The following is a 72,089-nucleotide window of genomic DNA, read 5'->3' as shown; positions in this document are numbered from 1 at the left end:
GTAGTGTTGGTACATGAGCAGGAACTATTGACTGTAGTTCCCTCAAGAACCCAGTAATACCGACCCTAAGCCTGGCTTCTAGGTGTCAGTGCTGAGGGATGGCTGAGTCTCTGTTCTCTGAGGGGCTGTGACTGCAGCCTCTATAGCATCCTCAGTGTTCACCTGGCTGAAGAACAGAATCTTGTCCTGGGAAAAGAACTCAGGTCCTCTATATGGCAGTATCTATCTCTCTATCTATCTAATGAACATAAACATATGTCATTTGGTAGTACAATTTTTCAAAACTTTTTATAGGTTTTGAATACATGGTTTTTAATTCTGAGGCTTATTTCAATTAAAATGTGATTGCTATATGATATAGAATTGCTATTGAATGTATTTATCTAATTATTGCTGCTGAGCCTGACTGTATAGTCTTGAAAAACAACCATAATGAAATAATTGCTGAATTAAACAACCTGCATGAAATTGTAATTGTGAAAAACAGTGCTAATTAAATAAATTAAGCAAGTTACAAGAATAATTACAATGATCCCAAAACTGATATCTAAAGAACCCCCAGTAATTATGCTCATGAGTTTAAATATTCTTAATGTGGTATCGGAAGCCAAATGTCGTTTTGTTTCCTTATTCGGTCTCATTATTTATCACACTATTGCATTATTATGTTAGGATAAAGAACTTTACAAGGACCAGTTGTGATTTTTTTTTGGTTAAATATTTCCACTAACTTTTACTACCTTGAACCCATCCATCTAAACAGGTGATATAGTAATAGCATTGAAATGAAAAAATTTTTTTATACAAAATATCAATTTACAGGAAAAGGCTTGGTAAAAGCTGAAAATAATTAAGTTCAGTGGTTTGGGATCATTACCAGCTCTTTGGTAAACAAAGAAATGGGTAAGTGGGAACTGTACCCCAAGACTTTTACTAATAAGTAGAGGAGGAACTGGCTAGGAATATTCTGATCTGCAACTGGTTATAATGTAGATTTAAATACTGTGCACTCAAGTGTCAACTTTTTCCAGGCTGAAATGATCTCTAGATCCATGTTGAGTTTTCTCAAAAGTCTTGTTTATGGCGCTAATAACTTACATTCTGTGTTCTTTTTTCTAATTTTCTACAAAGTGAAAACAAATGTTCTAATCTATGCTAATTTAGGAAGTCTTTCACTAAGGTGCGTTAGTATTTTTAGCTCACACTAAAAATCAGCTGGCGCTAAATGCTGAGATGCCCATAGGAATATAATGAGCATCTCGGTGCTAGGCTCCCGTGGAAGCCTGGCTGTAGGGCCAAATCAGTAGGGCCCTACTGCAGCTTGGTAAATGTGTACAAACGAAACGTCAGTTATAAGCACTTAAAATCTGTCAAGTCAATAATGGCAGTGACAAGCATTTATTTAAATGTTGACTGCTGCCAGCTAAATTTGATCTGTATATTTAATGCCACGTCATGTCTGGACACTGGCATTGAATATCCAGGGTCATCAGTTGACCGATATTCAATGCCAATACCTGTGTACCTAATCAGGCAAAGATGGGACTGCTTTTTATTTGCCTAGGGACTCTTTTAGTAAGCAGTGCTAAAAAGTGGCCTGCACTATCCCCAGCGCGGGTCTTTCCCGCACACTAAGACCACTTTTAGCACTGATAGGAAAAGGGTGATTTTAGCATCTCTGCAATATTGACCACACACTAATTTTCCCATTAGCGCATGAGCACTTACTGACACCTATTTTGTAGGTGGTAAGGGCTCACCAGCTAATCCTGTGCTAATCAGTCAGTGTGCAGCATAGACGCACCCACTCTCTGCCCTCAAACATGCCCCAGTGCTAAAAAATAAATTGTATTTTTTTAGCGTGTGGATAACATATGCAAAAGCTACTGCAGGCAGTGGCGATCCTAGGTCGGCTGACACCCGGGGCGGATTGCCGCTGTGCACCCCTCCGGGTGCAGCACGACACCCCCCCTGGCGCATCAACACCCCTGGCGCATCAACACCCCCCCCCCCCCCGGGTGCCTTCTTGGCTGCTGGGAGCAACCGCACGCCTGTCAGCTCCACTGACCCTGCTCCCTCTGTCCCGGAACAGGAAGTAACCTGTTCCGGGGCAGAGAGAGCAGGGAACCAGCGGATCCGACAGGCACGAAGCACCCCCCCAGCAGCGTGCACCTGGGGTGGACCGCCCCCTTGATATGCCACTGACTGCAGGACACCTGAGTGCGCCTTGAAGTAGTGAATTTTAACCTGCGGTAAGCATACGTTACTGTTTACTGCAGCAAAGTAAAAGGAACCCCTAGGGGTCCTTTTGTGAAACTGCGGCAAAAGGGGGCCTGCGCTGGCATCGGCATGTGTTTTTGACACGTGCTGAGGCCCCCTTGTACCGCAGCAGATAAAAGGCAGGTTTCCCTTTCCTTAAAGAAATGGCCATTCAGCAAATGGACTACTTGCCGTACGGCCATTTCGGGGGAGGAGCACTTACTGCCACCCATTCAGGTTGCAGTAAGGGCTCCCACGCTAACCTGGTGGTAACTGGGCAGTAACTAGGCAGCGTGCGGCACTGCCCAATTACCGCTGGGTTCACACAGGTGCAGTAGCCCGTGGTACTTCCCTTTTAGAGAGCGGTAATCCCACTTTGGGTTTACCACCACTTTGTAAAATGGCCCCTTAGGTATGTGGACACTAGTATTGAATACCAATGGTGCCTGCATATCTTCCAATTTCACCCGGACTCCACCCCCAGACTGCCCTGGCCCTGCTGACATTGTGCTGAGGTGGTCAGATCCAATATTCAGCAGCAGAACCCAATTCAGTGTCACAGAATATCAGCAGACAGCTCCCTCAGCATGGTTTAAGTAGGCTCTTGTCACAGGAAAGCTTTTGATGGCTGCTTTTTGGATTGTAATCCCTTTAGATGCTTCTGTAACTCGTCTTAATTTTTATTCATAATTTATTTTCATAACTCTATCTTACAATTCACACAAAGTTATTTTGCTGGCATTTGATTATTTTGTGTGCTCTGCTCAGCCTGAGAGGGCTGGAATGCAATCAGCAGGTTGTATTACTTAAACTGGAAAAAGAGGGAGAGCTGAGGCTGATGTGTGCAACTGTAAAGTGCCTTTGGACATTTTTCAAAGACTAAGCAAAAAATAAGATTTATAAAACTTTTTAGAATGTGAATGCCCATTAAATGCTATACAAACAGGAAGTCCTTTGATTAGGTTCATTGATGCAAATTTAGTAAAAGAGTTTGAAATTGTCTCGTGCTTACAGATTCTATTGTTTTCAGAGAATAATTCCATCTATTTTAACATTTTCAAGTATAATTCCATTGGTAGCAGCTCTTCCTTTGATTGTGAGTTACGTTAATTGAAAGGTGTGGTACAGTGTCTGTTTTGGCAGCTATGCTTGTATCTTTTGTTTTAAAAAACTCAAAGTGTTGGCTTTCCTGTCCAGCCTTCCTTAGTATTTTCTGATTTGGGGATGTGATGACAGACTTACAGTGTGTTTCCTTGTGTGTATGGTAACAGATGTTTATGCGAATAACAGACTTTTTTTTTATGAAGGCTTACACTTTATAGCCAAATACTAATTAAAAATAATTGCATGTAAGCATTTTTGTTTATTCCCTGTTGTGCATCTTTAATCATTTGAAATCACCTGCAGTTGAAAACTGAGGCGCAGATTTGATAATGCAATTATAAGAGGCCATCTGACTCTATATTAGAAAGGAAGAGCAATGAATTTGAAAATAATAATAATATCATTAAAAATTCCACTGTCCAGAGTTTTGTAAGTTTGCTGACAAATCGGGCTAAAATTGTAGCACACTTTTTTTGTTAAACAAAGTTGAGGTTTGGTATATATTTCAGTTGCTCATTTGCTACACATTAGTACTTGATGGATAACACTCTATAATATATTGTACTGAATCCGGTACACTAACAAGCTCATTACTAATGTATTTTAATTAGTGGTATAACAGATGGTTCTGAGTAAAGATGGGCAATAGTAAGTATGATGCTTTTTTAAAATAAAAACTGTAAGCCTATATTCAAAAAATCAGGATCTCAAACTGTATATTTTTTAATGAGTTTGAAGTGCACTTTTACATTTCAGGTGAAGGGAAAAGAACAAACGGAAGGAATTCAAGAAACCGTCTTCTCCGTTCCTGTTTTAAGATCCCTCTAGGACTGTGGATCAGATATTTATTTGGATTTGGCTCACACCTTTCAGTTTAGATGTGCAGTACTGGCACTAAGTACCACCAGTGCCAGCATATCTTCCAGCTCTGCCCAACTCCATCCTCAGAATGCCCTGGCACTCCACAGATTGTGTCAGGGTGGTCAGAGCTGATATTAAGCAGCGCTACCTGGTTAAGAGCTGCTCAAGGCCAGGTACAGTAGGTATTTGCATATTCAAGGCCACCATCAGTCTCTATATCAATTTGCAAATAAATTATTCAGCAGAAAACAAGCCAAAACATCTCTGGCAGATGTTCAAATTAAGGCCCCCCAGGCAAAACATCAGGAGTTCAAATTAAGGGCCCCTAAACAATGTATCAGAATTCAAATTAAGGGCCTCCAGAATATCAAAAAAGGGCCATCAACATATAAGAAATTCAAACTAAGGGTTCCAAGGGGAGCGGGGATTCACATGAGAAAATACAGGAGTTGCTATAAGTGGACCCCTTCTTCCCTGAGTCCCTCTGCCCTGCAGGAGCTTCTTGGGTAGAATTTACACCACTGCAACATATCATAAGGATTGTGCATGAATTGGAGGGAAGACAAGTTTTTTTTTGCTCTGATTTTTGCCCAAAACTTCTATAGCACCTGCCTTTTACAAAGAAACTTGTTATAATAAATGTTACTGATACACTGAAATGTTGACATCCAAACATTTCAAGAAAACCCCGGATTTGGATGGTCAGTGAGAGTTTTCTCCTTTGCCTGAATATAGTCTCAGTAGGACCGGAATATTTAGGAGGCATTTATTGCTGATGTTAACAGTTGACACAGAGCTGCAAAAACAGTTGGTGCTCATTTTTAAAGCACTTAGACTTACAAAGTCAGGTAACCTATGGAACTTTGTAAGTCTATGTGCTTTGAAAATGAGCCTCCTCACGTGCCACATTGTTAGTATGCATTAAGGGGCCCTTTTACTAAGCGATGGTAAGCCCACTGCGGGGTTACCGTACACCGGGAACTACCACTGGCTACCACAGCAGCCCGTTGGTAGTACCCACCCTCATCACGCACCATTTTCTATTTTTGTAGCAATGATGTTTACCCAACGGTAATCAAGCAGTATGCGCTGCCCGCTTACCAGTGGGTTAGCACAGGAGCCCTTACTGTCACCTCAATGGGTGGCTGTAAGTGCACCCCTCCGAAAGGTCACGCTGAAAGTGGTTCACTTACTGCACAGCTATTTCTTTAAAAAAAAAATACAGCTTTTTACCTGCTGTGGTGAAAGGGAAATGGGACTTGATATACTGCCTTTCTGAGGTTTTTGCGACTACATTCAAAGTGGTTTACATATATTTGGGTACTTATTTTGTACCAGGGGCAATGGAGGGTTAAGCAACACAGAAGGCAAAAGTAGAGACTAATAGACGATTCACCACTGGAGACGTGAGTCCAACAGTCTTTATTATATCAGAGATAACGACCCGACACAGGCCGTGTTTCGACGCCAAAAAGCGTCTGCATCAGGGGTCAATAAATACACCAAGTAATGAATGCAAAACGAAGAGTCCTACTTGTATATGTGTTGTCAACTCACTGATCACATAGCACCAAACAGAATATGCTGGATACAAACTATCAGAGCAAACACAGAGTCATAAGAAGCTGCAGTGGGACTCAAACTCAGTTCCCCAGGTTCAAAGTCCACTGCACTAACCACTAGGCTACTCCTCCACTCAAGTGGGCTCAGTGTGCATCAAAAAAATGCGCTGACACTAGCGCAGGCCCCCTTTTACAACAGCTTAGTAAAAGGATCCCTAACTGCTGCATTAAATGCTTGAAGGAGCATTTCAGGTTGTGGGGTGGAAAAGGGATAGGGAAGAGGCAGGAAGTGCAACCTGCAGTTAACACGGGTTTTGGCATAACCACAGAATAACGACAGGATAACCAAAGAATGCAGTTTACTCTTCCACATTATCTATGGCATTAGCAGTATCACATGATAGCATCATTGCTAGCATAATTCCTGGTCTCTAGTGGTAGAAATACCTCAAACAATTACTGTAGAGGTTTGGCACTTAACAACGGGTTTACTTACACTGATAGTTTACAGTGTTAAGGCGTATTATTTACAACTAACTCATGCTATTTTAACACAGGTCTCACTTCATGCAATGAGTTCTACTTACTAATAACTGGGGCTAGCAGTAAAACAGCATTTTTTAAATGGTATCCTATATTGATAACTAGACCTCGAAGGGACCCTTTTACTAAAATGCGCTAAAATATGAGCTTAGCATGTTTTAATGCAGGACTTTCCCACAAGCTAAGCTAATATTTAAGGCACCAGTATTTTATGGATTTTCTTTCATTTTCATTCTTTGCAGATCTCACACTAGTTTTCCCCTTAGCACGTAGGAGCATTTACTATCTGATTTATCTAGTTTGTGCACACTAATCAGAATACCCATACCACCCATGACACTCCCTCTTTAAAAATAAAATGTAAAAATAAGCATGCACTGACAGGCAAATTACAGCAAAATGCTTTAACACGTTTTGCAGTAAGCCTTTCTCACACATTGAGCATGCGTTAGTGATTAACGCGGTTTAATAAAAGGGCTCCAGGTTAGTAAATAGGGAACCTTGCATAAAAAAGGAAAGCTGAGTCTTTTTATATTACAAAATCAGTGGTGTAGCAAGGATAGGTGAGGGGAGAAATTGCCCCAGTGCAGAGTTACAGTTCTGTCCTTGTCATTACTTCTTCTTCTCACTGTTATGGTCATTAAGCAGGAGAAGGAAGCCCATGATAAAAGGTTGTGGTAGGACTCAGACTGCTAGTAGCTCTGGGGCCAGGACCTAACAGCTTTATTTGCTATAAGTTGAGAGGAAATGGCAGGAGCAGGAAAAGAACAGAGCATGAAGGTCTGTAGAGGGAGGGGAGGAGAGGGGAAGGGATGGAGCCTAGAGCTCTGAGTTTGAGTTGTCTTGTTACTCTACTGTACAGGTATTCACCAGAGTACCAATCTGTAAACAGGATATGCCTCCTACTTCTTTTAAATACTTTCTATTAGGTCATGGAAACTTGTAGTAAATTAGACAAAAATAAAAAGTAATGGCCCTCATTTTACAAGTCCTATTCGCATTTGATACACGCATAAACAAACACTCAAATATTTATCTTGCACAAACATCTAAGTCCCCATTTTATAGAGCCAGGATATGTATAAATCAAACCCAAGTGTATGTAAGTGCCAAGGGGCGTGGTCTGGGCATATCTTGGGTAGAGCAAGAGTGTCGCAGGTTCATAGACATTTAGGCCCTGATGTTCAAAGTTAAACATGGGTGCTAGAGGCCATTATCGCTGTATTAGTACCCGCAATTACCTGTACAGAATGTTCAGAGGCCCAGCGAGTGGGAAAAAAAAATGAGTGCACAGATGTAGACTACATTAGCAATCTACAATGTAGTCAAGCTCATGAGGTCATTTTGTATTCCTCCCCAATGCTCAGAAAAGAGCGCCAGAAACAAAACTGCCTTACAGCTGCAAAAAATAATGCCAGGTCGGAGCAGGCGTTAGGCTGTTGGAAGATAGGATTTCACATGATTCTCATGCTTCTCTCATGAATCTTTCTGCAAAATCTGCCAGTTTTGTTTCCTTTGGAAGCAGAAGGAAGCCCGTGCAAGCCCTTAAGCGTTGGTTGTGAGAAACAGCAGACCCAAGCAAAATTCTATATACTAGGCCTAAATTTAGACATTGTTTGTAGAATACACTTAGGTGACAATTTATTCTGTGTTGATTTTTCAGGTGCCATATATAGAATCTAGCCCTTAACATGTGCTAACCGACTAATGCACAGTTAGCAAGAGACCACTTAACACCTCATAAACAGAAGGCACTAATGCCTAGATTAAATTGGCACTGAATGCTATTCTATAAAGAGCGCTCCAACTTGAATAGTCTTTATAGAATAGCACCTAGAGCTGTGCTCGAGCACACCCAATATTTTCCCGGCCGTCAGTCATCCTTCAGCCTTCCCCTTCTCTCTCAACAACCCTTGCGGAAACATGAAATGAGGGCGGGATGCTGAGAGAGAAGGGGAAGACTGAAGGCGAGCCTGCTCTACTCTGCTTCTTTTGCAGTCATGACTTCAGTCAGATAAAATGAGTTTTAAGCACTGGCTGGGCGGCAGGAAGGGAAGGAGGGCTGTTGAGGGAGAAGAGGGCAGGTAGGTCGGGCAGAGGGGTTGGAACTGGAACTTGGAGGGGAGGGCAGAGGAGCATCGCTGGACATGGAGGGGAAGGCAGGGGAGAGAGGAGAAATCGCTGGACATGGAGGGGAGGGCAGAGGAGAATCGCTGGACATGGATGAGAGGGAGGAGAGAGAGGAGAAATTGCTAGACATGGAGGGGAGGGCAGGGGAGAGAGGAGAATTGCTGGATATGGATGGGGGAGAGGGCAGCGGAGAGAGAGGACAGTTGCTGGACATGGATGCAGGGGTGGGCAGGGGAGAGAGGACAGTTGCTGGTCATGGATGCAGAGGAGAGAGCAGAGTTGCTGGACATGGATGGAGGGGAGGGCAGGGGAGAGAGGAGAGTTGCCAGACATGGATGCAGGGGAGCGCAGGGGAGAGAGGAATGTTGCTGGACATGGATGCAGGGGAGCACAGGGGAGAGAGGAAAGTTGCTGGATATGGATGGGTAAGGGCAGGGGAGAGAGGAGAGTTACTGGATATGGATTGAGGGGAGGGCAGGGGAAAGAGGAGAGTTGCTGGACATGGATGCAGGGGAGGGCAGGGGAGAGCTGCTGGACATGGATGCAGGTGGGGGCAGGGGAGAGAGGAGAGTTGCTGGACATGGATGCAGGGGAGGGCAGGAGAAATGCTGGGCATGGATGGAGGAGAGGGAAGACAGGAAGGAGATGCACATGGATGGAGGGGAGGGGAAAGAGAAGAAATGCTGGACATAGATGGAGGGAAGGGAAAGCAGAGGAAGGAGATGCACATGGATGGAGGGGAGAGAGGAGAAATGCTGGACATGGATGGAGGGCAGAGAAGAGAGGAAGTGAGATGAACATGGATGGCGGGGCGGAGAGCTGAAAAAATGGTGGACATGGATGGAGGAGAGGGAAGATAGAGAGTAAGGAGATGCATATGGATGGAGGGGAGTGAAGAAAGAGGAAGGAGATGCATACTGACAGAGATGAGGGAAAGGGAAAAGAGGAGAAAAACTACACATGGATGGAGAAAATAGATGCTGGATGGAAAGAGGGAGAGAGGAGGCAGATGCTGGATGGAAAGGGGGAAGAGAGGGGGCAGATGCTGGAAGGAAAGGGGAGAGAGAGGGGGTAGACGCTGGATGGAAAGGGGGGGGGGAGTTAAGATCGAGGAAAGAAGAAACAAGAGACTGGGACCACACGATTATTTGTATTTGTTAACCTATAGTATAGTGATTGAAATATGTCAGTTTTTGAAATTTGCATCTCTTTATATTTGCACAGTACAGGGGGACTGAGGGGTGGGACTGTTCAGGGAAGAAGTCCTGGTGCAGGTTGCAGGCAGCCTATGAGTGGCGCTACCACTGCCCAGGTGAAGACTGCAGCAGACAGGATTTTAAGGTGGGGGGGGGGGGGGGGGAGAGAATGCACTGCCTGTAAAAAAAAAAATTCAGCACCCCCAATCATTTTGAAAAGTTGGCTCCTATGCCTAGAGCCAGTGGTGTGCTGGAGCCGGCTCGCACCAGCTCGCAAGAGCCGCTTGTTAACTTTGCTCGGCTCTTGCGAGCCGGTTGTTGAAACCCGCGAGCCGGCTCTTCTCCCTCCCTCTTCCCTCACATCACCGACCTGACGAATTCTTCGGGGCAGGCAGTCTTGCCTGCCCGCTGCAAGTGCTGACTCTCCACCGCTGGCGCTGCAGGTTCGCGCTTTAAAAATGGCCACCGAGACTTCCAGAGGCGGCCTCATGAGACTTCGCCCTTGTAAGTCTCGGCGGCCATTTTGAAGCGCGAACCGGCAGCGCCAGCGGGGGACTGAGTCAGTGCTTGCAGCGGGCAGGCAAGAGTGCCTGCCCCAAAGAATTAAAGGAGTCAGATCGGTGACGGGAGGAAGGGAGGAGAATTATATTAAGAACTCGGGAGGGGGTGGCAGGGGAGAGAACTGGGCATTGGTGGATCATGGAGGGGAGAGAAGGGTCGTCGCTGGGTATGGGTGGATGGAGGGCAGGGGAAAGGAGGGTCACTGCTGGATTGGGTGGATGGAGGGCAGGGGAAAGGAGGGTCACTGGGTATGGGTGCATGCAGGGCAGGGGAGAGAAGGGTCGCTGGGTATATAGGTGCATGCAGGGCAGGGGAGAGGAGGGGAGAGAGAAGAAGTGCTGGACATGGATGGAGGGGAGGGAAGAGTGAGGAAGGAGATGAGATGAGGGAACAGGAAGAGAGGAGAAAAACTGCACATGGATGAAGAAAATAGGCAGAAGCTCAGGACCAGAAATGAAGAAGAAAGGAAAGAAATAAATGGAAAGGAAGCCCTGGAAACGGAGTTAAGAGGACAGATAGCAGCAGAATCGGATACTGGGCCAGCATGATCAGAAAAACAGTCACCAGACAACAAAGGTAGAAAAAAAATCATTTTATTTTCATTATAGTGTTTGGAATATGTTCACTTTGAGAATCCGGTGCTCAACATTAAAAGTTTTATTTACTTATTTATGGCATTTTATCCCACATTAAACATGAATTAGATTGGAACCTGGGATCATTTACATTTTTTTTCCTGGAGAGAGTAATGCATTGCCGCCCCCCCTCCCCGGCTATAGCCAGCTCTGCAATTTTGGGGCCTGTTAAAAATTTACCAGCACACCACTGCCTAGAGCCCATTCCCATGTCCAAACTTGGGTGCTGGTATTGATGGCAGCTGAAACCTGGCGTAAATGCTAGCACCCAACTCTTGGTATTTGGGCGCAGGAATGGCGGTATTCTATAACTATGCATGTAAATTTTTAGAACACCCCTATCACATCCCTGGCCACACCTCCTTTTGAGTCATACACTAGGGGGTCCTTTTACCATGCTGCAGTAAAAAGGACCCTGCGCTAGCAGTGGGGGCCATTTTTGCTATACGCTGCTGCCCTTTTTACCACAGCAGGTAAAAGAGGCTGAAAATAGCCATGGCCATACAGTAAGATTGCTCTTACAACGTGGCCATATGGGAGGGGGGGAGCACTTACCACCACCCATTGAGGTGTCAATAAGGATTCCAGTGCTAACCCGGCACCACACTAAAAAATATGGGCCAATTTTCTCTAGTGTGGAAAATGGTGCATGCTGGAACTACCACCGGGCCCCACTTTGGGCCAGTGGTAGTTTCAGATTAACATGAATTAAGCCCGTGTTGGGCTTACCCCTGCTTTGTAAAAGGGCCCCTAGGGGATTTAGGCACTCAGGGTTATAGCATAGCGCACAGGAAGATGTGTGCACAAAATCTAATTAATCCCAATTAAGTGCAATAATTGATTGGTATCCTCAATTTAACGCGCAGCTGAAAAATAATTTTTATTTTCGGATGCACATATCGGATGCGCGCCAAGTGGCTTTTTATGCTCAAAGGTCATTACCACCTGATTACCATGTGACATTTTACCGCTAGGTCAATCGCTGGCGGTAAGGTCACAGACCCAAAATAGACGTGTGGCAATTTTGATTTTGCCACACATCCATTTTCGGCAAAAATGTAAAAAAGGTCTTTTTTTTACAGGCGCACTGAAAAACAGATCGGCGCGTGCCCAAAACCCACACCTACACCACCGCAAGCTATTTTTCAGCGCACCTTAGTAAAAGGACCCCTAAATTTTGTGCGCATCTTCAATTCATGCACAAATTTTGGCATCCAAATCTGTGTGCCATATATACAATCTGATTACTGCGCACTAACACAACTGTTAACATACATCCTGCAAAGCAAAATGTCGGGACGTGCCCTTAATAGCTGCTATATTAATTTTCTGAATAAAAAGACCCCAAAGAAAATCTCTCATATAACGAACTACATCATGCTGCTGAGCTTTGGCTTGGCAGTGTTGCTTATAGGCAAATGTGCCTAATAACTTAGTGGTGCAAATGTACTGACCTTACTGTTGGAGATAAATAAGGTAGAAGCGAGTCACACTTTCTAATAAATGAAATTCTATTCTCAGAATGACATTATAACAATAAGGAGAATTGAAAGTACTGTGTATGACTAGCCAAAAAGGATATTTCATTATTGTACAAAGAACCACCTCACCTTTTAATTTTTCACTTTGAAAACAGCTTGGCATATAATAGACACATATTTAACAATGAAGAATGTACAATAACACATAGAACTCAGATATGTGAAAATGTAATTGAAAGTTAGGCTTTTAGGAAACTCTGACTCTCTGTTGATCTTCTAGTAAGTGATACTAGCAGGCTTATTTTCGAAAGAGAAGGGCGCCCATCTTTCGACACAAATCGCAAGATGGGCGTCCTTCTCCCAGGGTCGCCCAAATCGGCATAATCGAAAGCCAATTTTAGGCGTCCTCAACTGCTTTCCGTCGCGGGGATGACCAAAGTTCACGGGGGCGTGTCAGAAGCATAGCGAAGGCGGAACTGGTGCGTGCTTAACACATGGGCGTCCTCGGCCGATAATGGAAAAAAGAAGGGCATCCCTGACAGGCATTTGGCCGACTTTACTTTTCTTGCGACCAAGCCTCAAAAAGGTGCCCGAACTGACCAGAAGATTACCGGAGGGAATCGGAGATGATCTCCCCTTACTCCCCCAGTGATCACTAACCCCCTCCCACCCTCAAAAAACAATTTTAAAAATATTTTTTGCCAGCCTCAAATGTCATACCCAGCTCCCTGACAGCAGTATGCAGGTCCCTGGAGCAGTTTTAGTGGGTGCAGTGCACTTCAGGCAGGCGGACCCAGGCCCGTCCCCCCCTACCTATTACACTTGTGGTGGTAAATGTGAGCCCTTCAAAACCCAGCACCGAATATATCAGTCTAAAGGCGCCACGGTATCCTGAAGCAAGAGTCGAAACTCGGGCCGAAGTTGGGCCGAGGAAAAAGACTTAATTGATTGGACAGCTGGAAAGATAAGTGATCCATACACATTTACAATATTGAGTGTTTTAGGGATCACTTACTTAAATTTGAGGAGGTTTTTCAGCCAGTGATGATTAGATAGAGCTCCCTTAGGTTGTGTTTCAACATAGGAGTTTCTATCCGTATTTGAGGCTTTTCCTCCATTAAATCACCACACAATTTGCTATAGGTATAAAATATGTTAAAGAAAGGTCTATTAGAGTAGTATGCAGGTCCCTGTAGTAGTGTAGTGGTCAGTGCAGTGCATCATTTGTACTCTCCATTGATGGATTCTAGGAGTTTGTGGTTTTGTCCAAAAGTGATAAGATGCACTTACAATCAATCAAGAGGGATTTTCTTAAAAAACTCTAAGCCCCTTCCCTCTTATTACACGTTTCTCCAAGATCAAACAAAAATTGCAGGAAGGCAAAAGTCAACATTCAAAACAGTAGAACAATGACAACATAAATGTGTCCAGAATCTCTTGATTAACAAATTGAGCAATCATTTAGTTAAGTCATGCCTTTTAATATAGAAGTTCTCAGTTACCATCATATGCCCAAGAGCTGCACTGGAACGGACACAATCCATGACTTTGCAAAACAATGTCCTCCTTAATTTTGTAAATCTTTCTTAATTTTCTTTACAATTTCAAAAAAATTCATATATATATCACTGTTATTAAACACATATTGTCCCTTATGGCTGTTAATGGTTGTATTATTTTATTGCTCTTGAGCCAATGATATTGGACAGTGCAACTACTTTTGGTCAATCAGCCTGCAAAGGATAAACACCTCAAAATCCTGACTGAATCCTCTAAATAAAATGCCATAGCCCCTGAATCATTTCCAAAAACATGGCTTCTTCAATTAAATCATCTAGGGAAAACCTACAGCAGTATGAAAATCGGAGCAGGAAAAGCTGAGAAAAATCATTAAAAAATCTACAGCCCATACTCTGGATGAATTATTAAAAGAGATGTTCCCTCCTCTACCAGTAATGACTGACAACCATTAATTCTGAAACAAAAATTAAAAAGCAAGTTCCTGACGGAAACTCAAAAAAAAGAAGAGAATGGCAGATGTCCTTCTAATATACAAAGCTGAAAACTATGCCAGCTCATATCACAGAAAACCCACAGTCACTCATATAGGAAAGGCATTCAGCTTAAGAAGGTCCTATTCATTCTCCTTCACTAACGGAGTATATATGAGGGTTAACTGAAAAGTAATGCCTCCATCTCCATAACCTATGTTTAAATGAAGATATTGTAATGAATAATAATGTAAATAATGCTTGAAACGTTCTCTTTTATTATATTTGTTTACTTTTCTACATAGCTGCCACCATTCGCCAGACATTTCTGCAAACAATGGACAAGTTTTTGAAAGCCATCACAAAAGAAATGCACATCCAATCCTTTCCATCTCTTCATTTGAGCAAACAGATGCCTCTGGAAAGTGTTCCTTCAGTTTTGTAAAAAGCTGGAAATTGTATGGGCTATATATGTTGGATGGGGTAAGATTGTGAGACCCACCTTCAAAATTGTTTCTGTGATGTTTAATGCTATGTGAGGTCTGGCATTGCCATATTGCAACAAAATGTCCTTCTTGTGCTTCCAAACTATTCTCAATCATTCTTTGAAAGTTTTCAGGTTTGCATTGCAATGCTTTGAGTGATCTTCCGATTGTTCTTTATGAGTTTGTCAACGTTTCTTGTGTGAGACTCATCTGTTGCTGTCACAGGTTGTCCAATTTGTTTTTGATCACACAAATCAGCCATTCCTGGTCCATAATCTATATTTTTTACCCAATGATGCACAGTACTCACATTAACACAGTCATCGCCATAATCAACCTCCAGGCGTTGGTGAATTTTAATTGGAGAGACTCCTTTATCAGTCAGAAATTCTAGCTTAAATCATGCCGAGTGCTCACTGTATGCTTCCATTTTACAAGCAATAGCAAAACAATCTCTTCACATAGACACTTCTTGCCAACTGAAGTGATGACAGAGGTTTCAAAGAACAAGTAAATTCATGTAGTGCATCAGTGCTGCCATCTGTTGATGAATTATGGAGGTGGAGGCATTACTTTTCATTTAACATGTATTATTTGATGTAGAAAATGTGAAGAAGGATGCTGCTTTGGAGAGATAAACCAGATGTTAAAGACAAGAACCAATACACATGGACATCACTTCAAATTTTACTGTTCTGTATTTATTTTGATATTTAGCCTGTCCTCCCAATAAAGCCGAGAACAGGTTACAAAAAATGTACATAATCAAATGACAAGACAAACTTAAGAACAAAATAAAATATGTTATGTCCTAGATGTTATTTTAATATGTATTTTTAATGTGACATTTATGTCAAGTATTTTACTGTACAGTGCCTAGAACCACTAGAGATAGGCATGTTATAAATATCTTTCAATAAATAAACAAATACATGTTTGTAAAAGTTTTCTTGATCATTCTTTAAGTCTACTGCACATCAAGATACTTTACAATAAAATCAAGTAAAAAGACAAATAATATTAAAAACAAAATGTCACGACTGTCGTGAGTTCCCTGTTCCTGCCACTCTAGCTGTGAGTCCACTCATTCCCTGACTCTCCTGCCACTTCCTGGGGGGGGGGGGGGGGGGGGTGCCAGGGTCAATCTTGCAGCTCCTTCCGGGGCTAAAGTGGCTAGGGCTCTTCAGCTTGGAGAAAAGATGGCTGAGGGGAGATATGATAGAGGTCTATAAAATAATCAGCGGAGTAAAACAGGTAGACGTGAAGTGTCTGTCTACTCTTTCCAAAAATACTAGGACTAGGGGGCATGCAATGAAGCTACAAAGTAGTAAATTTAAGACGAATCAGAGAAAATATTTCTTCACTCAACATGTAATTAAACTCTGGAATTCGTTGCCAGAGGATGTGGTAAAGGTGGTTAGCTTAATGGGGTTTAAAAAAGGTTTGGACGACTTCCTAAAGGAAAAGTCCATAGACCATTATTAAAATGGATTTAGGGAAAATCCACTGCTTATTTCTGGGATAAGCAGCATAAAATGTTTTGTATTTTTTGGGATCCTGGTGGAGGTACAAGCAACCAAAGACCCCCATAAAGAGAATAACTCTAGCTTTATATCCTTCCTTACTCCTCCCTCCTGTCACTCTTCAGTACCAGGACACTATTTCTCTTCATTCTGTTTCAAAACTATTCCTCATGGGCTGGGATTCCTCCCACCTAGGGACATCCTACCACTCTAACCCTTAGGCAGGGACTTCCCTCTCCTCAGGGCTCTGAAAAAAATCTATCACTTTAGTAATACCCTTTCCATGGGGTATTACATAAGCATCACTATACTGGGACAGTAAGAAGGTCCATCAAGCCCAGTATCCTGTTTCTAACAGTGGCCAATCCAGGTCACAAATACCTGGCAAGATCCCAAAAGAGTAAAACAGATTATATACTGCTTATTCCAGGAATAAGCAGTGATTTTCCCAAGTCCATCTTAATAATGATTTATAGATTTTCTTTTAGGAACTTGTCCAAACCTTTTTTTAAAACCCTCTAAACTAACTGCTTTTACCGCATTCTCTAGCAATGACTTCCAGAGTTTAATTACGCATTGAGTGAAGAAATATTTTCTCTGATTTGTTGAAAATTTACTACTTAGTAGTTTTCATTGCATGCCTCCTAGTCCTTGTATTTTTGGAAAGAGTAAACAAGGGAGTCACATCTCCTCCAAGTTTTCTTTTGCTTACCCACTCAGGGCTAGCTGCATTATAATAAACGAGCCAGTAACGTGGGTTTTAAACTGGTTCTAGCCAGTTTAACGTGCAAGTAGTAAACCAGGACATGCATAAAAGGGCATTGTCCTGTCACGGTAGCAGGTAACAAAAATGGAATGCAGATGGGTGTCCTTCTCAGTGCCCGAACTGACCACCGCTGGAGAGAATCGGAATGTGCAAGGACGTTCAAATCAAAAAAACTATTTGGATGTCCCTTTCGATAATGCTCTCCTCCAGGTCTCTCTCAGCCAATCACAGAGCGTTTAGCTGTCACCGGTGTCAGCTAAATATGCTGTGATTGGCTGAGAGAGACCTGGAGGAGGGGCATAATCAAAAGGGATGTCCAAATAGTTTTTTTGATTTGGACGTCCTCGCACGTCCCGATGCTGGCGGTGGTCATTTGGGGCACCTCCCACCTCCATGAGAGCTTCTGGTGTTGCTGACATTCTCCCCCTCCCCTGAATAAAGAGCTGCTGGTGTTGCTGGGATCCACCTGAAAGCAGGTATCACTGCTGGGACCCCCTAAGAGCTGCTGATAAGAGTTGGAATGCCAAGAGTGTCTATTGGAACACCAGAATGAGGCTGTACCGGCGGCTGCAGCTTGTGCTCCGGCCCGTGGCTCTGACAAGTGCTCGTCAGGGACATCCTTTTTGGACGTCTTTGGCATGCGCAGAGCATCCAGCATAGTGCTTGGCTGCTCGGCGCATGCTCAGCTGGCAGACTGGCTAGGAAGGAAATCCCATGCAAATGAGCTAGCAGCGACCAGCTCATTTGCATGCGATTAACTTGATGCATGCCCGTTTCTTACCGATTCGCTAAGGAATCGATAAGGGAAGGGTTTTAACCTTTTAGTTAGTGCATCTAGCCCTCAGTTTCTTCTCCCCAGGCCTCTTTTTCTTTCCCCATACCCCTGTTCCCCCCCACCCCCATCTAGGGGCAATCTCTTTCCCTCTTCCTCTCCCTTTCAATGCTGTACTCCCTAATCTATGATTCCATGCTTTTCACTTCATCACAGTGTGGGCTGTGTTTGGCCTTGAGTATCTGCAAATGTTCAAGGCCTGCAGGATCCCCCCCCCCCAAAAAAAAACCTTCCGGTTTCAGAGGGGATGGGACATGGCAAGCCTCAGCTGTGATTCTTAAGACGATGCATTGGCCAGGCTGACCCTTGTTTAGTGATCCTGACTGCCATGCCAATGCTTCTCCAAATTGTGCTGCCCAAGCTGGAAGCCTTCTTTTTTTGCTTAGTTTGGTGACACTGCACAGAATCTGGCTTCTTGACTTTTTAGTTCAGTTTTTGTCTGCACATTTCTGGCCCTTTATTTTGCATTTATTGAGAGTCTGTACATGTTCTGCATATGTGATTGAGGTGATGCACAGTGGGTCTGGGTACGGATTTATATCGGACCAATTTGTTCTGCTTTTTGAGCAGGATATGTTTTGGTGTTCATGGGACTAGTGCAATATTTACAGTGTTACCTTTTCATGTGTTTTGCAGCTGGGTTCAATTGGTGTAATGGTCTTACATGAGACCTTCAGTGGCCTCCCTAGTTCTTCTCTACCAAGAATGACCGAGAATCTGAGTACCATCAACTATTTTTTTACTTGAGAAAAGCACTGCATAGCTGGAAGGTTCATCAAACATACTCTACTGACATGATCAGTTCTGTTCATAAATGTGAGACATAGGACTAAATTACCCAGATATAGAAATAACATTTTCATAGTTCTCAAACTGAAATATGTTTGCAATATAGCCCAGGGAATTGCCACTAATATGCTTTGTACTGCTGTTTTGTAAATCATCTTGCTTCTGCTCAGAGACATTAGTAAATGTGTAAGGTATAAATTATCACTCTTTTTTTTCCTTTTTATATCTTCTTTTCACAATATGAGTTTTTGGTTCACATTCTACCATAAATGTCTTTAACCATTCTATTTTCATTTATTACAATTTCTCCATTGGAATAATCACCTATTATCCTTAGTGCAGATATCATATTGATACAAAAAGTTAATTTAATTAGAAACAGTGGGGTCTATGTACAAGAGTTTAGTGTGCTTACTAAGCCCGCTTAGCATGCATGAAAGTAACACGCTATGGTGATTATTTTAGAAGCTCAATTCTTGTTTTGGAGATCTGAAAACTGGCATTTAGACGACCATATTGTATGGACATCCAAATCTCAATTTTATAAAGCCAGGATATGGATGTGTCAAACTGCAGTATGTCCACATGGCAAGGGGCGTGGTATGGTTGTATTTTGGGTAGGACTAGGGAGGGGGTCAAAATATAGATGTCCAACTCTGATTTTAGAAGAGGAAAGGACATCCATGTCCAAAAAGATGGACATCCTTATTTAGACCTGGTACTTGGCATGCTCAGGTTTCAGTAAGGTGCTCCAATTGAGCAGGTTTCCACTGGAATGGCTAAAGGAAGTCACAGTAGGTATTTTTTTTTTGATTCCTTGGAGGGTTCACAATTAAAAAAAAAAAAGGAAAAGAAAAAGAAAATTATAAAGAGCTGTATTGGGATTTGAATTGTCATCCTCTGGCTCTTTACGCTGGTTTTCATCCAGCTGATCTAACTACTAGGCTACTACTCCATATGCATATATATGTGGCCATTTTATAATAAAGACCTTACTATACTGCCACAAAGTCATCCATGTCCCTTGTTTTGCTCGGTTCATAGTTTGGATGTTTTAGTTTGTAAAGCGGATGTTCATGCTGGACGTAGCCAGCACTTGGGCATCTATTTGTCATGTAATTTAGAACAGGCTATAATACATGAGAAATGAGATGTCCATATGCAACATACTGACATCTTTTCTAAAATCTGCCTCCATGTAGTAAGGTCCTAGCACTCACGTTAAGCTGAGATCACAAGGTGTTAGCAGTTATGTGCTAAAATTAGTGTATACCTACATGTAAATGAAAGAACATCATATGCAAATTAAAGTTTTTGCAGGCTCATAGGAAATATCATGCATGGCATGCTGTTTTCCACCAGCAAATTATCATACACCCTATACAGGCTAAAATTTAACAACTCTCTTGGTCCAGGTGTTAACGTTTTCATGTGCAGGCATAATCGAAAGGGGCGCCCAAGTTTTCCTGAGGACATCCTCGCAGGACATACTGGCGAAGGGGCAGGGAAACCTGTATTATCGAAACAAGATGGGCGTCCATCTTTCGTTTCAATAATACTGTCGAGGGCGCCCAAATTGTGAAATTTAGGTTGACCTTAGAGATGGTCGTTGTTAGAGATGGTCGTCCCCAATTTTCGGCAATATTGGAAACCAAGGACGCCCATCTCAGAAACGACCAAATCTAAGACATTTGGTCATGGGAGGAGCCAGCATTCGTAGGGCACTGGCCCCCCTGACATGCCAAGACACCAACCAGGCACCCTAGGGGGCACTGCAGTGGACTTCAGAAATTGCTCCCAGGTGCATAGCTCCCTTTCCTTGTGTGCTGAGCCCCCCAAAACCCACTCCCCACAACTGTACACCACTACCATAGCCCTAAGGGGTGAAGGGGCACCTACATGTGGGTACAATGGATTTCTGTTGGGTTTTGAAGGGCTCACATTTACCACCACAAGTGTAACAGGTAGGGAGGGATGGGCCTGGGTACACCTGCCTCAAGTGCACTGCACCAACCTAAACTGCTCTAGGGACCTGCATACTGCTGTCATGGAGCTAGGTATGATATTTGAGGCTGGCATAGAGGCTGGAAAAATATTTTAAAACATTTTTTTTTGAGGAAGGGAGGGGGTTAATAACCACCGGGGGAGTAAGGGGAGGTCATCCCCAATTCCCACCAGTGGTCATCTGGTCATTTAGGGCACATTTTTGTGGCTTGGTTGTAAGAAAAAAAGGACCAGGTAAAGTCGACCAAGTGTTCGTCAGAGACACCCTTCTTTTTTCCATTATCGGTCGAGGACGCCCATGTGTTAGGCACGCCCCAGTCCCGCCTTCGCCACGCCTCCGACATGCCCCCGTGAACTTTTGTCGTCTCTGCAACGGAAAGCAGTTGAAGATGCCCAAAATCGGCTTTCGATTATGTCGATTTGGGCGACCCTGTGAGAAGGATGCCCATCTTGTGATTTGTGTTGAAAGATGGGCGTCCTTCTCTTTCGAAAATAAGCCTGATAGTGGAATTAGAAAAGGTTCAAAGAAGAGTGACCAAAATGGTAAAGGGGGTGGAACCCCTCCAGAATGAGGAAAGGCTAAAAAGTTTAGGACTCTTCAGCTTAGAAATGAGATGGCTGATGGGGGTTTTGACTGATGTCTATAAAATCCTAAGTGGTGTAGAACGGGTAGAAGTGAATCAATTTTCACTCTTTCAAACAGTACAAAGACCAAGAGACACTCAATGAAATGACATGGAAATACTTTTAAAACAAATAGGAGGAAATATTTTTTTCACTTAAAGAATAGTTAAGCTCTGGAACTCACTGCTAGAGGATGTGGCAACAGTAGTTAGCGTATCTGGGTTTAAAAAAAGGTTTGGACAAGTTCCTGGAGGAAAAGTCTGTGGAGGGGCATTTTCGAAAGAAACGTCCAAGTTGCGATTTGGATGTCTTTGCAAAATGTCGAAATCTGGGGGTGTGGAAAAACATATTTTTGAAAAAAGATGGACGTCCATCTTTCGTTTCAAAAATACCATCAGAGACGTCCAAATCCAAAGACGTCCTTAAATTTGGACGCCCCTAGATTTGGACGTCCCTAGACATGGATGTCTTTGACTTTCGGTGAGTTTCAAAACCTAAGACATCCATGTCAAAAACATTCAAATGCAAGCCATTTGGACATGGGAAGAGCCACCATTCTAGTGCACTGGTCCCCCTGACATGCCAGGACACCAACCAGGCATCCTAGGGGGCACTGCAGTGGACTTCATAAAATGCTCCCAGGAACATAGCTCCCTTACCTTGTGTGCTGAGCCCCCCCCAAACGCACTACCCCCAACTGTATACCATTACCATAGCCCTTATGGGTGAAGGGGGTACTTAGATGGGGGTACAGTGGTTTTCTGTTGGGTTTTGGAGGGCTCGCTGTTTCCTCCACAAAAGTAACAGGTGTGGGGGGGGGGGGGGTATGGGCCTGGGCCCGCCTGTCTGAAGTGCACTGCAGTACCCACTAAAACTGCTCCTGGAACCTGCATGCACTGTCATGGATCCGAGTATGACATCTGAGGCTGGCATGAAATATTTTTAAAGAAGTTTTATGAGGGTGGGAGGGGGTTAGTGACCACTGGGAGAGTAACGGTAGGTCATCCCCGATTCCCTCCGGTGGTCATCTGGTCATTTCCGGCACCTTTCTGTGCCTTATTCATTAAAAAAAAAAACATGGCTGGGTGAAAACGTCCAAGTGTTCGTCATGGATGTCCTTGCTTTTTTCGATTATGGGTCAAAGGTGTCCAAGTGTCAGGCACGCCCAAGTCCCACCTTCGATTATACTGATTTGGACGTCTCTGGGAGATGGACGTCCATATTCCGATTTATATCGAAAGATGGATGTCCTTCTCTTTCAAGAATGAGCCTGATAGTGTTATTATGCAGTAGATGGACTGATGTTTCTTTGGTGATGTGTTACTAATTGGAGCACCTTTAGTCATTGGTTGTCCTGGCAAATAAATCTGCTTTGACTTTCTTGTGAAAGGGCAGGTTCCATATTTTTGATGCTTGATAGGAGAATGCAGCAGCATATGATGATTTGTAGGTCATGCATTTGCAGCTAGGTAGACAAAAGTGTAGGAAATTCTGTGCTTTTTGCAATGCATTTTTTAGTAGGAGATCTGTTAGAGGGCGCAATTATTCTGGGGCCATTTCATAGATTATTTTAAAGATTACGGTGATGGTTTGAAATTGTACTCTTGCCTTCACAAGGAGCCAGTGTAGTTTGTCAGTGGTGGGGTGATTCTGTGGTAGCCAGTGGCTCTGAAAATTAGATGTGCCACTGCGTTCTGTGCTGTTTGTAATTTTGTGATGCTTTTGTCTTTGCATCCTGTGTAGAGACCATTGCAGTAGTCCATTTTGGATAATATCAGTGAATGGACTAGTAGCCTGAATGTAGTGAGTGAGAAGTCCCCTTATCTTCGTAATTGCCATAGCCTTTTGAAGAGCTTGGATGTGACCTCTCATGTGATTGTCAAGGTTTTGGTCTATGTTGACTCCTAGTATTTTCAGGGATTGCTCTAATGGGTAGGTGATTTGTCCTATACTGAAGGAGGGGTCTCTCATTATTTTAGCAATCCCCAACATATTGGAGAACTACAAACAGAAGAAAGAAAGAAAAACAAGAGGAACAACCAATGTCAGAGATAAATGTTGAGAAGAAAGAAGACAAGAGAGAGAAGAAAGAAGAAATTCTTCTCTTGTCTTCTTTTCTTCTCTACATCAAGACCCTGAGAAAGAACTTTGATGAACACAACACAAGAAAAGTTGAGAGAAGCTGGGACCAAGCAGATAAGTAAAATAAAATGCCCTGCCAACAAAAGTAGAATATATTTCGTATTCATTTAAGTAAGCACGAAGGCAGACGGTCTGCAAACTCCAAGATGGAAAACAAAAAAAGCAGATCGTGTAGAAATGAAATGCAATTTATTTAAACAATACAACAATATTTATATGAGTACAAACAGCCCGACAGGTCGTGTTTCGCCCAACTGGGCTGCTTCAGGGGCTATACAGAAAATCCTTTGTTGCCAAATATAAGGCAAAATGTAGAAATCATGCATCAAGGGTTGGTTTGGAAAAAACCCATGCATCAAGGGTTGGTTTGGAAAAAAACAGCTGAGTCAGAGATTTCAAAACGTGATCCACTGATATGGAGCCAGTGCTTCGGTCACATATCTCTGGGTTTGCTGAGATATGTGACCGAAGCACTGGCTCCATATCAGTGGATCACGTTTTGAAATCTCTGACTCAGCTGTTTTTTTCCAAACCAACCCTTGATGCATGGGTTTTTTCCAAACCAACCCTTGATGCATGATTTCTACATTTTGCCTTATATTTGGCAACAAAGGATTTTCTGTATAGCCCCTGAAGCAGCCCAGTTGGGCGAAACACAGCCTGTGTCGGGCTGTTTGTACTCATATAAATATTGTTGTATTGTTTAAATAAATTGCATTTTATTTCTACACGATCTGCTTTTTTTGTTTTCCGTATTCATTTAAGTGACTGGAATATGTCAGCTTTTGAAATGTGCAACACAATACAGAAGGAAATGCATTTTTGTTTCTCCCATGTTCCTTTGCATTCAGACATCCTGAAGAGTTTCTGTTGCTAGATTGTGGTTGCTTATTTTGTATTTGAGGCTCTGTCTGTATTCTGCAGGAATATAGAAGTGAGGTATTCTGTAATATTTAGCTTCTGTGTAGGGATCTGTTGCAATCTGACATTCTGTTTTTCCACAGTAAGTACATTGGTATTCTAAGTGCTACATTTTATAAGAAGGGTTGTTGCTATTTGAGTCTTGGACATTAGTACTGCTTTGTTATGATAGTTTTTCTATATGAATCTAGAATATGTGTTTTACAGGGTTTGGTGACAGGAGCTCTGAAGAGGTTCCCCCCCCCCCCCCCCCCCAGTCTCCTCCTGTACCTTGGGAGAGATGGTGTTTTAAGGGCCCATTCAATTCTCACTGAACCACTGGATGGTGATATTCATATGATTTAACTGGCCAGGAACGAATCCTGGCCATATAAAGAGCATTTTAGTGCCTAACCACAGATGAATATCCACAGCTAGCCAGCTATATGACATAGCCGGTTAGATACGGATATTTAGCACCAAACCAACTATGTTTAGCAGTTAAAGTAGGCCGTATAAGTAGCAGGCCTATCTTTAACTGCTAAACACTTACCCCCCTGTTTACAAGCTGTGCTAGTGGCTGCCACGCGGTATTGTCGACACAATGAATGGGCTGTGTCGGCAGTACTGCACCACCAGTCGCTAGCGCAGTCGCTTGAAAACAGGGCCCTTAATTGGGTAGTGCTGAATATTGGCTTTAATCGGTTAAGTTGCGCGGTTAAACATGAAACCGGATATTCAATGCCGGTTGCCAGAAATGGCCCGACATTGAATATCTGGGTTTAACAGTGACGGCAGACAGCAAAAAGGCTACCCACCACCAGCTGAATATTGGGGTATATCTCATTGCAATGAATGCCCAGTTCTGCTAACTGGCCACATTTTTAAACAGAAACTCATCATGACAATTGATCTAATGAATTATTACAATGTTCTTAGAAAACATTTCCTACTAGTGCTGTTTTTTTTTGTTTCCTGTGCACAGTTCGAATGTGGTTTCATTTGTGAATGGAATTTTCATACGGTTACAACTGATTGATATATTCACATGAATTTCTCACTACCATTTTTCTTGATTTAATCTAGAATTGAGAGTGAATGTGACTGTTGGGTAGACTGGATGGACCATTCAGGTCTTTATCTGCCGTCACTTACTATGCTACTATTTTCATTTATAGAATAGGCTCCATTTAATATATGCGCCTTTTTATAGAACTGCCCTGTATGTGACCATTTTGAGCTACCCTCCATCTGAAGGCTTTTTCTGTTGGATATTTTTTTTAGCCATTAGTATAGACCCATAGGGGGCAATTTAGGTGCCACGGTGCTGCGTGGTGACAGTCTTATATTTACATACCTTTAGTTACACCACTCATGAATCTGGTTTATTTGTGGTCACATAAATGCAGCAGGGATGCATACAACTTACAGTATTCTGCAAGCCCACATACTGCCCGTGTTCTGCACATGTATCCACTTGCTTGCATTTACATGCTATGCCACTTATGTTCGTGGTTACAGCATAGCACTTAGACGTCATGCTTGGTCTTATGCATGTAAATTCTAGTATTCTGTACATTTACATGATCAAGGGGCAGATAAATGCAGGTGCTCAGTTACAGAATTGCTTTTCACTTGTCAGACAATGTTTACATATGGCTTGGAAATTTAAAATGTTTACAGAATTTCATGATAGCTTTTCTTGCACTTTAACTTCTGTAGTCAGGGGAAATAAAGTTACAATTACCCCAGGAACAGGCGTAATGATGAGTTATCATTTGGTAAAGTAATTATTTTTTAATTTCTCTGATGAATAGAGTTTTAAAAATATTTTGGTAATACAAAACCATAAAGCAGAATTGAGTTATGTGATGCTTTTATACATATCAGTTCAAATTATTCCACGTTATTCTTTTTATTCTACTACTACTACAAATCATTTCTATAGCGCTACCAGTCGTATGCAGCGCTTCACAATTTAACATGAAGAAAAGACAGCCCCTGCTCAAAAGAGCTTACAATCTAAATCAGGACAGACAGACAGGACAAATAAGGGATAAGGGTAGGACAACATGTAATTCAGTCTTATATCTTTTCAGAACCATACCGTGATCAATTTCTCCGCACTGTAAAATTAGCACTGGAACTGCGCGGGGAATAACGCCCTTATGATCAACGCTAATAGCACGCAAATTTATGCACAATATTAATGTTGATCATTGGGGTACTTTTGCAGGAGGACTGTGCCTGGACATGCGCTCAAGGCATAATCCTCCCACATAATTTGTTTGGCAGGTCTGGGCTGTCAAAAAAAAAAAAGCCCGGAAATGTCAAACATAGCCCAACAGAAGAGCATGGAGGTCTGGTGGACATCCAGAGCTCCCATTCCCCTCACTTGAAGTTTCCTTCTTTTTGTTCCTAACTGAGTTTTAGGTCCCTAGTTTCAACTGACTGGAAAATAAAAAGGAAAATCTGCTGTCAAAAAAAAAAGAAGAAAGGGAATTACATTGAGATCATGCATCCTCTTACTGCATATACTGCAGCAGGACTACTTTACTACTTGAACTGCAACTGAGATCAGGAGCACACATCTTCTCTGATGCCACATCTCCGCATGTAACTTTTTTCCTTCAAGATGGTTTCCAACTTAGGGGGTAGTTATCAATCTGTGTTAGGGCATTAGCCTGTGTTATTTGCCCCTTAATATATGTAAAAAGGCTTGTGGTAACATGAACGAGGGTGGGCCTGGAGCCAAGACAAACTGGAGTCTCATAGCGGATTAAGATGAAGAAAATAACATTTATTTTGAAGTGTCAGGTAGAAGTCTTGTTGAATTTACAGATAGGGGAGAAAAGAAAATACAAACTAATCCTTTCATATAAGAATGTCCTTCTATGGCTGGCTTCTGCAGGACCACAGCATGCAGCATACACTGCTGGGCTCTGGTCTGGTTCCCCAGAGTTACTAGTACAATTGTTAGCAGTTCATCTAGATCAGCCTGCATCTAGCTGGGTCAAAAATATCAAATTGCAAGGTTCCAAGTGAAACTTGGCCTACCTGACTGTTGTCGTTGCAGTTGATAAATAGGTGGTGGAAGCATATGCAGTTGGGTATCACTGCTTCCCTCTGGGCCTTCTTAACCCAGCTGTGCCCTGAGCTTTTATACTTCATAGTTCCTGCTCTCCTGGCTCCAACCCTTCCATGTCACTTCCCCCTTGGGTAGGACTATGGATAGTAAGGTGGTTCTGACACTGGGAGGGCATATTCTTAAGGGGAAGTAGCAGCATCCTATAGACTCTCCCACAGGGCTATAATGTAGGTTGTGGTGTTCTAATGCAGCAATAATTAGGTCATACATAGTAACATAGTAGATGATGGCAGAGAATGACCTGTACAGTCCATCCAGTCTGCCCAACAAGATAAACTCATAGGTGCTACTTTATGTGTATACCTGACCTTGATTTGTATCTGCAATTTTCAGGGCACAGACCGTAGAAGTCTGCCCAGCACTAGCCCCGCCTCCCAACCACCAGTCCCGCCTCCCACCACCGGCTCTGAATGCTCGCCTAACTGGGTATATATGCATCTACAATTTAGGTGCAGAACTTACACCAGCCACAGACCCAGAGTAAGCGCAGGAACTTTGCGCGGCAGCTACCCACTGATCCCTCTACATATACTGTGTTATATGGTACTTAGATGCAAAACACATGCATATGCATGTAAGACAGCTCATTACTATATCAATACTATACTGCAATTTATACCACAAGCTATATTATAGCCAATAAAATAGCCCTAGCTGGGGTTACTTCCTGGAAACATTGGACTGCCAAGTCACAGTTTGGTGCATCTGGGCTATCTCTTAAAGGGGTTTGCACCCTTTCTCAATAGTGGTGGCCAGATCAACCCCTCAGGTTGAAAGCCCTCTTGGGCTCCCTCCCAAATCAAAGACCCTCTCTTGTGCTACCTCATCCGGACCCTTCCAACCAAAAGCCCCCTCTAGTGGCTAATGCCCCCACCTGCAAGTGCCCCCTCTATAAACTGAAACCCTCAATGTAGGAACCCCTCCCCCAGGCTCACCACTGTTCCGAAGACCCTCCTGGATCTACCTTAGTCTAAATCCCTGTCTAGAGATGTAAGCAGGAGAGATCCCCAATCAGCAGCTTAGTACCTACCTCTCTTTATATGCTTATTTATTAGGATTTATTTAACATCTTTTTGAAGGAATTCACTCAAGGCGGTGTACAGTAAGAATAGATCAAACATGAGCAATAGGCTGTTATAGCAGTAAAAATATTCAATTAAAAATATTTGTATGGCATAGTATACTATTTTCAATGTCAACACAATACGTAATAGAACATTATAATTGGTAGTGAAGGGTAAGGCAATGTTGTAACATATAGATGGGTAAGAAAGTAGAAAGAGTTAGAAAGTAAGGTGACTGATTTGAAGAAAGTTGCTCATGAGGTCAGAGAGATGGTTAAATATTATCTCAGCTAGAGTAGGAGTGCATACAAATTGTTTTTCTTTCTTGACCAAAGTTGACTAATTTGGTATTTCTTATTTTCAGCTTCTCTCAATGATCTTCTTATAGTATGATGAACTTCTTAACAGCAAGGATTATATTTAAACTTTGTGTTTTCATCTTTCAAATATTATATGGTGTAGCATCGGGCTATATGCAACTGCACAATGCCTCGCCTGGTGCAAGGAACTACCTGAGATTACATTTTCTGATTTGCAAGAAAGTGATTTATAGATCAGTTCACTTTGCCAGTTTTTCCTATCAGGGTGCCAAGTGGTGGAACTCTCTGCCAGTGGCTATTAGGAATCAACAAGATTACTTGGTATTTCAAGAGTATGGTAACACTTATGTACTTATATACTGTGTACTATGAAATATTACCTCTTCACTAAATTCTAATTAAGAGATAGTGAATCTTTAGCTTAATCCAGTCTGGTGCTAGGTTTTGCATGTTTTTTGTACCCTTTACTTTATTTTGCCTTGTGTAAAATATTTCTAACTCTATTTTATTTCCTGTGTACTTAGCATTTAATTGTATTGTTAATATGGTAATATGAATTTCTTTGTATTCTTGTTGTAATTTTTTTCTTTGATTGTAAACCACATTGAACTCAAGATTATTTGGGATAATATGGGATTATAAATGTCATAAATAAGTAAATAATAAAAAAATTAAAAAGTAAATAGTATTAAGCTTCACCATTCTACAGTCCTCAAAGTGCTTACTTTATATTCAAAACACTGTCCCCCTAGACATGTCAAGATTTATTTTATGTACATGCAGTAAAGGTCAGTCCAGTATTTCAGGTTATTTATAGTGTTGTGTGCAGTTACTCACTCTATATACTCCAGCTGTTCAACACATATTAGTGCAGTGTTTTACATCAACTGCTATTTAGCCTGATTACTGAGGTGCATTCATTGCCACTTCTTTTATTTGATCTTCATCAGTGAGTTGTCATTGCTAATAAATGTTTGTTGATCTCTATAAGTAACTATGTTGTTCTAGGTCATCAAACACTTTGGAATAAGTTGATTATTCTACCTATATTTATCCAATAATATTTGATATGTTTCTTGATAATACCCTTCTACTTCACTTTTTTCTATATTTATACCTATCTATACATACATGGTGATTGAAAAAAAAAAAAAGGGAACCCCTGGATTTTGTCATCTAATTTTGTTGTCACCATAATTTAATCAAATCTGGGTAATTTGTATTAAAATAAACATAGAGCAACACTTTGCATAATTGGCTACCAGACCTTGCTGCTTACTTTATCTACCATGCAAAAGTGACATCAGTGTGGTCATTGTTTCCACTTCCTACAGAAAAAAAGAGACACATTAGATTTTGTCAACTAATTTTCCTGTTTAATAGAGTAGTTTAAGCAAATTTGGGTAACTTGAACCAAAATAAACAACAAGCAACATTTTGCATAATTGACTGTCGGAACTCGCTGCTTAATTTTTCAACTGTGCAAAAATGATGCCAGTGTGATGTCATTGTTTGCACTAACTGTAAAGATGGTGTTTAGAGAAGCTAGAGTTGTTGTCAAGAAAAAGCCCTGTTTTAGGAATGTGCTAGAAATAGGCTTAGCGTGCGGGAAAGTCCTGCATTAAAGTGTACTAAGCCCATTTTTTAGTGCATCTTGTTAAAAGGGCCTCGTTGTGAGATAAAATGCCTGAATTCATGTATACTTTGCTTTAACAATGGTATCTGGAAAGAATTCCTTAACTCACTTTGAAAATTGAGCGGTCCTTTTACTAAGGTGCACCAAAAATGGCCTGCGCTGGTGTAGGCACATGTTTTGGATGCACGCAGGTCCATTTTTCAGCGTGCCTGCAAAAAAGTCCTTTTTTTGTGGCTGAAAATGAACATGTGGCAAAATTGAAACTAGCACATGTCCATTTTTGGCTTGAGACCTTACCACCACCCATTGACTTTGTGGTAAGGTCTCATGCATTAACCAGACGGTAATTGTCAGCATGCATACACTGCCGATTATCGCCAGGTAAGCGCCATATGGTAGAAAATTTCTACTGCATGTTTCGGACACGCATAAAAAATGGAACTACCGCCTGGGGCATGTGGTAGCTGGGCGGTAGTTCTAATTTGATGCATGTTGAATGAGCATAGGCACCTACGCGCCTTAGTAAAAGGGACCCTGAATGCTATACAGAAGTAAAGGAACTATGCTTAGCTCAGGTCTCAGATATGACTGGTGTCTAATGTAGGTGGAGGGAGCAGTGACTATGATGCACTATGATTCTAATAAAGGACACTTGACTATCCCATGCTTGAATGGCCAATGGTTTGAATATTGCCAGAAATGTATCTGGATACGTTTTAAATTAGAGAAACCAATTTCAGTTCCCAAGTGCGAGGACAACACACTGTTTCATAAACTATCCGCACCATCCCAGGCACTGCATATTTATGATTGAGTGCAAAGTTATCATTGAACATTAAATATACTCTTTAATAACTTTATATTGTTTTTTTTGGAGGGGAAGGATCATCAGAATATCCTGCAACAAGCACTGCTAAAAACTTTCAACAAGCAGTGCAGTGCAAATCGTCATTGTTCCACAAAATTTTCACTTATTCTCTTTTTTACTTTTTAAAACTTTTTTCAACCCCCATTTTCAGACAATAAAATTTAAATCATTTTTTTTCAAAAATCTGCAATGTAGTAATGAAATATAGCATCAGTTAGACATAACTGGCAGCAACTTTCCACGAAGGAGGAACCTCAATCATAAATATAACTGCAATGGGATGAATATTGGAGGTGGGGGGGGGGGGGGGGGCGGTAAATAATAGTGTGCTTGGGCTAGCAACATACATTATCATACAGGTAATTCTTAGAATGTCCAGTCCAGGATTTAGATTTGTTGTAGATGCATTTCCATGACCATCTCTGGCCTAGATTGTTCTACCCTGTAAATTTATATCTTTACAGTTTAATAATGATTTTTTGTTTCTATAAATGGCATAAAAAGGTGTGACTGAGTTCTAAGAACATATTTGCTGTTATTGTAATGCCTGCCCCTCCCCCCCAAAAATAAAAACACACACACAGGAGCTTTCAGTTTTTCCTTTTTTTTTTTTCCATTTGTGCTTTGTCTGCCTTTTTGGATGGTGAATCATTTTACACCTTCTTTGTGTACGCTCTACATGTACGTTGAATACGCTGCAAATCTTTGCAAACCTGCTCCTACACATGACTTCTGTAATAGACTAATGACTACATTTCTGTGAATGGGTAAGAAGTGAGCAAATTAAGTACTATGAACTATGGCAGTCTTTTGACACTGTCAGTGTAGTGTACTGGCCCACACATGCTGTACAGCATAATGATTACTTTACAATCTTGTGATATTATTCAGAATGACTCCAGATAAATGAATGATAAACTAGGGGTTATGCTTCCTTTATTACAGGGCTGATAAGGTAGCTAATCAGTGTCCAAGTATATGTCATTACATAAATTATGAACTAGGGTTTGATATGTATTCCCAGAGAGTCTGAGCATTGTGGTATCTAGTGTGAGAGGAATGACTGAAAAAGCTAAATTTGCAAGACACAGGAATTTTTTTTTGAAAACATAAATTACTTATAAATCTTCATAAAATGCTTAGCAGTAAGGGTCAGATTCAGTAAATTGTACCCACAGTTAGTCGCAGAGTGCTCGTTACACAGTTATAGCTTAGCGCACTTCGGGGGTCTTTTACTAAAGACTAGCTTGAGTTATCTGCAGCAGGGCCTATAGAAATAAAATGGGCCCTGCTGCAGATAACTTGAGCTAATATTTAGTAAAAGACCCCCTTCCTGCGCTGAACTTTGACAGCAAAGACATGCCTGCCAAAAGCTGGTGTAAATCCTTGAGCCCAACTGATGGCAGTCGGGTGTGCAAATCCAAGTATTTTATTATCATTGTGCTTAATTTTTGGGAAAGCCCCTGTACCATGGCCATACCACCTTTTAAGTTGCACACTATGAAATTTAGGAGTGCATGTTATAGAATGGGTTGCAGGGCAGATCTGTGCATAACTCCAAATGAATGCCAATAAACACCAATTATTGATTGTTAACACCTCATTAATCAATTAATTTATGCAAACATCTGCAATCTGCATCCAAATTTGGGCAACCTATACTGAATCTAGGGGTAAATGTTTAAACATATCTATTCCATATATAGGTCTGACTTCTTTTCATAGATAAATTAAACACTCTTTTAAAAATAATACTCCTGCCAGATTTCTGCGTGACTGTGGAGAACAGAATTGGTGTAGAATTCCATAGCTGCACAGAATTCTACATTTTTGCACAGAATTTGCACTCCTAGAGTTGGCTGGCTGGCCTCATAAAGGCTTGCTGGCTCCCCCACGCCTTGGTTCCATCACCTCTGCCGCCCTGAGCCTTGATCCCATTGCCCTCCGACCAACCCTCCCTAGGCCTACATGATTACACCTTGCTGGTCTAGAGGCCTCGTCAGGGACAGGGAAGTATCCCAGTCTTTCCTGCCTGCTACCACTGCTCTGGGCCGGTGCTGCCAGTTTTTCAAAATGGCCATCGAGACTGGGCCTGCCAGACCTTTTGTTCAGACCTTTTCCAGCAGTAGCTCAACATGAGTTTTACATTCAGGTACACTAGACACTAGGTTTAGTGACATGTCCAAAATCACAAGGCACAGCAGAAGGATGTGAATTGGTCACCCCTGGATATCAAGCCCAGTGCCCTAGCCACCAAACTACTTCTCTAATATATTTTGCATTACTAAATATTAGTGCAAAATGTTTTTCTTTTCTGTGCAGTGCTGATTAAATAGAGGTTAAAAAAAAAGAAGAAGAAAAAAAACCCAGGTTACCAAAGTATTTTTTTTTAGGGGGGGGGGATATCAAGTGTGGTACTTTAACTGCTAGGCTACTCCTTGTGCCCTAGTGTGCCCTGTTTTGGAATTTTGCCAGTTATTTCTAACCTGGATTGGCCACTGTTGGAAACAGGATGCTGGGCTTGATCGACCTTCAGTCTGTCCCAGTATGGCAACGCTTTTGTTTTTATGTACTCTGTTAAGCTACCCTTCTATTTAGAAAAGTAAGTGCCTACATTCCTTTATATAATATGCACCAATCAGTCTATCTTATATAGGCAACACTATTATAGAATTACTGTCTTTGTGATAGCCCATCCAGGTCTAGTTATGTATACATAATTCTTAATAATGCATTTTACCGTTTTTATATAATCCACCTTTACCTTAGGAAAAGGCAGAATATTAAATACAGTAAATTCTCAATTATCCGATGTAAATGGGACCAACCCTTTGTCGTATAAGTGAAAAGTTGGATAATACGGAAAGCAATTGTAACCCCTTAAAAAATGCACATAAAAATGCTTTATACATAAAGAACAAGAATAGACTATCTGTATTTAAAATACAGTATTGTTGATTAACACTCACCAGCAGCGAATGAAGCTGGAAAAGAGGAAGAGACTTTGTGTACTTCTTAACGGTAACGTGATGAAGTCACCTGGGGGGGGGGGGGGGAGTGTCTGTTGGATATGCTGGATGGTGGCATTAGTGAAGGTCGGATAATTGAGACTGTACTGTAAATGAATACATAAATAGTCCAAATCAAATTAAATTACAGCACCCCTAAAATAATAACTGATGGGATATATTCATATTTCTAGCTATTCTCTTTGTAGCATCCTACCAGAAGGCAGATTATCGTCTGGGAGCTTCACTTTGCTGATGATCACGGGGGTAAGAACATTCAGCTTCCCTTAGAAGGGAATTCACTTTTCCTCTTTCTTTGAGTGCAGACTTGGCATGTCACATGAGAAGAATTTCTTGGAGAACCTGCCAGAGCAACAGCACATATAAATGTCAAGCACAAGTGTTACTGATGTAGAATTACAAACAATGCACCTATCACTGATTCAGATATAGCAGGTAGGTAAACTCTGTCTTGTTATGTCAGACAAATGAAAAGCTTGGGTTGCTAAATGGTCCTGTTGTTACAGTAACAGCAAGAGAAGTTTAAAAAGCACAGCAGTCTCTGAGTCAGTAACACAGCCTCTGTTTTATTTCTATCAGAAGAATCAAAGAATGAAAGTGAATAGATGTGAAGGGCAATTGTTTACTTACCACTTGAGTAAGTTTACAGAATACAGTACTGGCATTTTCATGGTTTAGTGACAGCAGGGCGACTAAGCGCTATTCTGTAATGGTGCACAAAGTGAAACAGCACATAAATTTCAGGAACATGAGAGTGCAACTGAACTGTTCAAGCTATAGCCATAGGATGTCAGGATAAGCTGGATGTGCTGGGGAATGTGAATAATGCCTTAGAACGTAAGTACATAAGTATTGCCATACTGGGTCAGACCGAAGGTCCATCAAGCCCAGCATCCTGTTCCCAACAGTGGCCAATCCAGGTTACAACTACCTGGCAAGATTCCAAAATAGTACAATACATTTTATGCTGCTTATCCCAGAAATAAGGATCACATGGTTCTCCATAGGAAGACTGAAAAATTGGAGAACAGTATTCGTTATAAGAACTTAGGGATTCTGAACTCCCCCAGTATGAGAAGTATTTGATTGAAGGATTTATGATATCATCAGATAACATCCCTAGAATGCATAAAATGTATTACATCCCAAGTTCTATGCATCTGCTGAATATGGTGGATAGGAGCATGATTGTATGGAGCTCTCCAGACAATTTGACTTGATGGAGTTGTTTGAAAAAATGACAAGAAAAGTCAGAACAGAGCCACCCTAATTACTTCTTTCATATTTTAGGCCGAAAGGTACTTCATTTAGAAATTGGATTTCATGAGCTGCCAAGTTACTCAGCTCTAGCAGGGAGACTTTTTGGCCTATCCAGTGGTTGAACTTACATGCCAATTCAATGTGTTATTTGTAGTCCCTGACACTACTAAGTTAAATCAGTGCTTCATGTCCCATAATGTACCAGGATAGGGTTGCAGAAATCCAGGACTAGTTCAGAATTTCCTTTTTGGAACTGAGCAACTTAGCAGCTCTTCAGTTCTAACCATTAAACCTCTCTGTTTGAGGCATGTGCTTCCAGGGTCCTCCTGCTCACTCACGAAGTATTACTGCCACCATGTCCACAGATAGGCTCTTCTGGAGAAGTGAAATGTTGGGGGAGGGGTGAGAAATGAAGTACCGTATTTTTCGGACTATAAGACGCACTTTTTTCCCCAATATAAGACGCACTTTTTTCGCCGAGATTCTCGGCGGCCATTTTGAATCTCGCCGAGACCGTCAGGAAGCAGTCAGGAGCACGGAGAGCAGCGCGATGGGCAGGAAAGAGGGGGCTCTTTCCTGCCCTGACGTCACTAGACCACCAGGGAACATGGCATCGCGTAAGTAGGGGACGGCGAACCAAAACTCGGACAAGACGCACCGGAGTACCTAGGTTTTAGAGGAGGGAAAAAGGAAAAATTTTTTTCCCTATTTCCCTCCTCTAAAACCTAGGTGCGTCTTATGGTCCGGTGCGTCTTATAGTCCGAAAAATACGGTAAATCTGTGTGTGTGGTGGGGGGGGGGGAGGGAAATCCTGGTAGGGGTGCCCACAAATATATGTTTACCTAGGGCCCAATATAGTGTTAATCCAGACCTGCCTACTCAACCACTCCTTCGGAAACCCCCTAGATATCCCTTGGCTTCTGATTCCCCAACACATTCTCCCTTCTGATCCCCCCTCCAAATGTGACTTTCCTCAATCCCTTTCTGGTGTCCCTTCCTGTCCACAAATCACACCCTCTGAAAACAAGTCCTGCTTCCCAGAGCCTGACTTTACCCTCGACCTCTCAGCACCTACTCAGGGGTCACAATGGTAGTCCAAGGGACCATGGCAGGAGTGGTCTCCTTCTGCTCTCACCTGGGACTCTGTTAGGATCTAAAATGGCATTGATTCTCCCTAGTGGCTGTACTGCAAGACTATCTCTAGTGAGCATTGGCACCATTTTGGATCCTAGCCCAGTCCTTGGTCCTGGGACCTACTCGGAGATCATAACGGTGATACACTCCCACCATTGCCACTATACCACCATTATGACCTCTGAGTAGGTCACAGGAGGTCAGGAGTGGGGGAGAATTGGGGTCTGAGTGTGCAGGGCTTTTTTTTCAGGGGGTAGAGAAGGGTTTTGCGGATAGGGAGGGAGATCAGATGGAGAAGGGTAAGTCCCTTTTGGAGGGGAGAGGATTGGAAGAAGGGATATTTTAGGGGATCAGAAGGAAGGTGTTGTGTTGGGGGTAAGGGAAGGTTGAACTGCCTTGTTTGTTCTTTCTTTCTTTGGAGTGGATCCACACCATGTGGGTGCTTCCACTGCATGTAATGTGGTGCCTTTTGTTGAGTGTCTGCTCTGTGAGGTAAATGCAAGACAGATACTGGGCATGCTACCTTGCATTTGCATCACTTTAGTAAAAGGGCCCCTATATGTTACAGCTTTAAATGGCTGGGTTCAAGGAAAGTGGTATCTAAGTTTTAAGAAATAAATAACTTTGCAAGAATAAACTTACGTGGAGGATCAGCTGCAGCCCTGAATGAAGACAATGTGTAGTATTCAGAAAGCTATTTTTAGGATGTAAGAGTTATTTTGAATAGCTCATGACTTGACAACAACAGCAAATGATGCATTTGATGTTGATGTGTTTCTCCCTTGTGTATTTCCTAGGCACTTTTCAAGGAAATTAAATACTTTGAACTCACTTTGTCCCTGTGATGTGGTATGCTTCATGAAAGTCAATATGATTGAAGCAACCTGTTTTCTAGATAACTTTTTAATAATATAAATTAAATTGTCTTGTAAGTGTCACAAGCTCAAGGAGGGTGAACTCTTGGGCCACTGCCGGATACTGGCTAGTGGCAGGCGAGTCACGCGGGCTAGGCCTTGGACTCGACAAGGTAAGCTCATGGTAAGCAGGGCTGGAAGTGGAGACAGGCAAGTAGGGCTGGAACTGGAGACAGATGGGTAAGGCTGGAGCCAAGGCAGGGTTTGGAGATGGAGCTGAGGCAAGGCTTGGAGCTGAAGATGAGGCAGGGCTTGAAGCTGAAGACGAGGCAGGGCTTGGAGCTGAAGACGAGGCAGAGCTTGGAGCTGGAAACGAGGCAGGGCTTGGAGCCGAAGATGAGGCAGTACTTGGAGCTGAAGACAGGCAGTCAGGGCTGGAACTGAAGAAAGGCAGGCAAGGCAACCAAAGCAATGCAAAGCGACTTTGTTGCAAAGGCAAGGAAGAATGCCTGGCCATTAATTTATATAGGTCCCAAACCAGAAGTTTAGGTGTCCCACATGAGTCTGTTGCTTCCGTCGCTTGGTCTAAACCCTGTCTCTTTGGCATGTGTCCAGGCGCCAGTGCAAGCCAACATGGAAGGAGTGCTGGGAAGTGGGCCACTGGCATGAAGGAGTGCCACGGAGCACGAGCGGTGGGAAAGGTACATCGAGGGGAAGGATGCAGTGGTAGCCGTAACAGGACCTCCTCCCCAAGGGCCACCCCTGTCTAGATCAGACTTGGATTGGTGGGAAAACCCACAATGGAACCTTCTGATCAACTGTGTGACAAGTCAGTCAGCAGAATTCCATGGGCTGTCCTCAAAACTGTGGGACATTTTGGAATCAGAGGTGTCTTGAACCATGTATCCATGGTTATGTTCTTTGGTTATGGTATCTGACATTGCAGTTTGAGGAGGTTCCAAGACTCCCTGCCATAGCCTGAATCTTGGATGAGAAGAACGAACAAGTCCCAGTCTGAGATCTGCGGCATCCTTGCACTCCAGATGCGAAGGCCTCATCTCTGTTCACTGCCCTGTTTGCTGTCCTGGGCAGACCTTGACCAGGACCCCACTGGTCCGGAATGCTACTACTACTACTACTTATCATTTCTAAAGGATCGAAAGGAATGCTAGCAGTGGCTAGGGTGACAGCAGGTGTCTAAGAATCCAAACAAAGTTGATCACAGGCATCACTCCAGGCAGTAATGACCCCTCTCACTTAGTTTATGGAGCCATGGCAACCCCAAGACAATGGGCTTTATGGATGTCTAGAGAACATACAGAGCAACATCCTCCCTATGGAGGCATAGTGGAATCATTCGGGTTTTAAGGTGTCCTTGAATATTCACATACACTGAGGAGACCAGAATGTTCCTAGGCAAATCTTGGGTAGGAATTCTAAAATGCTGAACAAAAGGTTCATCTATGAAGTTTCTGCATGCTCCAGAATCCAGAAAAACCTTGATATGCTTCTCTCCTTGACCTAAGTCAAGCACAGAAGAATAGCCTAATGGTTAATGCAGTAGGCTTTGATCCTGGCAATCTGGGTTTGATTCCCACTGTAGGTCCTTGTGACCTTGGGCAAGTCACTTAATCCTCCATTGCCCCAGGTCTAAAAGTTAGATTGTGAGCCTTCTAGGGACAGAGAAAGTGCAAAGTGCCTGCTTATAATGTGTACAGCACTGCATAGGTCTAGTAATGCTTTAGAAATGATTAGTAGTGGTACTGCTGGAACTAGAATTTGGGTTCTAAGAGTCCTGGGGGGGGGGGGGGGGGGGGGGGAGTGGATCCAGCACAGCATCCCCAGCAGAGCTTGGCTTGAAGATCCAGACTTGTTGGGCATTTGTGTGCATAATGTCCTTTCTCACCATAATATAGGCATAGATTCATGGTCTGACGCCTCAGCTTCCCTTGTACAGAGATGGGAGAGCAATCCACCTGTATGGGTTCTTCATGATTGGGCAGTGGGCCCTTGCTCTGACTGGGAGTTCAAGGAGGGTACTGGTAGCTAGGAATCTTCAAAGTCATCTTCTCCAAAGAGTATCATTCCTGGGCTTGTTCCTTGAACCGGATATCTATCATGTTACAAAGACCGATGAGGTCATCCAATCTGGTTGGGAGGTCTCGCCTAGCAAGCTCATCTTTGATTTGTGGTGCCAACAGCTGCCAGAAGGCCATGACAAGGCTCCCATTTTTCAAACTCAGTTCTGAAGCCAGAGTATGTAACTGAATAGCATAATCATCCGGGGTCCGCATCTCCTACTAAGAAGCTTGGAAGCTGCTGATGCGACTTTCCCAGGCTTCTCAAAGACCCTCTTGAATTGTCCCAAGAAACTGTGAAGATCATCGTTCTGCTCCCAGAGTGGAGATGCCCACACCAGAGCTTGACCGGACAGGAAGGAAATAATGTAGGCCCCCTGGGCCCAGTTGGAGGAGAAATCTCTGACTTGGAGCTCAGAAATTATCCATACTGGTTAATGAAGCCTCTGCAGTCTCTAGGGTTACCGTCGTATCTCAGTGAAGCCATGAGTCAAATACCATTTGTAACAGGAGTAGCCATAGGGGTCGGGTCTAGGCCTAGTGGTGCAGGAACCTATGGACTGGCAAGGGGAAGAAAAGGGGGGGGGGGAACTAGAGCAAGAGGAGCAGATGGAGATTGCTGCTCTGACTAAACTGGAAGGAAAGGAGATGAAACAGCAGAGAGCTGCTTGGGAGGAGAGCCTGGTAGAAGAAGGGGAAAGGTGGCTATCCCACGAGGGGAGCTGAGAGAAAAGGTTTACCATGGAAGGGTCATGCAGGTGGTGGTCAGGGTATAATGCTGGCCTGGTTGGGGAGGGACCTTTGCCACTCTCCCTAAGTTGATTTCTTTTGAAAGGGAGAGAGGAGGAGTGGTGGTTTTGGGCATAACTGCTATACATGAATTGCTGAGAGTTTGAACCCTTTCTGAACTGCTGTGTTTGGGGAATTGTTTTGCATAACTGCTTACATGAACTGCTGGAGAGTTTGAACTCTTTTTGATCTACCATGTTTGGAGAATTACTTTGCATAACTGTTATACATGAACTGCTGGGAGTTTGAACCCTTTCTGAACTGCTGTGTTTGGGGAATTACTTCGCATACCTGCTATACATGAACTACTGGGAGTTTGAGCCCTTTTTTGAGCTACTTTGTTTGAAGAATTGCTTTGCATAACTGCTTTATATGAACTGCTAAGATTTTGGAACCTTTTGGGGTTTTTTTGTTTTGTTTTGAATACCAAGCTGCTGAACTGCTATGCTTCTTGAGAAATGCTGTGGTGGGAACTACCTTTGGAGAAGCAGTTGACACAAAGGGATTACAATAAAGTATAATGATCTGACCTTATGGATTGCCATGTGCTCTTTAGCAGTGGATTACAGTACACAGCTCAGCTAAAGGGCCGAGGGACTCAAGAGTCTCCCGGTGCAGGAGACTTTTCCAAGTCTCCTGGTGGTGGAGACCTTACAATACCTATGTGTGTGCGCACCTGTGCCCTAGGGGGCACTGCAGTGGACTTCATAAAATGCTCTCAGGTACACATCTGACTATTGCTCCCTTACTTTGTCTGCTGAGCCCCCCAAAACCTACTACCCCCAACTGTACACCACTACCACAGCTCTTATGGGTGAAGGGGTACCTATATGTGGGTACAGTGGGTTTCTGGTGAATTTTGGAGGGCTTGCAGTTTCTTCCATAATTGTAACAGGTAGGGAGAGGTAGGATGCTGGGTCAACCTGTCTGCAGTGCACTGCACCCACTACTAGACTACTCCAGGGACCTGCATGCTATTCTGATGGACCTGAGTATAACATCTGAGGGTGGCACAGAGGTTGGCAAATAATGTTTTTCATCACATTTTGGGGGGAGTGGGAGGGGGTTAGTGACCACTGGGGGAATAAGGGGAGGTCATTCCTGATTCCCTCCAGTGGTCATCTGGTCATTTAGGGCACCTTTTTGTATCTTATTCGTAATAAAAACAGGTCTCATTCAAAACGTCTAAGTTTTAGTCCTGGACATTTTTATTTTGTTCCATTATGACTGAAAAATCAGGCCCAAGTCCCGCCCTGAACACGTCCCTCAAACACCCCCTTGAGATTTGGATGTACTTCTGACAGACTTCAGAGAAAAAAGTCTAAAAATAGGTTTCGAAAATACTGATTTAGATGTTTTTGTGAGAAAAACATCCAAATTCAGATTTATGTCACTTTTTAGATGTTTTTCTCTTTTGAAAATAGTAACATAGAAGCATATGAAACTTTGTAAGACTAAGTGCTTTCAAAATAAGCCCCATGGAGATGCATTTTCAATATGAAGTCTAAGCTCAGCTTTGGATGTTTTGCACAAAATGTTCAAAATTTGAATAGGAAATTTTGAAAAAAAGAGACGTTTTTCTTTTTTAAACGTTTATCTCTTTTTTTTCAAACATATTGTTTCAAGCAAGGTTTTGTGCTTTGGACATTGTTTTTTAGTCCATTTTTGAAAAAAAAAAAATGAATAAGTGCAAAACGTAAAGATTCACTTCACTGAGATGTTGGAGGAGCCAGCATTTTTAGTAGACTGGTCCTCCATACATCCCAGGAAAACAATGGAGCACCCTAGAGGGCACTTTTGCGCACTTCATTAAAATGCTCCCAGGTGAACATCTCACCTTTGCGCCCTTATCTTCTCCTCTGAGCCCTCCAAAATCCACTCAAAACATATTGATCCCCACTGTATACCACTACAATAGCCCTTATGGATGAAGGGGGTATCTATATGGGTACAGTAGGGTTTGGTGACTTTGGGAGGGGTCACAGTTTCTACCACAAGTGTGACAGGTACAGGGAGATAGGGACCTGGGTCCCACACTTCATAGTGCACTGCTCCAACCACTACACTATTCCAGGGACCTGCATATTGTTCTAATAGATCTAACTCTAACATCTGAGGCTGTTATAGAGGTAGGTAATTCATATTTTTATTCACATTTTTGGGGGTGGGAGAGGGGTCAGTGACCACTGGGGGGGGGGGTATTGGGGGATCATGCCTGATTCACTCCAGTGGTCATCTGGACATTTAGGGCACCTTTTTGTGCCTTATTCATTCTGACAATAGGTCTAGCCCAAAACATCTTGGTTTTAGTTCTGGACATTTTTGTTCCATGATGGCACACCCTAATCCTGTATTCAAAATGCACCCAACATGCCCCCCTTATGATTTGGATGCACTGCAGATGAATTACATAGATTTTCAATATTGAGGTTTTTCTGACTAATGAGGATACTCGCCAGCGTACATATGGTATGATTTAATTTAAGGTACACGCTAAGCAAGTCGGTCAGCTGTCCTAACGAAATTAGAATCAGCTGGACCGAGTGTCTGAAGTCTTTTCCTCAAAAGCAATAATAAATTTCCGGTAGAGAATTTTACTTGCCTCAGGTGGACTAAAGATAAACATCTGCAAAATAGGTATCGAAAGTACTGATTTGGATGTTTTGAGAAGAAAAACGTACAAATGATGCTTTATGACACTTTTTGGACGTTTTTCTCTATTGAAAGTGAGCTCCATAGTAACTTAGTAGACGATGGCAGATAAAGACCTGTACAGTCCATCCAGCTTGCCCAAGAAGATAAACTCATTACTTAAGGTGTGATGTGATACTCCATATATATATATATACCTGATCTTGATTTGTCCATGCCATGCCTGGCACTGTCCTTGTTCTAAAACTTCTGAAGTTGTTATCCATGTCCCTGAAAGCTCTACATACAAATCTATCTAGCCATGATCAGGGCACAGACTGTAGAAGTCTACCCAGTACTGGCTTTTCTTCCCAATTACCACTGTTGCCACCTAATCTCTGCTAAGCTTCTTTGGGTTGATTCCTTCTAAACAGGAATTCTTTGTGTTTATTCCACACATTTTTGAATTCTGTTATGGTTTTAATCTCCACCATCTCCCACGGGAGGCAATTCCAGGTATCCACCACCGTCCTTGTAAGAAAATACTTACTGACATTATTCCCGAGTCTTCTCCACCTTCAACCTCAAGTCAAGTCTTCTAATTCTATCACCGTCCCTTTTTCTGGAAAAGGTTTGTTTGTGGATTAATACCTTTCAAATATTTGAACATCTGTATCATATCACCCCTGATTCTTCTTTCCTCCAGGGTATACATGTTCAGGCAATCAAGTCTCTCCTCATACGTCTTGCTACGCAAACCGCATACCATTTTTGTCACTTTTCTTTGAACTGCTTCCAGTCATTTTGCATCCTTAGCAAGATACGGCCTCCAATACTTTGAAATCCTCTGCTCAGTGTGCAGTGGTGGTTAAGAAAGGAAATAGAATGTTAAGTATTATTAGAAAAGGAATGCAAAGCAAACATGATAATGTTATAATGCCATTGTATTGCTCCATGGTGCGACTTCAACTCAAACACTATGTGCAATTCTGGTCACCACATCTCAAAAAAGATATAGTGGAGTCAGAAAATGTACAGAGAAGGGTGATGAAAATGATAAGGAGGATGGGGCAACTTCCCTATGAGGAAAGGCTAAAGTGGCTAGGGCTCTCCGGCTTGGAGAAGAGATTGCTGAGGGGAGATACGATAGAGGTCTATAAAATAATGAGTGGAATTGAATGGTTGGATGTGAATCGCTTATTTACTCTTTCTAAACATACTAGGACAAGGGGGCATGCAATGAAGCTTTATAGCAGTAAACTTAAAACAAATCAGAGAAATATTTCTTCACTCAACGTGTAATTAAACTCTGGAATTCATTGCCAGAGAATGTGGCAAAAACAGCATAGCAGGGTTTTAAAAAGCCATTATTATGATGGACTTGGGGAAAATCCACTGCTTATTTCAAGGATAAGCAGCATAAAATGTATTTTATTGATTTGAGATCTTGCCAGTACTTGTAACCTGGATTGGCCACTGTTGGAAACAGGATACTGGGCTTGATGGATCTTTGGTCTGTTCTTATGTTCTTAATTCACATATCTTATATAATAAAACTCACCCTCAACGTTCTGAAGACACTGACGTCACTTCCGTCACTTCCTTCAAGACGGGTTCGAAGGGTTCGTGGTGGTGAAGGCACCGAAATCGCCAAGTCTCAGGGCCCCACCCTCGCGTCAAACGTGATGACGTCGAGGGCGGAGCAATGGCGTCACACACTGAGGGCGGAGCAATGGCGTACGGTGCGTTCAGGAGGTGCGGAGCAATGGCATCAGAATGACGAAGGGGTCGGTAGGTAGATAGGGAGGGGGTGAGAAGGGGGGGGGGGTGTTGAGGAGGAAAACCTTGCTAGCGCCCGTTTCATTTGCTCCAGAAACGGGCCTCTTTTACTAGTTCTTAATAGGCTCCACAAACCACTAAAACTCAATCCTATTTTGTTCTCCACCTGGAAGACATTATCAGAAGTAGACCACTTAGCAGCTACACAAATTCATACCACAACATATACCTGATTGGAGCAACCCTGCAGTCAAATTAAATAATTCTCCTCTTGTATGGGAAGACTGGATACGGAAAGGAATTTATAATATACAAGATGTATTGATTGATGGATGCCTCTTAACTTTTTCTGAATTGAGATATAATCTTCCGTTTTTTGCATGTTACAAATGGTCACAACTAAGACACACCCTTAATTATATTGTTTGGATAGTCACATTGAAAAAAGACACACCTACTTTAATATCTAAATGTTTGCAAGTTGCTGCTTTGCACCTTGAAGCTTGGTAGGAAATATTAACTGACAATAAATATGCAAAGATCTTACTAGTATACGTGGAGGGGCATAATTGAATGGGGCGTCCAAGTTTTCCTGAGGGCTTCCTCGTAGGATGTCCCCTTGAAGGGGCGGGGAAACCCATATTATTTAAACAAGATGGGTGGCCATCTTTCGTTTCGATAACGGTCGGGGATGCCCAAATCTCCACATTTAGGTTGACCTTAGAGATGGTCATCCCTAGAGATGGTCGTCCTCAATTTTCAGAGATAATGGAAACTGAGGATGCCCATCTCAGAAACTACCAAATCCAAGCCCTTTGGTCATGGGAGGAGCCAGCATTCGTAGTGCACTGGTCCCCCTCACATGCAAGCACACTAACCGGGTGCCCTAGGGGGCACTGCAGTGGACTTCAGAAAAAGCTCCCAGGTGCATAGCTCCTTTACCTTGTGTGCTGAGCCCCCCAACCCCCCCCCCAACCCACTCCCCACAACTGTACACCACTACCATAGCCCTTAGGGATGAAGGGGGCACCTAGATGTGGGTACAGTGGGTTTGTGGTGGGTTTTGGAGGGCTCACATTTACCACCATATGTTTAACAGGTAGGGGGGATGAGCCTGGGTCCGCCTGCCTGAAGTGCACTGCACCCACTAAAACTGCTCTAGGGACCTGCATACTGCTGGAGCTGGGTATCATATTTGAGACTGACATAGAGGCTGGAAAAAATATATAAAACATTTTTTTAGGGTGGGAGGGGGTTAGTGACCACTGGGGAATAGGGGGAGGTCATCCCTGATTTGCTCCAGTGGTCATCTGATCATTTAGGGCACATTCTTGTGGCTTGGTCGTAAAAAAAAAAGGAACACGTAAAGTCTTTTTTCCATTATTGGCCGAGGATGCCCATGTGTTAAGCACGTCCTAGTCCCGCCTTCACTACGCTTCCAACAAGCCCCTGGGAACTTTGGTTGTCCCTACAACGGAAAGCAGTTGAGGGTGCCCAAAATTGGCTTTCGATTATGCCGATTTGGGTGACCCTGGGAGAAGGACGCCCATCTCCCGATTTGTGTCAAAAGATGGGCGCCCTTCTCTTTCGAAAATGAGCCCAATAGTATATGGTTAGTTGAAACAAACACTGAAATACCTGAGGAATCCTGGATACACCTCTGGATGAAACATATACATTGTATGCTATCTGCTTCAATTACACAGTCTCTCTTCTTTATTGCTAACAGAGTGATATGGACACCGGTACGTTCAAAAAGAATGGACACTTCTATTTTCAATAAATGCTGGACATGTCAATTGAAACCTGGAAATACTGAACAATTATTGTTTGGATGCCCTGTGCTACATTCATATTGGACCTGCATATAGTCTATGATTCAAAAGATTCTTAATGTCACCATCCTTCTTTCCTTTGATTCGGCTGTTCTCAATGTTCATGATACATTATCACATATGGAAAAAAGTGCAATTCAGCTACAACATATACTTACTGCTGTTGCCCTTCAACAGACAATGTGAAACCTTAAAAACTTAAACATGCTCAATACTCACTTCCGGTGGAATTCAATTCTCCTGATTTATACATTTGTAATGAATTTCGTGAACACTAATACCATGCATGCTTAACTGAAAATATGGACATATCTTAAAAAATATGGAATATATATATATATATAAAGAGAGAGAGAGAGAATGTGATGACTCCACCTATTCTTATATTGTACTCTGATTTGTGTAAACTGGCAATTTATATGATATTTTAACTGTTTTTACTCTATGATATTCCTCATGTTTGTATATGTTTATGCCTAGATCACATTATTGTAACTAAATATCTTATTATTAAATTAAAAAATAGCTGAACTTGAAAATAGTGATTTGGACGTTTGGAAAAAAAAATCCAACTGCCTCATTGTTCTGCTTTTTGGATGCTTTTCTGTTTGGAAAATGAGTCCCTATGTATAGAAAGGCACTGCTATAGAGCAATATTGCAGCTATATTATGTCCTGTTTATATAATCGGTTACTACATCCTTTTAATTTACTGTTGCCCAAGACAATTACCTCAATGATATTCTTTCCTACCAATGCTTATATTTGGAAAATAAAAACAATTAACTTGATTTTAGCTGTGTTTCCTTGAAATGGTGAAAATGATAATATCTGCCAGAAGCATATAAGTGTATTAGCAGGGAATGTTTAAATGATCTTGATAACCTTATGAGCCAACATAACAGGTGGTAATATCCTGTTTTTAAATTACATTTCAGCAAGTGAACATAATAAATCCTCTTGTGTTATACATTTTGCTGGTAGCAACTTATATTCACATTATTCTATTTGACCTCATTACCGCTAATCATTATCACATTTTTAATAGCTGCCACTGTGAGTGAAACAGTTAATGCAGTATTTCTTGCCGAAAGAGAGCCTGTCAGGTTATTGATGACAAATTAAAATTAATAAAGAAGATCTGTGTTGAATTTGAGGGAATGGAATAACTTGGAGCATACAGATGATTGCAAAGGCCTCTGGGGTGCTCTGTGAAGAATAATGTTTTTGGTGTATGTGGATTGTCTTGAAAGGAACGCTAAAACTGCCGAATCTCTGCTTTTGCCTGGAAGACTTCCTGAAATAGGAGCTGTATTCTGTTGGCCCTCGTCACATGTAATTTATCCCTCAGAGAGTTATTTCCTGGTCTGTATGCTTTCTCTCAGTGCTGTAATAATGGTATGTTTCTGAAGCTGTACAATTTTATTTATCTCAGTGAGAACCTAAGAAGATGCAGAAGACAATCCCAGGCGCGTGTGCTCGTGATTTTAAACATCTTATATTACATTAGTAAAATGATGGAATGTATGCATATATGTTTCCTTGTCTATATAGATATATGTTAAAAAGACATACATACAGCTATAATAACCAGTAGTCCATACTGGAGATTCCCAAGACATAATTCTGTGCCCAAGATTTATATTATGCAGGCAGAATTATCTTAGAATAGAAAAGAATATTGCTTTCCAGGTAAGTATCCTTATTTATATTTGTCTTACTATATCTGCTTGTTATACTAATATCATGTTTTATCATTATCATGTTGCCTAAGACCCTTCTCTAACACTTAATGTCTATTTGCTAATACATTTCCACCATTCATGATGTATTGTAAGCCACATTGAGCCTGCAAAGAGGTGGGAAAATGTGGGATACAAATGCAATAAATAAATAAATAAATATGAATGTATATGTATATATAATTTGTAAATGGAATTTGGCAAGTCAAATGACAGACTGGAAGTTATATGGATTTTCCAGTCATAACCACATAAATTAAATTGATTGATCATAATTTCCTAAATAATTGACCAGTCAATAGTTTCTGTGGATCTTATGAGAGTGAATAGTCTACTGACGTCTATTGCCTTAACATTCCTGCTATGCTTCAGCATTAGGTATTCCCCACTGTATCTACAATACATTTCAGAGATGAGAGAACCTCCATAAGTTTAGACTCTGGTGAATGTAATGTTCAAACCATTTTTGTGAGTAAAGTACAGTTTTCTTTATTGAAATAAGCTTTTGTAAAATTGCACGGTGGATGTTGTACATGTACAGTTCAGACTGAGAGGAAGCGCTCCTCGTTTGAGATTGGGGAGGGATTTCCGTTTGAAAATTCAACAGTATGTGTACATAAATTAATTAGGAAATTTTGGTCATGTGCGTAAATTCCTTGGTGCAATTGTAAAAACAGATACACATGCATAGCTTTCTGTTTTTAAACATTAATGTCTGTACAGGAAAAAGTCTGCTTTTACTTTTTATGTATATGTACAGTTATGAAATTACTTTCAAGTTATTACATTGGTTCTTACTTTTGAATAAACACAGACTTTCTATAATATACTTAAAATTACTGATATCCTTATAGATTTTATTTTAGCATTTTGTAAAGGGCAGCTGGTCTAAATTTCTATTTGCAGCAGATTTTGGTCCTCTCTCATTCCAATTCACTCCCTAACGCCATCCACTATAATTCCCCTCTGCTTTTATGTATTTCCTCTGCATGTTCCACGTCTGCCAAACAGTAAGGGGTCCTTTAACCAAGCTGTGGGAAAAAGGGCCCTGCGCTAGTGGTGGGGGCCATTTTTCCCGCACGCCAGGGCCCTTTTTACCGCAGCAGGTAAACAAGCCCCCAGCACACATGAGCATGCGGTAAGAGAACTCTTTGAGGTGAACCCATTGAGGTGGCAATAAGGTCTCCCGTGCTAACATGACAGTAACCAGGCAGTGTGCGGCGATGCCCAATTACTGCTTTGTTATCACCATGAAAGCCATTTCTGGAGGTTTTCTTTTTTACTCAGAAATGGTGCACGCTCGGGGCGGGACTACTGCCGGTGGTCACGTTCGGCTGGCGGTAGTTCCGGAAGACCGCGTTGGGCATACTGCCGCTCTGTAAAAGGGCCCCTAAGGCTTATTTTCATTGCTCATTTATGTATGGTTGAGTTCTGATAATGCAATACCTGCAGAGTTGTCTTTTCCTTCATGAACGAGAATTGCAGTTGATAGAACATCTAGGGGTTCTTTCATTAAGACGTGGTAGCATTTTGAGCTCGCTGTAGAAATCAGCTGGCGGTAAATGCCGAGATGCCCATAGGAATGTAATGGGCATCTCAGCATTTACTGTCAGCTGATTTCTAGCGAGCTAAAAATGCTACCGCAGCTTAGTAAAAGACACCCCTAGGGTTTTAGGTACCATTTTAAACTCCGCTTCCGTAATGGAGCCACAAGTGAAAACATTTTTTGGGACTGTATTTCTTAAAACTGAGGCATTTACGCTTTATTAGATCTTATTTTTGTGAAGATAATTTCAGATTGTTAGTTCAGTTACAGGCTGATTTTCGAAAGAGAAGGACGTCCATCTTTCGACATAAAACGGAAGATGGACTTCCTTCTCACAGAGATGTCCAAATTGGTATAATTGAAACCCGATTTTGGACGTCTCCAACTGCAGTCCGTCGCAAGGACGTCCAAATTTCAAAGGGACGTGTCGGAGGCATAGTGAAGGCGGGACTTGGGCATGCCTAACACTTGGACATCTTTGACCCATGATCAAAAAAAGCAAGGATGTCCCTGATAAACACTTGGATGTTTTCACCCGGATGTGTTTTTTTTACAAATAAGGCACAAAAAGGTGCCCAAAATGACCATTTGACCACCGGAGGGAATTGGGAATGACCTCCTGTTACTCCCCCAGTGGTCACTAACCCCCTCCCACCCTAAAAAAAATCTTTAAAAATATTTCGTGCCAGCCTCTATGCCAGCCTCAGATGTCATACTCAGGTCCATGACAGTGTATGAAGGTCCCTGGAGCAGCTTTACTGGGTACTGCAGTGCATTTCAGACAGGCGGACCTAGGCCCATACCCCCCTATCTGTTACATTTGTGGAAGAAACAGCAAGCTCTCCAAAACCCACCACAAACCCACTGTACTCATATATAGGTGCCCGTAAGGGCTATGGTAGTGGTGTACAGTTGTGGGTAGTGGGTTTTGGGGGGCTATGCACACAAGGTAAGGGAGCTATGTTCCTGGGAGCAACTTATGAAGTCCACTGTAGTGCCCGCTAGGGTGCCCGGTTGGTGTCCTGGCATGTGAGGGGGACCAGTGCACTACAAATGCTGGCTCCTCCCATGTCCAAATGGCATGCATTTGGATGTTTTTGACATTGACGTCTTTGGTTTTGAAAATTGCCGAAAGTCAGAAATGTCCAGATTCAAGGATGTCCAAATCTAGGGACATCCAAATTTAAGGATGTGGACGTCTCTGACGGTATTTTCGAAACAAAAGATGGACGTTCATCTTTTTTTGAAAATACATGTTTCCCCACCCCTGGATTTCAATGTTTTGCAAAGACATCCAAATCGCACCTTGAACGTTTCTTTCGAAAATGCCCCTCTTAATGATCTTGCTTCACATCAATTACTGCAACGCTGTGTACTTGGTAGTCTCTCTAAGGGTGATGCACCAACTACTGCAGAACACTGCAGCTAGATTGATTTTTAGAGTGAAGAAATACAATAGAATTACTCCATTATTGATGAGGTTGCATTGGCTGCCAATTCAGGCTCCAGTTTTTTTTTTTTTAAGTGGCTTATATAAGTTTTAACACACTTCGGGGCCCTTTTACTAAGCTGCTTACCGCAGGTTAAAATCCACTTCTGTTGAGTGTGTTCAGGCAACTCGCGGTAGTTTTATGTTCAGCATGTGCTACCCACACACTAAAAAAATAGAAAATATTTTAGCACAGGGGCATGTTTGGGGGCGGAAAGTAGACATGCCCAGCGCTGATTGGTTAGAGCAGATTTATTGTTGTGTGCTAATTGATTAGCACATGGTTATCGCGGGAGCCTTGACCATCTAGTAAATAGGTGTCAGTAAGGGCTCCCATGTTAATGACCATGCACTAATTGGAAAATTAGCAAATGGTCATTAATGGGGGAAATAGGAAATGCAGCCATTTTACAGCCGTGATAAAAGTGGCCTCAGTTTGTAGGTAAGCTCTCCAGTATTGATATCCCAGGCCACTTTTTAGCACAGCTTAGTAAAAAGGCCCCTTTGAGATTTCAGTCCAAAGTTTTTTTTTATACTTTTTGGCTTTATTTACGTATAAACAATCATTGAGTTGGCACCACTGTTTACTCAAATTTCTGTCTATTTATTATTTATTATTACTTTTGTATCTCGCACTTTCCCACTAAAAGCAGGCTCAATGCGGCTTACATAGTAATAGGTAACATAGAATTTTGTTATGTAAAGTAGGAAATTAAGTATAACATAGTAATGATGGGTAGTAATAGAATGGATGGGTAGGTAGAGATAGGTGATAGAGAGGAAGGGTAAGGTGGGAGATAGAGTCTGGGTCAATGTCATTTTCTCTTCGGTATATGTAAGGTAGATGGGTTCATAAGAGTACTGAACAAGTGAGTAAGGGTTAGTAGTTAAAAGCAACATCAAAAAGGTGGGCTTTTAGCTTAGATTTGAAGACATACAGAGATGGAGCTTGACGTACTGGCTCAGGAAGGCTATTGCAGGCAAATGGTGCAGCAAGATAAAAGGAACGGAGTCTGGAGTTAGCGGTGGAGGAGAAGGGTGCAGATAAGAGAGATTTACACAGTGAACGGAGTTCCCGGGGAGGAGTGTAGGGAAAGATGAGAATGGAGAGGAACTGAGGAGCTGCAGAGTGAATGCACTTATAAATCAATAAGAGGAGTCTGAACTGTATGCGGAAACAGATAGGGAGCCAGTGAAGTGACTTGAGGAAAGAGCTCATTTGAGCATAGCAACAGGCTCTGCCAGAGAAAGAAAAAGATAGCTCACCAAACTGTTTTGATTTACTTGTTCAAATACAAACATGCTTGCTTGTCAGGAGTCTGCAGAACTGACACGGCTACTGCATGCTCTTGTGGTAATTTCATTTTTGCCGCACTCCGATATGCGCAGCCGAAAATGTTTATTTTCGGATAAGCATATCGGACACGTGCCAAGTGGCATTTGACACGCGTAGGTCATTACTGCCTGGTTACCACATGAGACTTTACTGTTAGGTCAATGGCTGACGGTAAGGTCACAGGCCCAAAATGAACACGCAGGAATTTTGATTTTGCTGCACATCTATTTTCGGCAAAAATTTAAAACAGCCATTTTTTTACAGGTGCGCTGAAAACTAATTCTGCACGTGCCCAAAATCTGCGCCTACACTACCGCATGCCATTTTTCAATGTACCTTAGTAAAAGTACCCCTAACTTTTGGAATGCATTCCCTTTATATTTGAGACAAATTTCTTGTTATTTGAGCTTTCACTGGGCAATGAAAACTTTCTATTTTGCAAAATATGCTAATGATAATGTTTTATTTCAGTATCTGATATTGTTTTAGTCTTGTAGCTCTTGGCTTATGCACCAGTCTTAATTTTTGTCCGTCACTTAGAACCTAAATATTGGGTTTTAGGCAGCTAACAATTATAAAAAACAGAATAGAATTAGTGAGAAAAATAAACTTCCTTTCTTTCTGTCTCCATACCTATCTATCTACACATTTGGCCTTAAATTTTATAATACAGCTCCTGGTAAGATCAGAAAGTATTAAAGGTCTGATTTCAAATGCATGACTGTGTATAAAGTCTTGCTTTATAAAAAAAAGTATGCATACCTGGTGTGTGCATGTGTAACTTTACTAGATCTGAGTGGTGTGGTTCTTGTGGGTGTGGATGGCAAAGGGTTAAGACTGACACAACTAAATTAACAGGGCAAATTTCTGCATGCCAAAAAGCAGATATAAATGTAAGTTCATATACTCCTTGGGCTAATTTTTAAAGTGGAAATACATGCATAATTTCTTTTTGAGTTCACTGGAATCTATACTGTTTATGCTCATAATTTGAAACGTTTGAGTAAACATTTCTGGAGTTTATCCCTTTGCCCACTGACTTCTAAAGAGCTAAGGAATAGCGGGCCCGATATTCAATGAGATTTAAGTGGACAGGAGAAGCTCCTGCCCGATTAAGTTACCTTGGGCCACTTAACCCTCAATATTCAGCAGCACGAAACCAGGCAGTGCCACTGAATATCTGCTCTGACCACCAATTAAAAAATGGGCAGGTCGGGGGTTGTGCTGGGGAGGAGCTGGCAGTTATGCAAGTGCTGGCAATATTCAATGCTGGCACCCATGTAGCTAAGTGGGTGAATTTAGGATAGCTGAAGAGCTGTTCTAATTTGGCCCGCTTAGCTATGCGGGTGTCAGCATTGAACATTACTGGCACCCATATAACTTTTTTTTACTACCCGTGAAAAAGCCCCCTCCTTCCCTCCCACTCCCCCCCAGCCCATGCCACGGAAAAAACCTACCACCCACTGGATCTTTGCTTCTCCACCTCCAACTCTGCTGTGTTCCAGGTAGGCCCTCCAGGCCTAACTTTTGCTCCCTGGTAGTCCAGTGGGGCATTGGAGGCAGGAGCAAAGCCCCCTCACTCCTGCTTCTTGTGGCTGGCACTGCAAATGGCTGCCACAAACTCTTGTGGCAGCTTACAGTACTTGTATAATACCAAAAGGTTGCCATGAGAGATCAAGATAGCCATTTTGCAGAGCCACCTATAAGGGGCAGGAGCAAGGAAGCATTGCCACTGGACCACCAGGGAGCACAGGTAGGCCTGGGGGGGGGGGCTAGCTAGATCACAGGGGGTTGGGGTGATGCTCCAAGGGATGGGGGTTGAGGTTGGGTCTTCTCCATGGTGTGGGCTGGGGGAGGGGAGGGAAGGAAGGAACTTACTCAGGTGATCAGGAAAGGGATTATGGGCATTAAAAAAAAGGAAAAAATAGTTATGTAGATCCCAGCCAATATTCAGACTGGGCCCACATAAGACCCTGGATTTAGCTCCCAATATTCAGTGCTAGTGCCTGGACCAGGGGCTCAGGCCCACCCAAATCACGATGACTGGAACGGTGACTTTTACCCGAAGTCGCAGAGATGAACGGACGGGCAGCGCTGCGGTAGTAAAAGCAACAAGGAGGCAGGTTCGACTCCATCCTTCGCTTCCCTGCCCTCTGCGTGCTGCCTTCCTCTGACATCATTTCCTTTTGGACAGGCGGGACGCTGAGAGGGCAGGGAAGTGAAGAACGGAGTCGAACCTGCCTCCTTGTTGCTTTTACTACCGCCGCCTGCCTGCCCGTTCGTCGCTGCAACTTTGGGAGTGAAGGACAAGGAGTTGGTGCAGCGTCTGGAAACTGCCATGGTGCACTGGACACGTCAGATTAAAGAGGTTCTGAGCGCACAGGAAACTGTGGAGACAGGAGAGAGCTCCGGACCCTTAGAGGAGATTGAGTTCTGGAGGGATCGCTGCAGTGACCTGTCGGGGCTCAGCAGGCAGCTGGACAAGGATGGAGTAAAGCAGATTGAATCCCTACTGCAGCTCTCCAAGTCTTCCTATGCTGCTCCCTTCAAAAAGCTGTCAAATCAAATACAGGATGGGTCCATACAGGCTCTGTCCAACCTCACCTTCTTGTCCATCCTGAAAGGGCCCTGAGGAGCTAGCCACACTAAAAGCTAAGGCGACTGCCAGCAAATTACCCCACATACTGAGCCTGGTTCATGTCATCTGGGTCAACTCTCCGTATTACAACACTAGGGAGAGGCTTACAGCCCTCTTCCGCAAGGTGAGCCGGCTTCTGTGTCTCTAATCAGAAGGATTTTGCATGATTTTTAAAAAAATTATATACCCCTTGCTCATACCTCTCCTACTCCCTTCCCTCTTCCCATCTCTACCTACCTATCTCTTCTATTATTCTAATATGATTAACCTATATTTTCTCTTTCAATATTCTGTATTCCATATTATTATGTAAGCCGCTTTGAGCCTGCCATGAGTGGAAAAGCGCGGGGTACAAATGTAACAAAAATAAAATAAAAATACTTATATAGACAGTACGTGCCCACCCATATTAGCTCTGGGCCCACCCAAAATCTCAGATCTGGCTACGCCACTGGCCTGGACATGATCCAACACTGAATATTGGGGCTAAACTATGAATATCAGCCAGAGTGTTATTAAACAATTGAAGTAGCATAAGCAAGCAAAAGGAAAGAAAATTAAAATGATCACAAGTAAGAATCAGCAACAGAAGATCTGAAATTGGAATCCACTGTTTCTTCTGTCTCAGGGTGGCTCGTCATTGAATTTTATTTGGCCCGTGAAATCATGGAAAGTATAAATCATAACTTAGCAATTTTAAATACTGTATTTCAGAAATATTTTCAGAATAGCCATTCTAGCAGTTTTTCCCCATCATTTTTAGTAACATTTTTACTTATTTATTGATTTATCACAGAAGGTCTATGGAGCTCTGTGTATTTCCAGTTCCGACATTATGTAATGTTGCAGCTGGCCAGAGATAATGCTGACATTCATGAGGCCATCTGTTTATAAAGGTTGCCCACTTCTGTTCTATTTCATGGTTCAACAATGGAAATATTACCGCATATTCCGACAAATCAAAGTAGAGTCCTATCTTGTCCATTGCTTTCATGCTTTGTGTACACTTTGAAGCACTGTATGGAAATCAGCTGCTACTTGGACTTACCTGTAATTTTTTATTCATTATGAACTCCTTTCATGAAATGGGGCCCTGCGGTGGCATTTGTGTGTGGCTTTGCCAAGTGCCGAGGCCCCTTTTACCGCTGCTGGTTAAAGATTTTTTTCTCTTTAAGGAAGGAAATGGCTGTGCAGTAAGCTAAACATGGGGGGTGCCTTACTGCCTTCTATTTAGGAAGTGGTAGGGACTCTGGCGGTAACTGGGCAGTGCCACGAGCTGCCCGATTACCACCAGGCACACCCCCAGTGCTAGAAAAGTTTTTAAAAATATTTTCTAATGCTAGAATTGGCACACGGCATGAGTTGGAGCTAGTGCCAGGTTCCCCCAGGAGCCCGGCAGTAGGGCCGAATCACCATACACCATGCCTGCACTATGCCTACCACCCTTTTGTAAAAGGATCCCATGTCTATTTTGTTTAAATGTAACATTGTTGAATATTGTCCATAGATTCAGCTTTATCAGTAGTTATATAGATCTTATATTTCCTCAAAGTTTAATAGTTATACAATCAGTAGGTGGCATACGTTGCCCATTCAGATATCTGTATTTTGAAATATTATTTTTTATCTAAGGGTGAATAAACAAAACCTTTTTTGCAATTCACTCTGGAGTGTTGAAAGAGAAATCAACAAACATGTTGGAAGTGATACCTTTTCATCAGTTCTGGGGATTACGCTCTCTTCAGCAAGTCTGTGAGATTCCTGAAGATATAGTCAAAAATGTTTTCAGTTAGTCCATTAAAAAAATGTCACCTGCCTATTATCTGTTACTTTTTTTTTTCTCTCTGACATCAACTAGCCTAACATTCATTGGCTTTCAGTCAAACCATATTTTATCCGTTGTGGATAAAACAGAACAGACAAACTGGCCTTTGTCATAAAAAGGTACAAATAATAATAATGGAAAAAAAATTGCATCAGATGAAGAATGAATTCAATTAAACTGTGGCCCACCGTGCCTTGCCTTTCTTCATGACTATAGGGAATACATTTGAAACTTCTAGAATTGGAGAAATTGCCATGTTTATCATTATTTTGAGCTAAATGAGTAGACAATACACATTATAGTGAAAGTACAAAGGTTAAATTTTTCATTAACTGCATACTACACCATGGTATGCAAATATCTCTATGCAAATGTGAAGGCAGCACAAGATAAATGTGTTGTATTTTTAACCAGTTAACTATGACGGTGAAGTATGGTGTTGGATATTCAGTGGTTTCATTTTTATATCTTTCTTGTAAATAATGCATAAAGTATGTAGATGTTGTCAAAATATGATTAAGCTATTAGCTTTATAGTTTTCATAGTTAAGAATGTGTTCAGCATGTAGCCCATAATAATTCATTTCTAAATGCAGGAACCAATGTAAAATATTTCTTGTTCAAGAGAATGTTATCATGTGGCATAATGATTTTGCTTAAAACCAAGTTAAATGAGGAGTAAAATTAAACAATATTGCTTGAATTGGGTTTGACTAATTTTGTGTCACATTATATTAGCCAAGCTTTCAAAGTATGCGCTAATGACAAATAGTGTAAGCCTTACCATACTGTATACATTTACACAATCACCCTTAAGTCATTAGTTTGCTAAAGATTCATTTTTTTGCAGTTTTCTGTAGCCCGTAGCTTGTGATGACTTTTTTTGTGTAGAGCTAGAGACTTCAGAAAATGTTGAGCCCCATTTTGTATAGCGTGTAAAGATTGCAATTGAGACGTCCAAGTCGGGACATGCTCAGTTCCAGTGGTATTTTAGAAAAGGATCTTCTGACAGAGAGTATTTTCTAAAAATAATAGCAGCAATGTGAGCGTACCTGCTGGCCTTAGGGATTTCAGGTTTAGATCTTCATTGGTTTGAGCCATTTTTGAATGAGAGACAGCTTCAAGTCACATTGAATTCTGAGGTTTCTTCATTGAAAGATATTTCTTTGAGGGTGCCACAAGATTCTTCACTTTCTGAACTGCATGTCATTATTTATATTGCCCAGCTTTTCAAAATTCTTGCCTGTTTGGGCATTTATTACAGATTATATGCTGATGATATACAGTTTATTTTTCCTATAAAAGAAAAGATATCTGCCATGTTTGCTTTTCTCGGATTATGTCTGAATTCAGTGAAATCTTGGTTGAAAGCGAATAAATTTATTTATTTATTTATTTATTTATACGTTTTAATATTACATTCATATAACCTAAATGCATTAGAAATACAAAGATAAATGTAGGTAAACAGGAAATTACCCACAAACTTAGTCCACAATAATTAGGCAAAATACAAGGAAATCATGAAATAAGGAACTTATAAGTCAAATCAACTAGAGCAGGGGAGTGCCGACACTCGCAGCCAATTTACCCAGCATATAATTAACACGTGGGAGCATTCAGGGAAGCATCTCTTACACCTTCCTTGGATATTACAAATTCCTGCAATTTCTTTGGGTCAAAAAACACATAATTTGTCAAATTAAAGGACACCAAACATCTGCAAGCAAATTTTAGTACAAATGTTCCACCTAAAGCGAGTATTCTTGGTTTTAAACCCAAGAATTCTCGCCTTCTTTTTTGCATGTCTTTAGCTAAATCAGGAAAAAGCTGAACCTTACCCCAAAGAAAAATGCATCCATATGTCTGAAATATAAACGAAATATACTATTTCTGTCTGGTTCTAAGGCAAAGCTTACAAGAAGAGTTATTCGTTCAGTAACTACTTCCAGAGAGCTCTCCAAGAATTCAGTCATATTTAATTCAGGTTGAGGGTTTCATGGTCGGAGTTCTAATTCCACTTATATATTGGGCTCTGACTATGTGTGGAAAATCCTCAGCCGGAATTCCCAATATTTCTCCAAAATATTTTTTCAACATTTCTATAGCAGGAATTAATGGTGATTTAAGAAAATTTAAGAATCTCAGGTTATTCCTCCTCCCATGATTATCTAAATATTCAAGCTTCCTAGCTAGAGTATCTCTCTCCTTGATGACTGTCGTTGCAAAGCTCTGCAGTTTTTTAAGTTCACCTTCTAGTAATTCAGTTTTTACTTCTTGTAGATCTATTTTCCCAGACAGAGTTTGATGTGATTGTTTTAAATCTGAAACTTGTCCCCTAAAGGAGTTAGTTACCTGGAGAAGGGATGAGTTCAATCCCTGTATGGCATCCCACAGGGCTTCCATAGTCACCACAGCTGGTTTTCTATATCCCCCGACATGAATGGAGACAGCTCCCAGGTCAATGGAAAAAGAAGGCTTACTTGCTTCCATATCCTTAGTTGTTAAAACTTCTGGGGTCGAGGAAGCAGAGGGGCCCTCCTCCAGCAGCTTGGGAGATCAGCTCCTCACCGGGCATCTCACAACGCTGTTTCTCAGCCGGCACCAAACTGCTTCTGGGTCTTGGGGAGCTGCGTTAGAGGGAGGGTTAAGCGAAGCTCCCTCTATGCTGTGATCCGCCGACAACATCGCAGATCCAACTGAGGCGGGTGTCAGCATTTCTGACGTCTGGACGCCAAACCTCTCCAGAGTCGTCTGTCGCAGGGTAAGGTTTTCTCCAGGGTTGGAGAAGGGCTGACCCCTAGTTTTTCCTTTTCTTTTCCCCATGTATAACATGGGGAGAAGCTCCAATACATCAGGCAGAGTCATGGAGGGTCGGGAGCTCAGAAATGCGTGACCGCTCAGAGCGCCATCTTGCCCCGACAGGTCTTCTTTTCGGAAGCGAATAAATTTAATCTAAAATGCAGATATTGTTTTTGTCACGAAAGATCAATGCTGATTTCCCTTCGGCATTTACTTTTGACAGTTGTGATATTCCCTTTGTTGATGAGATGAAATATTTAGGGGTCACCTTAGATTCTGCTCTGACATTAAAGTCACATTTAAAGAATGTTTGTCATAAAATATTTTTTAAATTAAAATGTTTGAGAAACTTGTGTGAATTTTTGAATGCTGAGAACTTCTGCATTGTTGTTCAAGCATATGTATTCCCACCTTTTGACTACTGTAATGCAGTATTTATGGGATTGCCAAACAAATCTCTTTGACCTTTGCTGGTAGCTCAGAACATTGCAACTCGATTGATTATAGGTTGCTCATGTTATGTGCATATTTCTCCTATCCTGAAACAATTACATTGGCTTCTCATTGCCTGGTGGATCAACTTTAAGATTATTATGTTGGTTTTTAAAGCTCTGTATGATAAATCACCTGCTCACTTTGCAAGTGCTTTGATAATGTATTCTCATGCATGTATGTTGAGGTCACAGAGTCAGAATTTGCTTGAAGTTCATCATTTTGGCATGTGAGATTGGAAGAATATAGGGAGAAGTTACTTATGGTTGCAGTTCCTAAATGGTAAAATTCATTCCCAATTCATTTGCATCATTTTCAGACTGTGCTTTCCTTTAGGAAACAGTTAAAAGAATTTGCTCTGTAATGATGTTATTTATTGCATACTGTCGATGTGTCTGTTTCAGTTATTATATTGATATTATTGTGAACGCTATTTTGTGAACCTCACAGAATGGAAGATGGTGTGGTTTATAATTGTTTAAATAAATAAATAATTAAATAAATATACACATATAAAAAATGAACGACATGAACTCAGTGATTTTGCAACATCCATGTATAAGTGGCATTACTTGAACGTGTAGCTGCCCCATTTTATAAACCTATACATGAAATCTTCTGCCCAGTGTATGGTGGCAGTCAAAAAAGTAAACAGGATGCTAGGAATTATTAGGAAAGGGATGATAAATAAGACAGAGAATACTATAATGCATCTGTATCACTCCATGGTGTGACCTCACCTTGATTATTATGCTCAGTTCTGGTTGCTGTATCTTAAAAAAGATATAGCGGAATTAGAAAAGGTTCAAAGAAGAGCATCCAAAATGATAAAGGGGATGGAACTCTTCTCATATGAGGAAAGGCTAAAGAGGTTAGGGCTCTTCAGCTTGGTGTAGAATGAGTAGAAGTGAATCGATTTTTTACTTTTTCAAAAAGTACAAAGACTAGGGGATGCTCAATGAAATTACATGGAAATACTTCTAAAACAAATAGGAGAAAAGTATTTTTTCAGTGGAACTCTTTGCCAGAAGATGTAGTAAGTATGGTTAGTGTGGATTTAAAAAAGGTTTGGAAAAGTTCCTGGAAGAAAAGTCCATAATCTACTAACGAGTCAAACATGGGGAATCCACTGCTTGCACTGGGCACGTAGCATGGAACGCTGCTACTATATGGGTTTCTGCCAGGTACTTGTGACCTGGATTGGCCACTGCTGGAAACAGGATACTGGGCTAGACGGACCATTGGTCTGACTCATTATGGCTATTCTTAATTTCTTATGTTGTTATGTAAGTGCTGCTAATTAAATAGTGAGGTCACTATTTTAATTGTTTTCACATTGGAAGTGGAAATGCTCTACATGGGATTAAAAAGAATGACCCCCCCTTAATTCCATGTATAAAACCTTGGTTGAAACAAGCATTTTTTGAAAACCTATGCATGCTGTTGAGCTGATGTAAAACCCAATGTGGCAATTATTCCTTGTACACAGTATTTCTTTTGTAAAATGGGAAATACACATGTAGGGGTTGATATTCAAAGCTATTTAAACAACCAGGAGAGGCTTCTGGCTGGTTAAATACCTAGTATAGAGCTAACCAGGCATAGTGCCACTGAACATGCTCTATTCCCTCCTCAACCTCCTTCCACTCTTTAAGGGCCCATATAGTACTTACAGAAAAGACTGGCAGTTCCATTTATGCATGTACCTCTCACCTACAGATCTGTAAGAACTGAAAAGCAATGGAAAGGTGTTGCAGAAAAAGACTCCAAAGCAACATAAAACACTCACATGATATGATTAAGCCCACAGTAGTCAGCGCTTTTTAAAACCCTGGCTGCTATGGTTTTTAAAAAGCATGAATATTCAGCTCTGTTTTTTACTCAGATATTGGCACTCAGTATCTGGGTATAAAATGACCATCAGCACTTATCTGGGAACCATTAGTATTCAGATCAAAATATGGATAATGACTCAGATGAAGTTAGGTCAGCCTAAATTTATCTGGATAGATACCTGGTTAGTAGACTGAATATTGCTGCTGGATAATTCCTAGCTCCATCTCAATTCTGCCCTGGACCACCCTGGCATTAGATGGATAGAGCTAAGGCAGTCCGTCCATATTTTGAGCAGCGTATAGTTTTTGAAAATCTGGGTATAGGACTGGATAGGAATTGTTTCTACCCGAATAAGTCCTGCTGAATATTCAACTCTTAGACTTCCTTTTCTCCTCAACCTCTTTATTCTCATTTGACTGCTTCTCCCATGATTCAATTGGTCTTTTTCTCCTTCCTTCAGCACTGACAACTACCCTCCAGGAGAGGCGTCCTTTTTTTACCCTTTTAGGAGCTAATTCTATAATTTTGCACATTGAATTATGCACTATATTGGGACCTGATTAGTGCCAATTCTAGAAGGCCACTTAGGCATGCTTAAGATATTATAAAATATTAGCATAAACCTGCTTTGGTGCAACAAAATTACGCATGATCCCTTACGCCAGGTCCATGGCTGCTGTAAGTAGGAGCGCCTAAGTGCAGCATGCAATAAATATAACTGATAGTATTCCATCACTGGGCACCGTGCCCATGGCCCACTATGCTCTGCCCATGTGTACATCCCCTTGCAGTTACAGGCCATAGTACTTATAAATTACTATATAGAATAGGAGCCATTTTGAAAGTTCTTGGAAGAGAAGTGATGGTTCTTTTCCCCCGATGCAGCGACTTTGTGAAACAGGGGGCTCCTGTCGGGATTTCACAAAGTCTGCAGATTTCAACCTAGTGATTTATACTTCATGAGATAAGTGGATATTTGCATGCTATAAGAATTTCTTTAAAAGACTGTTTTTTCCCCAATTTATTGTTGCCAGTTTTAGTTCTGTGATTCACTGATGTTTAATTTCTGACGTTTGATAAGGTGGATTTTTTTTTCCTGACCAGTAATTAAATGAGCTTTGAGCAATGGATGCCTATTTTGTAGCTCTTAATCTGAACTATTTTTCTCCACCTTCTTATTTTTGTCAGTTATTATTCATTGATGCTTGCGAGTACTATACAATAATGTATTTGTTTAGTAGTACATAGAGAGATTTTTTTGGTATTTAACAGCTGCCTACTCCTTTTAGTTTTGTGGTATTTACTTTATAGAATAGCATGGAGGGGCATAATTGAACGGCGCTGGCCAAATCGATGGCCGGCCATCTTGGGGGCCAGCTCTGTGACGGGGCGGAGCCAAGCGTATTTTTGAAATACGCTTGGTGCTGGCCAAATCGCTTGCCGGGTTTAGAGCAGGATCGCCGGGTTTATATGAGATAGCCAGCTTCATTTTTCAGCCATTGTGGAAACCGGGCCCGGCCATCTCAAACCCGGCGAAATGCAAGGCATTTGGGCGTGGGAGGAGCCAGCATTTGTAGTGCACTGGCCCCCCTCACATGCCAGGACACCAACCAGGCACCCTAGGGGGCATTTAAAAAAATTAAAAAACAAAAGAAAAATAGCTTCCAGGTGCATAGCACCCTTACCTTGGGTGCTGAGCCCCCCAAACCCCCCCCCCAAAACCCACTCGCCACAACTCTACACCATTACCATAGCCCTAAGCGGTGAAGGGGGGCACCTACATGTGGGTACAGTGGGTTTTGGGTTTTTTTGGAGGGTTCAACATTAACCACCACAAGTGGAACAGATGAGGGGGGGGGATGGGCCTGGGTCCACCTGCCTGAAGTGCACTGCACTCACTAAAAACTGCTCCAGGGACCTGCATACTGCTGTCAAGGAGCTGGGTATGACATTTCAGGCTGGCATACAGGCTGGCCAAAAAAGGTTTAGTTTTTATTTGGGTGGGAGGGGGTTGGTGACCACTGGGGGAGTAAGGGGAGGTGATTCCCGCTTCCCTCCAGTGGTCATCTGGTCAGTTGGGGCACTTTTTTTCAGACTTGGTCCTAAAAATAAATGGATCAAGTCCTGCTGGTGAAATGCTCGTTCGAGCCAGCCATTTTTTTCACTATAAGGTGAAGCCGGCCATCCCATACCCATGCCCCTGTCCCGCCTTCGCTACCCCACCAACACGTCCCCTTGAAGGTTGGCCGGCGCCGCGATGAAAAAGCAGTTGGGGACGGCCAAAATCGGCTTTCGATAATACTGATTTGGCCGGGATCAGGAGATCGCTGGCGATCTCCTGATTTGTGTCGGAAGATTGCCGGCGATCCCTTTCGAAAATGAGCTGGATGGAATACATTTTGGCAAGTAACTGTCAATTAGGGTGGCATTTACATGCCGATAACTGCATTCGCCCATTTATAGAATTGCTTCCTTAAAGTAAGTAGAAGGAGAAATTGGGAAAAGAAAACTAAGGGCCTTTTTTATCAATCCGTGCTAACAGCTCCTGGTGCGGTAATGCCGACAAAGCCCATTCACTTTGAATGGGCTCCATTGGCATTGCCGCATGGGACCCGCTAGCGAGGCTTGATAAAAGAGGCCCTACGTATGCTCATGTATAATCTAGAAAGGGTAAAGTTCAAAACTAGAGGCTTTCAGAGTTGTGATTGAATAGATGGTATAGTGGATCTGTAATTTGAAATCCTCACTACACAGGGCTAATCAACAGAAAATTTACATTCAACTTCAGGGGACACACTGGCTTTCTCTTTGTTTTGCTGGGCAGCCATGATCTAGGAACAAAGGCAACAAAAGTTGTGCCTTCCAAAAAAAAAAAAATCTGTTTATTTAAAAGAACATAGGTAGTTGTTGGGATCCATTCCATAAGCACTTTCACAGAGCATGGTTAGTTAATCAGAGCACTGGTATGGTAGATGTTTTGTTATGTTATATTAATGTCAGGGCTTTTTTGAGGGGGTACTTGGGGGTACTGAGTACCGGTACCTTGTCAAACCTATATAGAATTGCAAAGGCCTGGAGTCTGAGTTCCTCTGTGAGCTTGATCCAGCAGAGAAAGGGCTAAGTAAGTGTAATACCCCATGGAATGGGTAAAGTGATAGATTTTTCCATTGCCCTGGGGGAGGGAGGTCCCTGCTAGAGGACTGGAGTGGTAGGATGTCCCTGGGTGGGAGGAGGCCCAGCCCATGGGGAGTGGTTTTGAAATAGAATGCAGGGAAAGAGTTGCCCTTGTAGAGAAAGACAAGGAGGGAGGAGTGCCAAAGGGGATAAAAGGTTGGAATTATGCCCATAGAGGGGTGGTCTTTGGTTGCCTGATGGTCCCCTGCCAGGAGACCAGGAGGAGAAAAGGGGAATGAGTGAGGGGTGTGATCCTTGGCTGTAAAGGAGGGTTGTGGCTCCTACTGTGTGTGTTATGGGTGGGCAGAGGAGAGACTCATCCTAGGAGTAGGGGATTGGAGTTAGGGAGAGCTCAGTCCCAGAACCAGGGTAAAGCCAGAGCGGAGGTCACCACTGGAAGAAGGTCAGACCAGAGGAGGGTTGGAGCCTGCAGAGATTGAATTTGTGCTGAGAGGAGGAGAAACAGTCACTGAGAATAGCACTGCCCTACAGGATGGACAGGTGAACTGTATACATATATTTATTTGGTGCCCATGAGGTATCCCTGTAAATGTACCTGAGAGGAGAAGTGGTATAGATGTTCTCCTGAATATCACCAGAAGGATTGGATCTAAGTTAGAGTTTATATGCTGTTTGAACTGCTTAATTAAGGTTTTAAGTACTGCCTGTTGTGGAACTGGAAAAATAAACAGTTGGAGTTTGCATAAGTAGTGTCTAGAGTGTATCTTTGAGAATGAGGGTACAAGTGCCTCCCAAACCCCCGGATTGCTATTCCGGACCATAGACCATAGACCATAGTGCCCAAGCTTGACTGTAGGCGAAGTGGAATGGATGAATGAGGTGAGAATGGCCCTCAATGTAAAACTGAACTGAATTGACTGATCTGCTTTGTGGCCCAGGGCTGGAGATAGCACACGTGTGAGACTCGGGTTACATAAGCAAGAGGCATCTTCTGTGTATTGGTTAATTCTCCATTACCTTCTACAGAACAGTCACATATCTGTAAGGGAGATAGTAAGCTTACACAACTTAAATAAAGTCTTGTTAAACTATCTTGCAAGAACTTAAAGGCACAGTGTTATTATTACAGCAGTGCCCTCAGGATTCTTTGGAGTACCTTATCCACCCTATTACAGTGTGTGTTCACTATCATGTGTACCTTCCACATACTATTTAGCATGTAGATCAGCAGATCCCAAACATGTCCTGGGGGGGCCACCAGACAGTCAGGTTTTTGGGATATCTGCAATGAATATTCATGAGACAGATTTGCATGCACTGCCTCCATTGCACACAAATTTATCTCTTGCATATTTATTGAGGATATCCTAAAAACCCATCTGGCTGGGGATCCCCCAGAACAGGTTTGAGGACCACTGACTTAGATGGATAAAACACTGACAAAAATCTCCTCATAACTGTAGCTAGAATAAGAAAATCTCTAGGTTTGGTTCTACAGTGCAGAGAGCTTAGGCTTTTTAAAAAATAATTTCTCCTAGCCTGCGTTACTGGTAAAATTCTTTAAGAAGTAGGGCCCCATATGTGTTCAAGCGAAATGAAAGATTATTTAGACTTGGTTTTGAAGGAGGTGAGGTTTATTAAGTGGGCGAAGAACATGGTACACAAAAAGAATAGAGGCTAGCCGGCTTACAGCAATGTATACACTCACTGCTTGGAAGTACTACTTGACCTTTACTGGGAAGAGTGGTAACCTCTATGTAGCTATAACTATGGTCTTTGTAGATCATATTAAAGGGCTTAAAGCGCTGGGAAACATAACAGTCCTTAACACCATGTACAGAGTAATAAAACTGATGAAGTATGGAATACATATTGTCGGCACTGTTGCCAATCTGTCTTGCAATATCAGTTTTATTTACCGTGTATGTATTGTACAGTTATATGAAAAGATGATTCTGCAAGACTCAGTTTATTGAAAAAAAAAAAAAAAAGAGACCTAATGTGCCTAGAAACATAGAAGCCTATTTTCCACAAGAGTTTTCTTATTCAGTGCCTGTGACCAACTTGTTTGAGAATAAGGCCTATTATCTTGTGGTAAAGAAAAAAAGACACTGATATTTTAAGTCAGGGCAATTAGCATACAGTACATGTATCAGGAATATAAAGTCCTTCCAGTCATCCTGTTTAAGTCACCCTGTTTCCTTTGTACTGTAGCTGAGAGTTGGGATTGAAAAGTACTTCTAAAGGTAGTTCTTGACAGAAGGCCAGCTTTAAGACATCATTACTTTTAAACCTGGAGGATTAATTTTTTCAGATATTTACATGGGATAACTTGACCTGTGGCAGTCATTATTATTCACATTTTGAGCTACTTGAACTGGGCAGATAGGATTACGCTCTATTCAATTCCACTTCTGAGTGGAGGTGAGGAAATGATTTCAGGCTCAAGGAAATCAACGAGGGACTGAACTGAATATTCCCAGAGATAGCCTGACCACTGTTTGCAGCATGAGAAAAAAAAAAAAAACTACTGCAGGGAGGGTATTCCCAGGTATTTAATAATCTATGCACTTTAGGGTTTCTGCAGAACAGAGGCCATTATGTGAAGACTGCATTGCTGTTAGCATTTATAAAATATGAAACACAAACTTACAGTGTATAATAAAACCTGATCAAGTAAATACTAGAGACAATAAAAAATGCCATACTTGAAATTAAAAAAAAAAGTCTTACTCTTTATTAAACAGAGGACAATTTAGTCTACTACTAGTACTTATAATTTCTATAGCACTAACAGATGTACATGTATAATGCTAAGTAAATGCAAAAGTCAACCTTAAAATATAACAACTTAAAAAGTACATTCTAGCAGTATGACACTAAGGGAGGGGAGGTATCAACATGGGCTACTGTTAAGACAGAATATTGTACTTGAACCTGAACCTACCACTAACTTGTGCTATTTTATGCAGTGAGATGTAGTTATACCAAGCAAGGTTAACAGTAAAACAGCCTGTCTTAATGGTAGCCCTTTTTGATACCCTCCCAAAGCATATTTCTATATGTAAGATTTGAGAACTTACAGTAAATATTTGGGAAGCAGGTATGAGTTGGATCCATGGGTGGAAGGGAAGGGGTGGGGGCACAGGTGTTGTTAAAGGGTGGCAAATGCCACCCCAAAAATATAGCTTGCCCTGAGGCTTTTCTGCTCATTAGTTCCTTCTCCCTGTGGTAGGGTTGGCCTGCCAGCTCTTCCAGCAAACACAAGAAGCAGTGCACTCCATGCCATCTGTCCTTGCAGGCCCACCTTCTTCCCCTATTTGCACTTCCAGTTCAACAGAGTGGCAGGCCTGTGAGAAGAGATGCCATGGAATGCGCTGCTTCCTCTGTTCCTTGAAACAGATGGCAGGGCAGGCCGACCCTAAGGAAAGGAGCAAATGAGCAGGGCCGACCATGGGGAAAACTGGCAGGCTGGGCCAACTACGGGAAAAGGTCCTAATGAGCAGAAAAACCTCGGGGATGCCATAGAACACGCTGCTTGCTGCTTCTTCATGGAAGTAAGGAAAGTTGGCAAGCCCGGCTGTCCACAGGTGAAAAGGAAGGTGCAAATAGAGGAAGGGAGGGGGACATGATAAAATGTAAAATAAGGGAGAGAGAAAGGGAGAACTGGGAAAGGGAATATAAAGGATAGAGATATGGGAGGAACAGAGTAGAAGAACAAGGAAGGAGGCTGTGTGTGTGTGTGAGGGAGGAGATAAGTAGAGAAAGCAGATGGTAGCAAGCTGTAGGTGTGACAGAGCTGGGGAGTGAAGTGTGTGTGTAAGGGAGGGAGGGAGGGGGAGGGAAGTGTGAAGTTAATATGACAGAGTAGGGTATAGAGAAACAAAAGTTAAAAATATAAATACATACACACAGACTGGAGAACTAAAATGAAGGACTGGATTTGGGGGTTGGTGTAATGAGGAATGAAAGAAAAGAACAGGAATTTAGTAAATAGGGGAGAAAGTAGGGACTCAGATTGAATGGAAAAATGGGGACTCAAAGTTGGGGGACAGAACAAGGAATTTGGGCATAAGAGAGGGGCTTAGAAGCTGAGAGAACTTGGATGGACAATGGATGCTTGGCAATTGAATAAGTATGGGTAGGGGTATGTTTGATGGGGGTGTCAAAGCAAATGCAAGGCGCGGATAAAAAAGGCCAAGAGGGATTACGAAAAAAAGATAGCATTAGAGGCAAAAAAACATAGTAAAATTTTTTTTCAGTATATTAAAAGCAGGAAGCCGGCAAAAGAATCGGTTGGGCCGCTGGATGACCGAGGGGTAAAAGGGGCGATCAAGGAAGACAAAGACGTAGCGAAGAGACTGAATGAATTCTTTACTTCGGTCTTCACTGAGGAAGATTTGGGTCGGATACCGGTGTCGGAAATGGTATTTCAAGCGGACGAGTCGGAGAAACTTACTGACTTCACGGTAAACCTGGAGCACGTAATGGGGCAGTTCGGCAAACTGAAGAGTAGCAAATCTCCTGGACTGGATAGTATTCATCCTAGAGTACTGATAGAACTGAAAAATGAGCTTGCGGAACTACTGCTAGTGATATGCAACTTATCCTTAAAATCGAGCGTGGTACCAGAAGATTGGAGGGTGGCCAATGTAACGCCCATTTTTTAAAAAGGCTCCAGGGGAGATCCGGGAAATTATACACCGGTGAGTCTGACGTCGGTGCCGGGGAAAATGGTAGAGGCTATTATTAAAAACAAAATTACAGAGCACATCCGAGGACATGGATTACTGAGACCGAGTCAGCACGGCTTTTGTGTGGGGAAATCTTGCCTGACCAATTTACTTCAATTCTTTGAAGGAGTAAACAAACATGTGGACAAAGGGGAGCCGGTTGATATTGTGTATCTGGATTTTCAAAAGGCGTTTGACAAGGTACCTCATGAAAGTGTCCTATTGTGGATTAAAAACTGGTTGAAGGATAGGAAACAGAGAGTGGGGTTAAATGGGCAGTATTCACAATGGAGAAGAGTAGTTAGTGGGGTTCCTCAGGGGTCTGTGCTAGGACCGCTGCTTTTTAATATATTTATAAATGATTTAGAGATGGGAGTAACTAGCGAGGTATTTAAATTTGCTGATGACACAAAGTTATTCAAAGTCGTTTACTCGCGACAGGATTGTGAAAAATTACAAGAGGACCTTACGAGACTGGGAGACTGGGCGGCTAAATGGCAGATGATGTTTAATGTGAGCAAGTGCAAGGTGATGCATGTGGGAAAAAAGAACCCGAATTATAGCTACGTCATGCAAGGTTCCACGTTAGGAGTTACGGACCAAGAAAGGGATCTGGGTGTCGTCGTCGATAACACACTGAAACCTTCTGCTCAGTGTGCTGCTGCGGCTAGGAAAGCGAATAGAATGTTGGGTATTATTAGGAAAGGTATGGAAAACAGGTGTGAGGATGTTATAATGCCGTTGTATCGCTCCATGGTGCGACCGCACCTCGAGTATTGTGTTCAATTTTGGTCGCCGCATCTCAAGAAAGATATAGTAGAATTGGAAAAGGTGCAGCGAAGGGCGACTAAAATGATAGCGGGGATGGGACGACTTCCCTATGAAGAAAGACTAAGGAGGCTAGGGCTATTCAGCTTGGAGAAGAGACGGCTGAGGGGAGACATAATAGAGGTATATAAAATAATGAGTGGAGTGGAACAGGTGGATGTGAAGCGTCTGTTCACGCTTTCCAAAAATACTAGGACTAGGGGGCATGCGATTAAACTACAGTGCAGTAAATTTAAAACAAATCGGAGAAAATTTTTCTTCACCCAACATGTAATTAAACTCTGGAATTCATTGCCGGAAAATGTGGTGAAGGCGGTTAGCTTAGCAGAGTTTAAAAAGGGGTTGGACGGTTTCCTAAAGGACAAGTCCATAAACCGCTACTAAACGGACTTGGAAAAATCCAAAATCCCAGGAATAACATGTATAGAATGTTTGTACGTTTGGGAAGCTTGCCAGGTGCCCTTGGCCTGGATTGGCTGCTGTCGTGGACAAGATGCTGGGCTTGATGGACCCTTGGTCTTTTCCCAGTATGGCATTACTTATGTACTTATGTACTTATGAGTGATGGTGTAAGAGAAGAGGGATGAAGGATGGGAAGGAGTTGAGATGCATCATGAAAGACCTGGAGGACTGGGGAGGTGCTGTGAGAGGTATGAGAGAGGGAGTGAGAGAAGGTGAAAATGAGGCAAATTGATGGCAAAAGAGGGATAATGAGAGGCAAGATGGAGATGAAACAAAAGTATGGGCTTGAGACTAGGGAGCAAATAATTGACTGGGAAGGAATTGGGACTGGTGGGGAGATGAAAGGTAGATGAGGGATGAGGAGCTTAGTGGGTGACGTACAGAGGAGATAAGGGACAGAGAGAGACAGGGGAC

The sequence above is a fragment of the Microcaecilia unicolor genome, chromosome 5 (genome assembly GCF_901765095.1).
Source record: "Microcaecilia unicolor chromosome 5, aMicUni1.1, whole genome shotgun sequence".
Taxonomy (NCBI): domain Eukaryota; kingdom Metazoa; phylum Chordata; class Amphibia; order Gymnophiona; family Siphonopidae; genus Microcaecilia; species Microcaecilia unicolor.
The sequence above is the reverse complement of the archived record's forward strand: the minus strand, read 5'-3'. Positions refer to the sequence as shown.